Raw genomic sequence first — 72089 nt, forward strand, 5'->3', positions numbered from 1 at the left:
GAAGGACATGGAGTCTATAATACCAGCTGTGGCCATTAACTTCTTTTGTGATTTTATTTTTCTTTTTCATCTTCTTAGAAATCATTAAAACATTCAAGAGTTTTATTCTCAAGTACTTGACTATGGGCTGGGGAGAAACCAAGGCTTCAATATGTCAAACAACATGTACAGAGTTGGGGGGAAGAGCACAACAAATTGTAGTGTCATGGGTTTACTAACAACTGGGTACCTTGGAAAATGCAATATCTGCTCAGATAATGCAGATGATAATTATACCCTGTGAGAACTTTTTTATGAGTAAATAGAGCTTTCATCTGAAAAGCTCCACTCTACAAGCATTGAGACTGAATAAGTTATGATGACCAAAACAGTAATATATATGATATATATATATATATATGTATGAAAAAAAGCTATAACCTAAAAGTTCTTCTCAAATATATAATATAGGCATAGTGCCACAATCACATCAGGCTTGAGCTAAGACAAGAATTAAGATGTGTGTCTGACCCAGGGCCTCAAACTCAAAAGGATTTTCAAATTCAGTAGGTAAAATTCTATTGCCATTCAACCACAAGAAAATAACATTTGAAAAGTCTTACTAAGCTTCGTATCAACTGGGAGGTTTCTCAAAAGCTAGATTTGAATTGATAGTGAGTACATTTCAGTCTTGGCCCTTTCTTTGCAGAGGTGGAAGTCTGTGGACAGAGAATATTATATACACTTTCATATATGATTGATGTATTGGTTGGTTTTGCTGATTTATTGGTTTTCTTTCTCTTTCACTAATTTATTCTTTTTGTAAGAAATAGATCACTGGGTGATAGAAGAGGGAGAGATATCTGGAAATTAAAGGATGTAAAATATATGATACCAATTTTTAAGAGAAAAGATACTACATTTCAAGGGAGGGTTCATTTGAGGTTGGGATGTTGAAATTATTGTGTGGTAAAAAAATTGAAAGGAACCAATAAAACAGGTTAAGATAACTAGTGCATTTACAAAGATAAAAGCTAGACACATGGGTTAAATTTTAAAATCAAGTTATAGCCCAATATTGGATGCCATATTTTGTTTTAATGTATCTTCACTTTATATGAAATATGCTCTGTATATAGAAGATATACACAGACAGAGAGATAGATCGACAGATAGATAGATGATGGATAAATGGATAGATAGTCAGACTGACCAGCTTTATGACATGTACATCAAATTACATGTCATAATTTGAAAACAAGCATTCTTTATCCATTTGGTTTTTCCTGAGTGCCTGGTAACTGGTTATTTATCTTTCCCAGGGGACCTGCAGTGTTCCAAGGCTTAATACAATCAGCATGAGACCATCAACAAGCAGTGGAATCTAGAGGACCATAGTTGCATAGCTAGTATATGGGAGACATAGATTTGAGCCCAAGGCAGAGATAATTTTTTCCATTATACAGATGAGGAAGCTTAGACTCAGAGAAGTTAAGTAACTTAGAACTCAAGGCTGTGCGGCTCATAAGAAGCAAGATGAAATTCAAAAACATTCCTTCTCATTCCAAGTCCAGGACTCTTTTTAATGTAACAGCACTTCAATACATCATATTTGCATATCTTCTCTCCAAGGAAGTTTGGATATTCTATAGGAGCTCTGATAAGATTTCTATTTTTTTGCTTTGCAAATAAACATCTTCTTTGAACTTGATAAAGTACGTCTTTGCAAGGGAAATTAACAACAACACAATTGGTCAAATAATGTAGTAAAATCCTAAAATTTGTGGTAAGGGCAAGAAATCAGAGATGTGAGTAATTCCCCAAAGTATACCCAGACCCTTCATGTTGGTGTATATGAGTAACAGTAAGCACCGAGCACATCCAGGATGACTTGATAGCACAGGTTCATGGATCTGCTTTCCTTTTTTTTTTTTTTTTGCCATATAAATGTCATTTATTGTTATTGTGGTGAATCCAAAATGTTAAAATTTGAGACTATTCTTGATGACACATTCAATAAATAAAGATAAATACCAAAGAAAAATTTAAGTCCTCATTTTTCATTGATTATATGAGTTGACATGGGGTTCCTACCTCCATCATAAATTATAACAGAATTTCAGTGAAAAAAAAACTTCTTTTCTTTTTTTAATTTATTTTAAGTTTTCAACATTCATTTCCACAAAATTTTGAGTTCCAAATTTTCTCCACATCTCTCTTCTGCCCCCACCCCAAAACACATTGCATTCTGAATACCCCTTCTGCCAATCTGCCCTCCATTCTAACACCCTTCCCTTCCCTTATCCTCATCTTCTCTCTTGTCCTGTAGGGCAAGATAAATTTCTATACCTGTATTTCTTATTTCCCAGTTGTATGCAAAAGCAATTCTAAACATTTGTTCCTAAAACTTTAAGTTCCAACTTTTTTTCCTTCCTCCCTCCCCACCCATCCCCACTGAGAAGACAAGCAACTCAATATAGGCTATATATGTGTAGTTTTGCTAAACACTTCCATAATAGTCATTCTGTGTAAGACCAACTGTATTTCCCTCCATCCTATCCTGCCTTTCATTTCTTCTATTCTTTCTTTTGACCTTGTCCCTCCCCAAAAGACTTTATTTTTAATTTCTCCCTTCTCCCATTTGACCTCCCTTCCACCAACCCTCCCACCCTGCTTCTCCCCTACTTTCCTGGAGTGTAAGATAGGTTATCAGACCAAATTGAGTGTGCATGTTATTCCTTCCTTGAGCCAAATGTAATGAGAGTAAGTTTCACTTTTTCCCTCTCACCTCCTCCCTTTTTCCCTCCATTGGAAAAGCTTTTTCTTACCTTTTCTATGAGAGATAATTTGTCCCATTCCATTTCTTCCTTTCTTCTCCTAATATCTTCCTCTCTCACCCCTTAATTTTATTTTTTTAGATGTGGTCCCTTCCTATTCAACTCACCCTGTGCTCTCTGTCTCTATCTCCCCCCCAACAAATATATGTGTGTGTGAGTGTGTGTGTGAGTGTGTGTGTGTATAATCCCTCCAACTATCCAGATACTGAGAAAAGTTTCAAGAGTTACAAATATTATTTTTCCATGTAGGATTGTAAACAGTTCAACTTTAGTAAGTCCCTTGGGATTTCTCTTTGCTGTTTACCTTCTCATGTTTCTGATGATTTTTGTGTTTGAAAGTCAAATTTTCTTTTCAGCTCTGGTCTTTTCATCAAGAATGTTTAAAAGTCCTCTGTTTCATTGAATGATCATCCCTCCCCACCCCACCCCACCCCAAAGTATATATTCAGTTTTGCTGGGTAGGTGATTCTTGGTTTTAATCCTATTTCCTTTGACTTCTGGAATATTATATTCCATGCCCTTCCATCCCTTCATGTAGAAGATGCTAGATCTTGTGTTATCCTGATTGTATTTCCACAGTACTCAAATTGTTTCTTTCTAGCTACTTGCAATATTTACTCCTTGACCTGGAAACTCTGGAATTTGACTACAATATTCTTAGGAGTTGCTCTTTTTGGATCTCTTTCAAGAGGTGATTGGTAGATTCTTTCAATATTTATTTTGCCTTCTGGTTCTGGAAAGTCAGGACAGTTTTCCTTGATAATTTCATGAAAGATGATGTCTAAGCTCTTTTTTTGATCATGGCTTTCAAGTAGTCCCATAATTTTTAAATTGTCTCTCCTGGATCTATGTTCCATGTCAGTTGTTTTTCCAATGAGGTATTTCACATTATCTTCCATTTTTTCATTCTTTTGGTTTTGTTTTGTGATTTCTTGGTTTCTCATAAAGTCATTTGCTTCCATCTGTTCCATTCTAATTTTGAAAGAACTACTTTCTTCAGTGAGCTTTTGAATCTCCTTTTCCATTTGGCTAATTCTGCTTTTTAAAGCATTCTTCTCCTCATTGACTTTTTGGACCTCTTTTGTCAGTTGAATTAACCTATTTTTAAAGGTGTTGTTTTCTTCAGCATTTTTTGGGTCTCCTTTAGCAAGCTGTTGACTCGCTTTTCATGATTTTCTTGCATCATTCTCATTTATCTTCCCAAATTTTTCCTCGACCTCTCTTACTTGATTTTCAAAATGTTTTTTGAACTCTTCCATGGCCTGAGCTCATTGCATATTTATTTTGTATGTTTGGGAAGCAAAAGCCTTGACTTTCATGTCTTCCTCTGATGGTAAGCATTTTTCTTCCTCATCCTAAAGGATGTTCACCAAGAAAGAACGTTCTATTGTCTTATTTTTTGCCTTTTGGGGGCATTTTCCCAACCAGTTACTTGACTTTTGGGTCCTTTGTCAAGAGTAGGATATACTCTGGGGACCTGTTAGTTCTCAGTTCTTCCAAGGTAGCACAATCAAGGGAGAGGAGTTTACTCCCTGTCCTGGCTGGTGGCTATGATACTGATAAGCTGCTCAGTTCCCCCAGGGGCTTTAAGCTGAGGGCTCCAACAACAGACACTGGCTGCTGCCTGACACAGGCACCATCACTGCAGGTGTTGCTGCCTGTTGCTGTTGCTGCCACCACTGCCACCTAGGGCCAGGGCTAGTGGAGGACCCTGCTCCCTTGTCACCAAGGTGAAAAAGCTTTCTCACTGATCTTTGAAGTTGCCTTTGGTGTTTTGGGGTTGAGGGATCTGCAAACCCCTGCTGCTGGCAGTGATTCTGCCCCTGAGGCCTGTTCCAGCCCTGTTCCTCCAAGTGCCAAGCAGCCAAGGCTAGGCTGTCCTCTGCTCTGTATCTGGTGTGACAAATCTTTTCCCTCAGCCTTCCAGGTCACTCTGGGCTGGATATCTACTCCACTCCATGGTTCTGTGGCTTCTGCTGCTCTAAAATTCTTTTACAGGTATTTTATGGGCTGTGAGGGGAGAGCTAGAGTATGTGTGTCTTTCTACTCTGCCATCTTGGCTCTGCCAATCTGCTTTTCTTAAAGGAAAAGTAACTTTTAAGGTGTCAACAGTCTTCTTTAACTACATTTACTAGTTTGGGGGAAAAGTCAGCATCCTGAACATCAGATAAAACACAAGTAGAGAAAATACAGAGAAAACACAAGCAGAGAAATTAGCATAAAGACCAACAGATAGAACTCTGACTTCTGAATCAAAGCAATATTGCTATATACATTACATATACCACTGGATCAAGAAAGCCTTTACATCTGAGTACTTGGGGGTGGAGGGGTCTGAACATATGGCTACTCAGAGTCTCAACCAGGGAATCACAAAGCTCTTCTCATAAGTAAGTCCCCAAAGCAAAATACTAACTCAGAGTATATATGCAATTCTTAGAGCCAGAAAGCATCTTGCCCAGTCAACTTAGTAGCAAAATGTGTGGAGCCTTCCTACAAGCCTCCCTCTAAGGAAGATCCTCCTGAGGCAAGTCCCTTCTCCAATGGGCTCCTCATGAGACCTGTTAATGGGTGGAGAACATCTTATTAACTAATCAACATTACAATGTGATAACTTTTTATAGAATAAAAGTGAAATCATAGGTTCAAATGGTATCATACTTAAAACTAATCAATGCAGAGATATAAAATAAAAAGAAATTAAAAAATAAGAAGCACAAGACTGTATATTGAAGGCTTGTGATCAAAGGTCAAAGTAATCGTTACTGTACGTTTTTAAGGAACAACAGATTTTTGGGTTGCAGTGGCAAACATACTAGAATACTTCAAAATTTCTCAAAGTGTTCTATGTGTTCATTGCAATTAAAAGGAAATAATATTGACTGTATCATGAGAAAATTCACGGGCTTTGTTTTCCATACTGGAGCATTTTAATGATAAGAAAGAGAAAGAGTGAAGAAGAAACTATGTTATAAAAAAACAAAGATCAACAATACACTTAAGAAATAAGAATTATTTAATAATAATTAAGAAATGTTACTTGATGGTGGTTCTTAGCATTGACAAGGTTATTGCTGGCTTCTGTCTGTGGTTTGTCAATATTTCCACTTAAAATGTTTCCACTTTCACATTTCACTGGGATGGGTTATCCACCAGCTCCAGAATTTCCTAAGGCTCAAACTCCATACTTACTGATTATGAAGCCCTGTTCTGGAGCAGTTGTTTCCAATATTTATTTGTTCATTGAGTCCCTTCCAATCATGATGATAAAAATTCTGTGCTGGAATCCCCAGAGTCATTTAATATACAATTCATAATATCCTGCAATTATTTACTTTTAGGTGCCATTAAAAAAAAATTAGCATGATTCCCTTAGATTGTCATTGCAAATTTCTAAAAAGGTTAGTCCACCACTAAATGAGAACCAATATTCTAGGTTATGGGTCCTCATGTTATTGAAAAATATATCTGCCAGTGAAACAGAGGAACACTATAACTACAATAGCTCAGGGGCACCATAATGCATAGAGTGCAGGGTCAGGAGTCAAGAAGACTTATCTTTCTGAGTTCAAATCTGACCTCAGACACTTACTACATGTGTGACACTGGGCAAATCACTTAACCCTGCTTGCCTCAGTTGCTCCTCTGTAAAATGAGCTGGAGAAGGAAATGGCAAACCACTGCAAGAAAACCCCAAATGCAGAGTCACTAGAAATGGCTGAAAGGATGAAACAACAATAACATAACTATAACATATTGGTCCTTGGAAACCAATGTGATATAATTTCTTCCATATGGATATGCAAATTTATTATCTTTATTCAATAGCTGACAAACACTCATGGACTTAATGTTACCCTTTGACAGAGTATCTATGATGAGCTAAACCTTCCATGGCTGTTCTATACCTTGATGCAACAGCTGTAGCAGCTTAAATAACTTGGAAATGGAATCAGTATAGGTAAGGAGAATATTTATATATCTGTTTGACTCTGAACCCTGTTGAAAACTTCCATAGACTATAGCAATGTATTTTGGATCCACTTTTCAAATTTAATTCAGGAGAATGTCTTCCATTTGTAACATCTCCCTGGAGATTCTGTTCTCAAAATCTTCAGAATATCTCAGCTCAAATCGATGATTATGGCTCAATTTGTGTTCATTTCTTCTAAGATTTTAAGATTTTTCCAATGTTTTCATTCCTCCATCGTCTTTGTAGCAGATAGACCAATGTCCTAATTTGTGTCAGGAAATTGATGGATAAAGTTATATATCCTCCTACCAAATCTTTTTCAGTTTATGTAATTTTCCAGTAGTAGCTAAGAGCTCATCAATATTTTTAGCAATTTTCCCTCCTACTCCATCTCATTTCTTTGCTCCTGCCCCATTCTATTTTGGAGATGTGGAAGAAGAAGGAACAAGACAGGATCTTTAAAATTATTAGCCTAAACTGTCTGAATCTTTTTTGTTTTCTTTAATATTACAAAGTGTACCTCCCTGACAGATTCTTGTATTATTTATCATTTATTTTGGATAACAGATGTTTCTTGACTAAGGTGTTTGTACTATGTTTGTTTCCTGGGGGTTGTATTTAAGTCCTTGATGCAAAAAAGATTTTCTGCCTTATTTTTTTCTCATGGGTAATGGTCTGATATCTGGCTTGAATTTCAGGGTAGTAATAATGAAATTATCCTTGTATTCTATTAAAATTATTAACTTTTATGTTCAGTCAAGAGTGATACGAAGGATAAAGAATGGTAGAGAGAAAGGGGTAACATGGAGCAGTAGTTATTTTGTTAGGCTTGGCATCAGGAAGATTTTCTTTAAGACAGAAGGGCAATTCATCAAACATCAATGGACTTCATTCAGTTCCTCAAAAGTAAAGTGAAGGGATTAGACTAGATCAGGGTGCTCCTAGCTCTAAATCTGTGAGTTTATGTAACTGTCCTTAAAACTTCTTTTGCATTTGACCCAGCCAAATTCTTTCTCTCAGCAGGTAGGTGATATCATGGTTTGATTGATAGACTTAGAGTCAGGAAGGTCTGAGGTTAACTCCTGCCACAGACATATTGGTTTCATGACCCTGAGGAAGTCAGTTAAACTTTCTGAACTTCTGTTTCTTCATCTGTAATATGAGAATAGCAATAGCACCTAGAACATAGAGTTGTGGAAACAAATGAATTAACATGTTAAAATACATTGTGAACTTTAAAACACTACTTAAATGTTATCATTAATTATCATTACTGTTGCTAGAGACCACTAAGCAATGAATACAAAATGAGGAACTATGTTCATGAATGCATGAGTGCAAGAGTGTGTGAGAGAATCGGAGGTGGGGAGGGGGACAGAAATAGAAACAAAGGGATAGAGAGAGACACACACACACAGACACAGAGGGAGACAGAGATAGAAAGTACTCCAATGAAGAACAAACCTTATCTCATTTGAGCCTCACAACTCTGCGAATTAAATATTCCAGGCATTATTATCTGCCTCTTATAAATAATAAAACCGAGGCTGAGAAGTTATTGGTCTGAGTTTACAAAGTTAATAAGCACTTGAAATGGAATCCAGACTCAAGTCTTCCGGATTTCAGCTCCTTCACTCTACCTATTACACCATGCTTTTTCTCAATCCTAAATATATTAATTATCCTTATTTAACAAATGAAGAAATTAAAGTTCACTGAAATTAAATAAATTTACTGAATTGTATTAGAAAACTTCATATTAGAATTCCAACTCTGATTTATCTCTATTCTAAATCCAATCCTATTTCTTTAGTACCATGCTATCTCTCAGTTATTTCCCTACATGCTTATACAGATAGGTTGGGAACTTTTGGTGGATGGATGAAGGAAGGCTCTTATCTCAATTCAATTCGTTTTTTAAAATTCAACAATATGTGTGAAACATCTACTGTTATTTCTCACTACTCTCACTTTTAGATGTTCAACCTAGACCTGTTTATAATATGTAGAAACTAATTTTAAAAGATATAATACTATGTTGATAGGCCACCATGATAAACTTCATTTATGAATAGGTGTGAGGAAGGTAAGAAAGAAGAAAAAGCAGGCCTAATCTTTGTCTCAAGAATGTGTATTAAGATAGATAAAGCAGAAGCTCTTTCTGTCTTGACCCTGTATATGATTTTTCCTCCATAACTAACACAGATAAGCTCTACTAACCCAAGGGCATTCACATAGAATGTTTATGAATGTGAATATTATTTAATTTCATTTTTCAAAATAGAACAATAGCAGGTGCCAGACTTGGCAGTTATGAATTATCCTTAGGCATAAAGTAAAATCCAGTACATTATGACTTTTTTCTCCCAGATATGTAGCTTCTTTTCCACCAGAAAATATTTTTGATGGACGATTGACTGTATTTTTAAAATTTAAGTATTTTTCCTACAAAGTGCTAAAAAATAAAGCAAACCTTTTAGAGCTGAAAATCATAACATTGCATCTGTTTCTTATTTAGAAAGAGGCTTTTGCATTACTGCTTTCTACACAGTTGTCATTATTTAAAAGTATTTGTGCATCTAGTGAATGTCACTAGTCTTTACCCTTGTGTTTGCTTGCACCAGATCTAACATTACATTTGTTGGTGACAGCCCACGTGCAATGTCTCTGTGTGTTGTTCCTGTCTTGACTGTTTAATGACCCCTGCCTCTATATTTTACATGTGGCCTTCCTAAGAACAGCTTATTGCTAAAATAGCTATGATACAGAAATATAACAGAAAGGAAAATAATAATAAAAATAAATACTCACCTCATACAAAAGTAGATTACATCCACGAAATTCAAACCACTCAAGAAATTACTCTTTTGTCATTTATAAAATAAGATAGAAAGTTAAATATGCACTCTTCCCCCCATTGCTCTAATAAGGGTTTGATCAGGCCAAGCCTATACTTCCTGATGGGCCATGTGGCAGATGTAAACCCATCCAATTAGTAATTATATTTCCCATGGAGTCCCAGGCCTCAACAGAAGGAATCATTTGTAGGAGGGCTAAGACTTCACATTACTGTGACAAGCTGCATCAGTTATACAGGGTATATAATCATGGCTAGAAGATGTGGAAAGGAAGAAATAAATGTCAAGGCACACTTCAGGGATGACAACAGGTTCCACAGAGTGGTGTTGAAGAGACACAGGCCACAAACAGACAAGAGCAGGCTTCCAGATTAGCTATGAGGGGAATGTGAACTAACTGAGCTGAAGAAATCACCAGAATCCAGTGCTATATTAAGGTTCCAGAAAAATACATCCAGGAATAGAGAAACAGCCAAGAGCTAGGGTCAGTTCAGTAATTGAGAGCAGGTGGGAGCAGAAACCACATAGTGCCAAGTCTATTAAGTAAGCAGTCTGGGTTCTAGTATTGAAGGACCCTGAAACTAAAGGGATTTTTCCATTTTTCCTAGTTAACAGTTGGGAGCCCAAAGAAGAGACAGTTCATTTGTGAGCTATGGTAGGGAAGACAAGAGTGGAAGGGCATTCATTTAAGGAATGGACATTGATAATGCTTCTGTAATCTTGGTCCTATTGAATTGTGTCTAAAACCTGGACTGGGGCAGCTAGGTGGTGTAGTGGACAGAGTACCAGTGCAGGAGTCAGGAGGACCTGAATTCAAATCTTAACTCAGACACTTGACAGTCATTAGTTGTGTGACCTTGGGCAAGTCACTTAACCCCAAATGTCTCATCCTGAGTCATCTCCAGTCATTCTGATGAATATCTGGTCACTGGATTCAGATGGTTCTGGAGGAGAAGTGAGGCTGATGAGCTGCACAGCCCTCCCTCACTCAAAACAAAATCAAATGTAAGTCATGTCATTATTTCTCTGATGGTATGGTCTTCTTCAGCAACAAAAGAAGGACACACAAAACCTGGAATAGCTTTCTGAGGCATGCAATTTAGAGGGGCCCAAGCTACAGAAGTATTACTAATGCCCATTCCTCAAATGAGTAACCTTCACTTCCCTACTCCCTAGCATAAGAAAGAAGCTTCCTTTGTGCTCCTAACCATTACCTAGGTAAAACAGGGAAAAATTTCTTTGTCATCCATTCTAAACCATGACTTGCAAGTCCCCAACAACATAAGATCAGATCAAAACAAATTTAAACTATACAGCCAAATAAATGAGGAAAAAATCTCTCCTAACAGCCCTCCAACTCCATCTCATACACATAGAGTGTGTTGCTGTTAAGTCATGTATGACTCTTTGTGACTCCATGGACCATACTGTCCAGGGGATTTTCCTAGTTAAGATACTGGAGTGATTTTCCATTTCCTTCTCCAGTGAATTAAAGCAAACAGAGATTAAATGATTTGCCCAGTCACATAGCTAGTAAGTATCTGAGGCCAGTATTGAGCTATCTAGCTGCGCCCACACACAGAGTTACACTATCTTGAAGTTTCTGCAACTTCTGATGGAATCACATATAGAAAATGTACAGATAAATGACATGTGGAGAAAATACATGAATAGACAATACATATGACTTCAACAAAGCACATAGTCAGAGCAACTAATGCTCTGGAGTCCCTATATGAGTCTGATGGAGCTCCCATGTTATCATTAGTGTTATCATCAGGTAGGTGATAATAATCTGGCTGTGAGCCACTTTACTTCTATAAACTACTAGATTCCTTTGCTGGTCTATTCTCTCATCTGCCATTCTCTGAATTCATTTTATACTTCAAGTTTACACTTTCAGCTTAATACCCAGGACTAAAATAGCCATTGTGGACATTATCTCCATACCTACTATACAATATCTCCATACCTATCCATCCTGTGTGACTATTATCTAGGTCTTCCCATAGTTCTGCCACAGGGTACACCCAACCTTCTGGAAACCTGCTATGCTTTCTATGGACATCATAAGGATATTATCTGGGTACATGGACTGTTCACAGAATATCCATTGCACTCACCACATGACCAGTTGACTTTTCCATTCATGCATCTCTTTGATGATACTCTTTCCTAATTCCTTATTAACAATATGTTGAGATGTGATCATAGCCACCATGAACCTCTCCCTGGTCATTTGAGTGATTTTTCAACTTAAAATTTTTAAATATTGTAGTCCCACAGTCCTACAACAATATTTAAAATATAGGTTTTTATTTCAAGTAGAAACTTGAGGTCAGTCAAAGAACTTGGCAGTTTAACAAAAGCAATTCACCCCATTCTCCTTTAATTCTGGATCCAATTCACTGTCCATTTGGAATGTCTACCCAAGATGTAAATACTAGTGAACAAGTTCTATGGGTTGTCCAACCAACTCAGTATTAATGTCTGACTAAACCAGACTATTTAAAGTGATTACGGATGTTGCATACAGTGTTCTGGAGTTTGATGCCATCAGCATGTCATCTTCAAACAATTGTATGTAAAGGACTTCCAACATCAATAAAAAATTCACTTTTGACTTTAGACTCAGTCATCCTCTATGACAGTGGCAAACATTTTTGTTGGCTATAAAAGTCAATGGCAGGGATGGGCAACTTAGGACCTCTAGACCACATGTAGCCCTCTAATTCCTCAAGTGCAGCCCCTTTTGACTGAATCCAAATTTCACAGAACAAATCCTTTTATTAAAGTACATTTTATTTTTTATTAAGGGATATTTATTTCTTATTAAGGGATTATTAAGGCATAAAACATAGATTCTGTCTTATGCATTGTCTGATGTTATAGTTCATTGAGCAAAGTTCTCACTCTTGTTACATCTTTCAAGCAATCTTATATAATTCTGACATCTGTACCTTGCTGGAAGATGACCCTTAAGGTGGCATTTTGCTATACTGAATCAAAAATTTTATAGCAAATAAATAATCACAGTGGGATGCTGTATAATTTATGTCTTTTCAATCAACTATGTGATAGTAAAGATGTTATCTGTTGTAGAAGATAGTTTGCAAGAGGCTGCTTGTTTATTTCTAATGCTCTCATAAACAAGCATTTGATTTGTGAGTAACTATTCTCATCAAAAATTTTATGTTCTTCCTTTGAGGTAAAAATAAGGCTCAAGATTCTGAGCTAAAAAATGGAGATTTCCTGAGCAGTATGCCTGGCACATGGTTGGTGCTAACTAAATGATTGTTTCCTCCCTGCTTCTTCCTGTAATGGATTTTTATCCAAGAAAATCATTATGAAACTTCCATTAAGAAACAAACCAAAAGTGGTTGGTTAGGGTTTCTATTTTTGCCTAGCTTTCCTTCCAGTAACAAAATCACTATTATTATTTTATGTTTCACTATTTTATTTTATTTTTCTTTAGGCCTGTACTTTTACTATGTAGGAAACTTACTCTACCAGGTAGAATCTACCAGGGGAGATTCACAAATATTTGCCAACATTTAATCTTAGGAGTTTTCCTGGGCCACTGTGAAGGGAAGTAATTTACATGGACTAAACAGCCAGTTTGAATTAGAGGTTGCCCATGAACAAAGAACTTGACACCTTGTTTTTCTTCTTTGTCTTTTTCTTGGACAACAGGCTTAATCCTGATTTAATGTTTTACTTTTCAAATGTATATTCTTTGTCTACTCTTAACATCTGATGCAAGAAGGTTAGATGATCTAAACTAATCCGGGATGGGGACTTGAGTCAAGTAAGACAGTGGTGACAAACTCAAAAAGAAGGGCCACTCAACTGTTCATAATGATGCCTGAAGGCTGCATATTAACTTAGAAACCACATATTAACATTATCTATGTTCTATTGTATTTTTAAAATGTTGTTAAATAGTTCTAAATTATATTTTAATCTGGTTCTGACCACTTTAGAGTGCTGTAGGCAAGTAAGATACCCAACACTGAACCCAGAAGCTATATGAATTCAGAGCTGAATGAAATAAAAGCTATGTTTTTGTGGAATATCAATGTTCAGGTCCAGACTAGTTCTCATTATAATGCTACAATGCCTATACAGTCTAGCAATGACTAAAGCAGGACAGATCCCAGGTAGCCTGGGCCCAAGCCAAAACAGGAGACAAAGTTAAAATACTTCCCAGGCAACATAGTTGCCCAGTAGTCTATCTCTGAGCTACAGCAGGAGGAAGGGCCAGACAAGTACTCTAGTACCCCAGTGACTAAATATTCTGCACCTGAACTACAGTAGGATTCAGGGCCAAACCAGGGCCTGGACAATTCAATATCTAGACAGCTTAAACCTGAGCTAAGGCAGGAAGCAAAGCAAGAAATAACACTTGGCAGCATGTGGGAAGCAAAATACCTGGGGCCTTTAAGGAGATCTTTTACCACTACAATCTCCAAGATCAAGTAGGGGCCTACCAGAGCCACAACAAAAGATATAGCCCATTCTAGGACTAGAACTATGCAAGAATAAGGAGACAGAGAAGAGACCAAGAACATAATCTAAGATGAGTTCCCAAGAGTCTGAGTCAAAATCCAAGGATTCCTATAAAAGGTGGGACCTAGTCTTCAATATTGTATCTAAAACCAAGAAGAATTGTGCATCTATCCAGGAGTCTGACTTAATCACAAATTTACAATCCAGAAACTGGAGATATGAGTAAACAGAAGAAAACATTAATCACCATGAAGATATATTATGGATTAAGAGAATCCTAAGAGGAAACCAAGAGCAAGAGAGTAGATCCAGGACAATACCAAATAGATTCTTTTAAAATATATTGCTTGGTAACAAGTCTTAGAAGAATATCTAGATTTTAAAAAATATATGTAAAATATAATTTTAAATTAAATGATAATTACGGAGGAAAGAGTGGGATGGAAAATCAATAGCTTAGGACAGAAAGTTCAAATCCTTACTAAAGAAAGGGTTTCTCTGAAAATTAGAATGGAATGAATATATAAACACACACACACATATATACACATACATATGTATATATGTATGTGTGTGCATGCATGCATATACATACACACATATGTACAATGTGCATACATATATGTATACCTAATGCATGCTTGTCCATGCAGATACATATATACACATACATATATACATATACATACACACATACATGCATATGTATATATATACATGTATATATATGTATACATGTATATATATATATATATACACATCGATATAGAGATAGATATGCTAAGATGAAAACAAAATATTTAAGGAGAACAAAATGTAATGAGGATGTATAAAGATAGATTAAGATGTAATCAAAATATGTTGAAGATAATGTATGGTATACACTCCAAAAACAACTCTCCTAGAAAACAGGTCAAGGAGAGAGAATCTAAGAATGATTAGACTACTTGAAAACCTTAATCATTTAAAAAAAATTCTAGATGTTGTATTCCAAAAAATAGTAAGAGAAAACTAACAAGGTCTTTCAGAATGAGAGGATAAAGTGAAAATATACTCTACCAGTTGTCTCCTGAAAATAATCACAAAATGAAAATTCCAAGGAATATCAAAGCTAAAGCACAAAACCTCCAGAACAGAGAAAAATACTATAAATTCACAGAAAAAAAATAGTGCAAATACTAATGAATTACAGTCAGGATCACAAAAGACTTGTCAGCTACTTGGATATATCTTAAAAAACAATATCACTTCATTTCTCCTCCCCTCTCCCCACAAACATAAAGATAAAGGCTTACAATCAAGAATAACTTCAGAGTAACAACTTAGCTTGAAAAACTTAACATAATACCACAGAGGAAAAATAATGTTAAATTAATATAGCAGAGGACTTTAAAGCATTCTTGATGAAAACAACATAGTTTAATAGAAGCTTTGAAATTCAAACACAGGAACCAAGACAAAATTAATCCATGATGAAAAATGCTCTCCACCTTCAGAGAGATAACTGATGAACTCTGACTTCAAGTGTACTTTGTACATTGTACTTTGTACTTGAAGTGTACTTTGTTCATTTTCTTTATTTTTCTTGGGGTTTTCCTGTGTTTTCATTTGCATTATGGCTAATATGGACGTATGTTTTGCATGACTTCACATGCATAATTGATACCATATCATTTGACTTCTCAAGGAGTAGAGAATTTGGAAGTTCAAATTTTAAAAAAATGAATATAATTTTTTGATGCAATTGAGAAATACTTAGTGAAATAAAAATATATATTTTTAAACAAAATATACAATTTATTTTCATTCATTTATTTACTTGCATTTATTTGTTCATTTATTTATTATTTATTTAATCATTTATTTTTAAGATAAAATATACAATCTGAGCACTTGGAAGGGACTATATGATGATAAAGTGCTTATATTCAAAATAGTTAGAGAAAAAATTCAGAATCAAAGTTTGTCCAAAGATCATAGAGGGAGTTAAAACAGAAGGCCTATGGTGGGTTCTCTTCTGTCTTGATGGTCATAAGAGAAAGGAAAAAGATGAAAACATAGGAGGTATGCTAGAGAAGAAAGGAGAGGGAAGGTGAGAGAATTTGCTCTTGGAGCGTGCAAAATGAAGGGTATTCATACACAAAGGAAAGGGGTGGGAGAGAGTGGATATGTATGACATAAATATCACTTTCATCTGAACCAGACATAAGTTTTAACACAGACAGACAGATGCACATAAACAAACACAATACTTTAGAGTATGAATACATTAAACTCAACAGAATATAATATAGGGAGAATTGGGAGAATTTAAGGTATAATGTAAGTGGAGGATAAGTCATATTCAAGACAAATTCCAAAGAGTAGAGTGTGAAGAGGAATTAAAAAGAAAGAAATAGAGTAAAACCCTATGATCAGGGGCAAGGCAAGGGGAAAGAAAGAAAGACCCATTCAATTATAGATCATTTCTGTTAGAGCACTTTTCCTTTTTATCACTTTTTAAAAGCAGAATAGATTAGAAAGCAGAATTCAATAATATGTTGCTTACAATACTCTTAAAACATAAATGCTCACTAACACTTCAACTAAACTAAAAAATCCAAAAGTAGCAATCATAATCTTGGACAAGGTGATAGTCAAATGAGACCTGATTAAAAGGGATAAACAGGGCATTACATTATGCTTAAAGATATCATAGATAATCAATGTCAACACAATATATATTTAGAAAACTGCATAGCATCTAAACACTTAAAATTTGTCCAATTAAACAGAGAAATAATAAAACCACAATAGTAAAACCATGACATATACATAAATACATATGATTACATATATACTGCTTACAAAACTAACAAAGATAATCAAGAAATTAAGAATCTAGACAAGTGCAACAAAAATATGAATAGAAAGAAATAAATGAATAAAAATATGAATAAAAATATGAATAAAAAAGGTTACACATCATAGATTTCTGGTATTTACTGGATGGTAATAGGAACAGAAATTTTCAGTTGTTCAGTTTTACAAAATCTCACAATGTGTTAGGGTATAAAAATCTCACAAATAAATGAAAAAATTAGAAATCCTAAGCATATTGTTTGCTGACCACAATGTAATAAAATTATTTTTCAGTAAGGAGTTTTTGCAGAAAGAATCAAAATTAATTGGAGACTAAATTACTTAATGTGAAAGAAATGCTGAATCAAAGAACAAATCAGAGAAACAATAATTTCATCAAAGAAAATGAAAACAATGAGACAACATATTGCAACTTTTAAACTACAGATAAACTAGTACTTAAGGGAAAACTTTAATTTCTAAATGCTTTTATCAACAAAAGAAAGAACAAATCTATTCATTGGACATGTAAATAAAAAACTAGGAAAAAGGTATTGCTTAAAGAATTAATAAAAGAACTAGTCTGTTGTAGCCCACTGTAGGCCTAGAACTAGTCTGACACTTCTAAAGAGAAAGAAAAAACAATTTGTCAACATCAAAAATAGAAAAGGAAGATTCACTATTAAAGATGTCACATAGGAAACCATTACTGAAATTCTTTTCTTTCTGACTTCTGACTCCTGACTTTTGGTCTTCCTTCAAGTTTCTACTGCAAGAAGCCTTTCTTGGGTCTCCTTAATGTTAGTGCTTTCCCTCCACATTATGTATGAACCAAGGCTAAAGTAGAGGGAGAGTTGATCTATGATTTTTTGTTCACAGATGATTGTGTAGTCAGTGCAGCCTCTGAAACTGAGTTACAACTCAGAATTAATTATCTGCTGCTTGTGCTAATTTTGACCTAAAAACGAACACCAAGAAAACAAAAGTTCTCCATCCGTTACATCCATCAGTTATAGCAAATGGAGAAATTTTGAATACTGTGCATAAGTTCACTTACCTTGGCGGTGTATTTTCCAGGGATATCCACATAGAAGATGAGGTTGACTTACAAATTTCCAGAGCTAACTCAGTGTTTGGAAGGCTCTGAAGGAACGTGTGGGAGAGAAGGGGTATCAGGCTAACCTGCCAAGTTGCTGTGCTAACTTCTTTGCTGTATGGCTTGTGAAACCTAGACAGTATACTAGCGCCATACCAGGAAACTGAATTACTTCCATTTGAATTCTTTTAGAAAGATTCTGAAAATCACCTGGCAATATAAGTTACCAGAATCAACAGCGATACAATTCTTACTTTCTTTAGAGACAATAAATCTGGAATGGTATCTGAGAACTGTACAGAATGTTAAACATCAAGCTAAAGTGTCTTTTTTTTTCTTATCTAATAGGCAATGGGGAGCCATGGAAAGATTTTGAATAGAGGAGAAATATTGTCAGATATGTGCCACAATCTTCCGCTTTCAATTCAAAGAACACTCAGGCTTTAAAGCATAAAAAAATGCCATCTCCTCCACAAAACTACAACTGATCCTCCCAGTAAAGGGAACTACCTTCAGATGTCACATTGTCTATTGTTTGGCAAGTTTCCAGCATGCATATTACATAATATTGACAGCAGCTAGCACAGCGTTTGAAAAATGTCTATTGGCATTGATTATGCCTACAGTACCCAATATGTAGTAGATCTTAATGTATTTCTGTTCTTTGATTTTGATTTGATTTGATTATTTGGTTTGGCTCATGGATTCCTACTCTGATCAGACACTTGAATCTCACTGTTTTATTACAATTGCCTCCTCATGTCCAACTGTCCTTTACAAGCCTGTCCTTGGTTCAATTATTGTTTAACTGTTTCTCGGACTGAGAATTTGACACTTCCTTAATAGCCAAGACCATGCATTCTGGCTTTGTAATTTCAACAGCACCTAGCAGAGTGCTGGGCATTCTAAATATAGCACAGACAGTCTTATATGAGGTTGCTTAAAAGTCTTGTTAAGCCACTGTAACCAAATCCCACTCTAAGACCATGGAATCCATCTGTACCAAACTGAACCTATCTGTATCAAACAATACAACACTTCTTCCTATGAAATGAACTGCCTTCTGTACCATTATTTTGCCTAATATTGTGTACTTTTAGAAACAATGGATGGCATTAAGTGGATCCTACCATAATAATAAATATCTACCAATTAGATTTATTGACTTACTGGCATAACAATTTTAAAGCTTATTAATTTTAAACTTAATTAATACAGATCAGCTAGCTGATACAGTGGATAGAGCCCTGGGTCTTAAGTTAGAAAGACTCATCCTCCTGACTTCAAATCTGGCCTCAGACACTTACTAGCTGTGTGACCCTGGGCAAGCCACGTAACCCTGTTCTTCATCTGTAAAATGAGTGGACAAGGAAATGGAAAACACTCAAATATCTCTGCCAAGAAAACTCCAAAAGGAGTCTTGAAGAGTTAGACACAACTGAAACAAGTAAACAAAAAAATTGTTCCAGGCTCTGTGCTAGGCTCTGAAGATACAAATAATGATAATAATTAATAATAATAATAATAATAAAACATTCTCTGCTCTCAAGGAATTTATATCCTAATAAGTAAGAGAGACACCATATACTGAAATGCAGAACAAAAACAAAATAAATGCAAGAGAGGAAAGGCATTAACAAGGGGCGAGGGGTGCAGTATGGTTAGAAAAAAGCTTTATGCTGAGCATAGTGAAGATAATCTTATTGTAAAAATAGCTCTGTGTTGGTAGAATGACTTCTAAAGTCAAAATTAATTTAAAAACTCACTCATTTCTATGTTCTCCTATTCATTTTACTCTGACAAAGCCAGTGTATTACATGTCAAAATTCTTAGTTTTAAGGATGAAATTACAAGTTCGTCAGTTAGTTTTCTCTTGAAATCTATGATCCTGGACTCCTTATTTGGGAGGTTTTCCCAGTGATTACTTGCTCATTTTTCAGTTTTCTTCTGTCCTCTCTGCTAAGAGTTATTCACCCTTTCCTTTCTATCTCAGAAGAAAGTCTTTCTAACCTACTGTTAGACCAAAGGGAGCCTGTATATAATTCTCTTACATTTTATTTTTGCTCTAAGAGGCTATCTAGATCTTTTTGATGTCCTGACCAGAGAGTACTCTGATACAAACTGCATCATGAATTAAAGTGGTATCAAATTCCCTTTTTATGTTACCCCTTCATTACTTCTGATGGGCACCTTAAGTCTATAATCTGCTCAAAATGCTTAAAAGAAGGCCTCAGAGTGAATCTATTACATATTTTCACTCACTTATCTTTATTATACTATAAGAAATGAATAAGGACCCTGGTAGGGAAAGAGTAATTCAAATTCCCAGCCTTTTGAAGTAACTGATACTGGTGCACACTTGTTATTCTTGCTCCAGGGGATACTGAGACTGGGTTTGAACTGAGGAATTCTATAGTGGCCTAAGGCAATTGTATACATTAAGACTGGCACCAACATTGTAATACATAGGAGCAGGGGATCATCAGGCTGCCTAGAAAAATGGCTAAACCCAGTTCAAAGGAGACCCAGTCAAAAAAGAAAAAGAAGGAAAAGGAAAGGAAAGGAAAGGAAAGGAAAGGAAAGGAAAGGAAAGGAAAGGAAAGGAAAGGAAAGGAAAGGAAAGGAAAGGAAAGGAAAGGAAAGGAAAGGAAAGGAAAGGAAAGGAAAGGAAAGGAAAGGAAAGGAAAGGAAAGGAAAGGAAAGGAAAGGAAAGGAAAGGAAAGGAAAAGAGGAAAGGAAAGAAAAGAAAAGAAAAAGGAAATGGACTGAAAATAGTAGATTAGACGCTGCAACCTAGCTGAACTCCCTCTATATTTCCCTCCAAATAACTTTAAAATAAAGCTTCAAATCAAAATTTGGAGGAGTAGAACCAACAAAATATCAGGGTGAGACATTTTTTTCAGCCTAAGAAAACTTAGGAGAGCCACAGGAAAGGTCTGTGACACAGGCTCAGAGGCTTTGTGAGTACACAGTAGTGGAGACAGCAGCCACAGCAGTATTAGGCATAGCATCTGAAGTTCTCAGCCCAGACAATTGGTCAGAGGGAGATTACAGGGGACCCACTGCTGGCACTAGGCACAGCTGACACTGATCAGAAACTCTATTGCCCATACATATTTCTGGTTGTGGTTCCAAGGTATAAAGAGGCATTTGTGATTGGTCACAATGAGGAAAGGGGCCCTTGGTCACAGTTCCAGGGACAAGAGGAGTGTTAATACTTCTGGCTGCAGGGAAGGGGAGATCCTTCCTGGGTAAAGACTGGACATGAGAACATAAAAATGGTGACCACAACTCTCCTTAGAGAGTTGCCCATCAAAAAGATCTAGATAGCCTCTTAGAGCAACACACACCACCTTGAAAGGACCAAAAATTTGCCTCTCCCAACTCTGAAAACAGCAACAAAAAGCCTGAAGCTTGTGACAGTGCTTCCTAAGTCCCAAGTGAGCAGAGCACAACTTTAACATGAAATTGAAAGTCAAGAAATAGACTGGAGAAATGAGCAATCAACAATACCACCAAAATAACTTGACGGTAAAAAACTGTTACAATACAGTGAAGACCAAGATATAGACTCATAAAAAGACAATAAACTAAAATAGCTACAAATAAAGCCACAAAGAAAAATGCCGGTTGGATACAAGTCCAAAAAAGAATTTCAGAAAAATTTAAAGAAAGAGATAACAGTAGAAGAGAAATAATTGGGGAAATAAATGAGAATGATGCAAGAGAATTATGAAAAGACACAGCTAACAGCTTGTTCAAAGAGGCACAAATGAATTCTGAAGAAAATAATATCTTAGAATGGTAAGAATGACAACAAATACACACACACACACACACACATACACACAATTCACTGAAGAGAGCAACTCCTGAAAAAGCAGAATTGACCAAATGGACAAGAAGGTACAAAAATTCATTGAAGAAAATAATTCCTTAAAAATTAGAATTGAGCAAGTGGAATCAAATGACTCTATGGGACATCAAGAAACAATAAAACAAAGTCAAAATAAAGAAAAAAGTAGAATGAAATGTGAAATATCTCATTAGAAAAACAACTGATGTGGAAAATAGACTGAGGAGAGATATTTAAGAATTATTGGACTACTAGAAAGCCATTATCAAAAACTGAGCCTGGGTGTAATATTTCAAGAAATCATAAAGGAAAACTACCCTAATATCTTAAATTGGGAGAGTAAAATAACAATGGAAATAATTCACATATCACCTACAGAAAGAGATCACAAAGTGAAAACTCTGAGGAATATTATAGCCAAATTCCAGAAATCCCAGGTAGAGGAGAAATTATTGCAAACAGTTAGAAAGAAACAATTCACCACAATCAGGGTCACATAATATTTATCAGCTTCCATGTTAAAGGAGTGAAAAAATATATTTTGGAAGGCAATGGATCTAGAAATACAACCAAAAATAACCTACGCAGTAAAACTCAATATAGTGCTTTAAGGGAAAAAAATAATGAAATAGAGAAGTGTTGAGCATTCCTGAAGAAAAGATTAGAGCTGAATAGAAAACCTGACATTCAATCACAAGACTCAAGAGAAGTAATAAAAAAGTAAACATGAAAGAGAAATCATAAGAGACTCAATAAGGTTAAACTAGTCACATTCCTATACAGGCAGATGTTTTGAGTAACTACTAAGAACTTTATCATTATTAGGACCTCTAGACAGAAAGCATGAGTGTGAGTTGCTTATGTTGGAATGATCTCAAATAAAAAGGGAAGGGGGAGGGTTGGGAAAGATGATGTACTAAAAGGTGCTAGTTAGAGGTAAAAAGAGGAAATTTTTCTCACCTAAAAGATGTGTGTAAGGAAGAGCATTTACAGTAGAGGCGACAATGAGAGGAGCAGAGGGAAATCCTTGAATCTCACTCCCATCAGAATTATTTCAAAGACTAAAGAATACATATACATACTCAAATGCATATAGAAAATCTATATTACCCAATGGGGGAGAAAGGAAAGGAGATAAGAGAAGGTAGAGGGGGATGAAAAAAAAAAGGAAGGAGGATTAAGGGGGGTAGGAGTTTTTGAGGAGGGACAGGATAAAAGAAAGAACTAAGAAGAAAATAGGTTGAAGTAATCATAACTGTGAATGTAAAGGGGAAAAACTCATTTATAAAACAGAAGCAGATAGCAGAATGGATCATTATTTATTTACAATGTATCATTTACAGGACACACTTGAAACGGAAAGACACACAAGGTTAAAATAAAGTGGCAGAGCTGAATCTAATCTATTTCATCTAAAGTAAAAAAAAAAAAAGACAAAGGTAGCAATCATGATCTCAGATAAAGCAAAAGCAAAAATCAGTCTAATTATAAGTGATAATCAGGGAAACTACATTTTGTTAAAAGGTACTATAGACAATGAAGTGCTATCAAAAACTTTTTACAGCAAGTTTCTGTTTTTCTGATAAAGGTCTCATTCCTCAAATATGTAGATAACTGAGTCAAATTTGTAAAAATAAGAGCCATTCTCCAATTGACAAATGGCCAAAGCATATGAACAGGCAGTTTTCATGACATAGTAGATAGAGTGCTGGGTCTGGAGTCAGGAAGACTCATTTTTCTCAGTTCAAATTTGGCCTCAGACTGTTACTATCTATGTGACTCTAAGCAAGTCATTTAAGCTTGTTAGCCTCAGTATCCTCATCTGCAAAATGAGCTGGAAAAAGAATACAAACCATTTCAGTATATTTGCCAAGAAATTCACAAATGAGGTCACAAAGAGTCAGATACAACTGAAATAACTGAACAACAGCAACAAGGGAGTTTTCAGAAGAAGAAATCAAAGTTATTTATAGTCATACAAAGAAATGTTCTACATAGCTATTGATTATAGAACTGCAGATCAAAACAGCCCAGGTATTATTTCAAACCTATCAGAAATGACAAATGCTAGAGGATGAGGGGAAATGGGAATATAATTGAGCTTATGAAAAGTGAAGTGAGAAAAACTGGGAGATCACCACGTACAGTAACAGCAATATTGTAATGATGGTCAACTCTAAAATACTTGGCTACTCTAACAAATACAATGATTAAAGGCAATTCCAAAGGTCTCATGACGAAAAGTGCTGTCAACTTCCAGGGAGAGATCTGATGTTTTCTGAGTCTAATTGGAATAAAATTTTTGTATTTTTTATTCTTTTTGGCAAATACGCTTTGCATGATTTTACATTCATAATTGATATCGTATTGCTTACCTTCTCAGAGGTGGAGCAGGGTTGTCAAAGAGGGAAATAATTTGGAATTCAAAATTTAAACAAAAGAAAGTTTTAAATAAATAATAAAAAATTTAAAAATCTGTATTATAATAAACTGACCCCTCCCCAAATGGAAATAATTTTCTGGACCTAACACTCTCAGTTTAGAGATATATGGAGTATGTGATTTATGAAAGGGTTAGACATGAATCTTGGCTATTGAAAAGTCAGGTTGTGCAATGAATGGATGGAAAAATGAAAAAATAAATGATTACTAGGTGAAAAAACCATGTACTAAGATATAATGGTGAAACATAGACTTGAAGAACTGTGGTCTTTTGGCTTCTTATGAGAATATTTTCCACCCAATTTGATTAGTTTTATTTGTGCTTTCTGTAGTAAGCCCCCAACTCCCATGATGAAGTCATTCATTTCACTCCCTATAATCCTCAGAAACTCTGAATTCTGCAGAATTACTGTGGGGTTACCAAATGGACAAATTGAACCATGAATAAAGGAATTATAGGCAATCCCCAATTTAGACATATGTTGTATTTTGAAAGTCACATTGTGTAACCCATATCTTTCATGGTAAAAATGATCTTTTAAATGAAGATTAAACTCTGGATATAGTCAACAAAAGCCTATACAATATAATTTGATGGATATTTTTGAAGACCTACCATATGTTACCACTGTGATAGCTACTAGTATAAGTAAAAAGTCAAGATCAGATAACCCTTATATTGGTTATAGCATGTGATGATATATGCAAAAATGATGTCAGTAAAACATAATTCATAAGATCATAGATTATATTTAGATCTTAGAGGTCATCAAATCTAACACTTTTATATTATATTATATTAGTATAATAAATGTATATATATAAATTATATTATATTTACATTATATATAGAAGGAGACATGACTTGTTCATGGTCACACAGAGAGTGTCAGAAGAAGAATTTGAATTTGGATCCTTTGGCCTCCAGGTCTGGTTGGCTCCCTATCTGTTCTCACTACATAACAAATATTATATATAATCATATTTATATAAAATACATATTTGCATATAAATGTATCTATATATAATATAATATAATAGTATACCATAATAAATACACTAAAATATCTTTTAAACTAAGTATGTGAGAACCAATGTTGAAAAGATCATTATTATCTAGATATAATTGCTGGAGAATGATGGTAGGTTTGATTTTATGTTTGTCGAATATGACATTCTGGTGGAATCTCATCAGAAATTTAAAAATAAAGGTATATGACCCAAGAATGAATCCTTAATATAGCAGAAGATATAGAACTGAGAATAATGTACATAATGGTGATAGATGAAATTCTGGAAGAAAATAGATTGTTAGAGAAAAGAATTGATATAAAGAGAGAGAGAAGAGAGGAAAGGAAAGGAAAGGAAAGGTAAGGTAAGGAAAGGAAAGGAAAGGAAAGGAAAGGAAAGGAAAGGAAAGGAAAGGAAAGGAAAGGAAAGGAAAGGAAAGGAAAGGAAAGGAAAGGAAAGGAAAGGAAAGGAAAGGAAAGGAGAAAGGAAAGGAAAGGAAAGGAAAGGAAAGGAAAGGAAAGGAAAGGAAAGGAAAGAAAGGAAAGGAAAGGAAAGGAAAGGAGAGGAGAGGAGAGGAAAGGAAAGGAGAGGAAAGGAGAGGAGAGGAGAGGAAAGGAGAGGAAAGGAAAGGAGAGGAGAGGAGAGGAAAGGAGAGGAGAGGAGAGGAGAGGAGAGGAAAGGAGAGGAGAGGAGAGGAGAGGACAACCCTTGAAATATACTTCAATCTAAGGATCAGTTATGGATGACAACACCAAAAAACGAAAATGTAGAAGTGGTTAGAGGTGCACTACAATTAAAAAAAAAGTTGTAAAGTTTTGGGGGCAATGAATAATGAGATGAGTCAGGAAGAGGTAGAAAGAAAGAGAGCTTCTTCAACATCTTAGATTGGAAATTAAAAGAGACCTTAGAGATTTATCAGTCCTATCTCCTCACTTTACAGAGAAGATAAACAATTTGCCCAAAATCACATGGGTCAAGCAAAGATTTGAATCAAGGTGTTCTTGCTCCCTCTCAAAAAATAAAATAAAATCAGAGTTACTGGACTGAAAAGAAAATGGCAGAGGCCAACTAGCCCAATCCCTTCATTTTAAAGATAAGGAAACAGAGGCTCAGGAAGATTAAGTTACTTGATAGTATTACGCAGATAATCAGGCCTAGAGAAGGTGTCTGAACCCAAGGTCAATCATACCTGTTTTCTTTTCTAGATGTAGAGGCAAGATTATGCAAAAATCTGTTGGCAAAATTTGTCTCAGACAACTTCCAATCTCTTTCTGTATCCTTTTTGAACTTCTAGTCATCCTCTCTCCAGTGTCCTTGTCTAAATGTTGACCTATGCTTTTTCATACTGCACTCAACCTGGATTCATATCTCTGAAAGTGTCTTTCTTAGGAAAATGAGGGCTGATAAAAGGAAGAACAGATCAAAGAAGGCAGTGATCAGAAGCAAAACAGATTTTAGAGGAGAAACAGGATAAAAAGAGAAAAGAAACAAAAAAAATAAGATGAGGAAAATGCACAATAAGTAATCATCACTGTGAATGTGAATGTAATGAACTCACTCATAAAATGGAAGTGAATTGCAGAATGGATTACAAACCAGAATCTAACAATACATTGTTTTCAAAAAACACACTTGAAAAACAGACACATACACAGGGTTAAAACGAGGGACTGGAGCAGAGTTCATTATGCTTCAGCTAAAGTAAAGTGATCAGTGGTTACAAACATGATCTCAGACAAAGCAAAAGCAAAAATAGACCTAATCAAAAGGGATAGGTAGGGAAACTACATCTTGCTAAAGGGAATCATAGGTAATGGAATAATATCAATACTAAACATATATGCACCAAAAGGCATAGCATCCAAGTTCTTGAAGGAAAAGTTAAACGAATTACAAGAGCAACTAGGTGGTAAAACTATAATAATGGGGGACCTCAACTTTCCCCTCTCAGAGCTAAATAAATCTAGCCATAAAATAAAGAAGTCAAGTAGAGGAATAAAATCTTATAAAATTTAGATATGATAGACATCTGGAGAAAATTGAAGGGCAATAGAAAAAAGTATACCTTTTCTCAGCTGTACATGTAACTTCACAAAAATTGACCAGGCAATGAAAAAATACTCTTAATCGCTATTGATCAGAAAAATACAAATTTAAACAGCTCTGAGGTATCACCACATACTTATCAGAGTGGCTAATATGATAAAAAAGGAAAATGTTGACCACTGAAAAAGTGGAACAATAATGCACTGTTGGTGGAGTTATGAACTGATTAACCATTCTGGAGAACAATTTGGAATTATGCCCAAAGGACTATAAAACTGTGCATACCCTCTGATCCACCAATACCACTGCTAGGTCTATATCCCTAAGACATCCAAAAAATGGAAAAGGATCTATTTGTACAAATATATTTATAGCAGCTTTTTTTTGTGTTGTGACTAAGAATTGGAAATCAAATGAGTGTCCATCAATTGGGGAATGGCTAAACAAGCTGTGGCTTATGATTGTAATGGGATTTTATTATTCTATAAGACATGACAAGCAGAATGATTTCAGAAAAATTTAGAAAGACCTACATGAATTGATGCATAGTGAAGTGAACAGAACCAGGAGAATGTTGTACACAGTAACAGTAATATTGTATGATGATCAAGTGTGAATGATTTAGCTATTCTTAACAACATAATGATCTTAAGATAATCCCAAAAGACTAATGATGAAGCATGCTATCCACTTCCAAAGAAAGAACTGGTATTTATTGAGTAAAGACTGAAGCATGCACTTTTTCACTTTCCTTTTTTCTTTTATTAGAGTCTGCTTATACAAAATGACTAATAAGAAAATGCTTTACATAGTTGCACATATATAATGCACACATATATCTGATTATGTAATGTCTTGCAGGGGAAGGAAGGGATAAAATTTAGAACTCAAAACTCTAAATGAAAATGTTTTTAAAAAATCATATGCTCATATCAGATTCAGAAAAAGCCTTTGACAAAACACAGCATTCATTCCTGTTAAAAATAGCAGAAAACTTAGAGATCAATGGAGCCTTTTTTAAAATGCTTTTAGAGTATTTTTTTCAATTATATGTAAAGACAATTTTTAGCATCCATTTTTACAAAATTTTGAGTTCCAAATTTTTTCTCCCTTCCTTCCTCACCTCTCCTGTTCCTAAAATGGTAAGCAATTTGACATGGGTTATGTATATGTGATCATGTAAAACATATTTCCATATAGGTCACAGTTGTAAAAGAAGAAACAGACCAACAGGAAACACACACACACACACACACACACAAATGGACGAAGTGAAAATAGTATGCTTTGATCTGCTTTCACACTCCATCAGTTCTTTCTCTGGATGTGTTTAGTGTTTTCCTTCATGAATCCTTTGTAACTGTCTTGGATCATTGTATTACTGAGAATAGATAAGTCATTCATAGTTGATCACTACACAATGTTGCTATTACTGTATGTAATATTCCCTTGGTTCTGCTCATTTCACTTTGCACCAGTTCATGCAAGTCTTTCCATGTTTTTGTTTTTCTGAAATCCACCTGCTCATCGTTTCTTACTGCACAATAGGATTCCATTACACTCATATACCACAGATTATTCAACCATTTCCCAATTAATGAGATTCCCCTCAATTTCTATTTGCCACCATAAAAAGAACTGTTATAATTATTTTTGTACATATAGGTCCTTTTTCCTTTGTTATGATCTCTTTAGGATATTAACATAGTAGTGGTATTGCTGGATCAAAGGGTATGGCGCAGTTTGGTTACCCTCTAGGCATGGTTAAAGAAGTCTTTTGTAAAATGGTAAGTAGCCTCTATCTAAAACCAAAAGCAAGCATTATCTGTAACAGGGATACACTTGAATCCTTCCCAATAAGATCAGAGTGAAGCAAGGATGTCTATTGTCACCATTATAATTCATTTTTATACTAGAAATGCTAGCTAAAGAAATAAAACAAGAAAAAAAATGAAGGAATTGGAATAAGCAATGAGGAAATAAAACTATTGCTCATTGTAGATGACGTACTTACAGAACCCTAGAGAACCAACTAAAAAACTAGTTGAAACAACAATTTCAGCAAAGTGGCAGATATGAAATAAATCCACATAAATCATCAGCATTTTTATATACTACCAACAAAACCCAGCAGGAAGATATAGAAAGAGAAATTCCATTTAAAATAACTGCAGAAAATATAAAATATTTGAGAGTCAACCTTCCAAGACAGGCCAAGGTAGGCAAAGGCATTATAATAAAAATGAGCATTGTACTTATTCAGTTCCATAACAATCAGACCAATGAGAATTATGTTATAGAGCTAGGAAAAAAATAATGAAAAAATTCATCAGGAAGAACAAAAAGTCAAAAATATTGAGGGAATCAATGAAGAAAGAAAGTTAAGGAAGGTAGCCAAGCAGTTCTAGATTTCACACTATATTACAAAGTGGTAAACATCAAAACAATTTGGTATTGGCTGAGAAATAGAGTAGTGGCTAACTAGAACAGATGAGGTACGTAAAAAAACATTAGCAAATGACCATAGTAATCTAGTGTTGTTTTTATTTTTTTAATCCAAAGATTCAACTTGTTGGGGAAGACCTCAACATTTGACAAAAATTTCAGGGAATATTGAAAAGCAGTTTGGCAGAAACTGGGCTCAAATCCTACCTCTAACATCTTTAGTAACTACATGACCATGAGTAAATCATTTATATATTCCGAGATAATAAAACTTGTAGACCCTATGTCACAGGGTTTGTGATGCTCAAGTGAAATCATCTACATAAAGCATTTTACAAACTTCAAAGAATTCCATAAAGACTAATTTTTGTAAAACACTTAAATCCTTCCAAAGGGACATTGGCATTGCCTGCATTGGTGGGGCTAAATGTTACTGGAATGAGAAAAAAGGTCAATGAAAGGGCAGCTATGCCTGACATTAAAGAATTAACAGTTTAACTGCAAGCTGCAAGGCACAGTATCTTAAACACAGTAGGCACTTAACAGATATTTGTTAATCGGATATGGAAAAACACAAATATTTGCATTTCATACTGAGACCTCCAGTTCAGACATCCTCATAACATCAGAATTTCACCTATCTTGTAGTTCAGTGGAAATAACCCTAGATTTGAAACCAGAGTTCCTGGGTGCAATTAATAGCTCCTCTACTTAACTACCTGTGTAATCTTGGGCAAGTAACTTCATATACCTTGGCCTCAGATTGCTTGGTTGTAAAATAAAGAGATTGGGATAGAAAAGCTCTAAGGTCCGCTCCCTCTCTAAATTTATTAGCCTATGATCCTGATCCTGAAAACTATTCATTGCAAATAATTTGAGGGCAGCGGGATGAACTATTGAATCAAAGTCATAATTTGCTGTATTCTCCTTTCTCATTTAACTATCTTCAACTCCATAAAGAAATGTTTGAATCATGGAGACCATAACTCTAAAAAAGAATCAAATTGTAAGCAGAGAGTTTGGGCAAAAATAAGGAAGAAATTCCATCATCAAAGATTATGAGACACTGGAATGTGCCATTAAGAGAGGTTACTGAACTGATTTTTCCGAAAACTTTTAAGATAAGGGACCTTTTAAATGTCATTCTCCCCATCATTAGAGCAATAAACCAAATAACCTTTTCTAGATCCCTTACAGATTCTACAACAATCCTCAGCATTCTCACCAGCAAAATTCAATTCTTGAATTTTCTGAACTTCCTTCTAACTGTAGGTCTATTATCATCATCTGATAATATTCAGTAAATAGCATTGTTGCTGTTGTCATTCAGTCTCAGTCATTTTTTCATTCATGTCTGACTCTTCATGATCCCATTTGAGGTTTTCTTGGCAAAGGTACTAGAGTAGTTCTCCATTTTCCTCTCCAGGTCATTTTACAGAGGAGGAAACTGAGATAAAGTTAAATGACTTGCCCAGGTTCATACCACTAGTAAGTGTCTGAGGCTAGATTTGAACTCAGGAAGATGAGTCTTCCTGACGTCAGTCCCAGTGCCCTATCCGTTGTACGACCTAGCTGCCCTTTCCTTATGAATATTAGCAATTTTGTGACAAGGAATAAGAGAATGTCCTTGAAACAACCAGATGATGTATACTTATAGAAACAATAAACTCAACATTCTTATCATGTCTGCATTTGAAGTTAATGTTGAAATTACTTTGTCACAATGTCTTCTTTTGGCATCTAAGGGTTTTCTTCATATACAGTGGGCTGGATACTTTTTAAGTCAACGATGTGAATTCCTTCCTACATGGATCAGTTAGCTTTATTCTCTTAAATGGCCACAGGCTGTACCCATAATTCCAGTCAGCAGTCTTTGAATGTGTGCCTTGATTCACCAAGGGGAATACCAGAGGTAATATAATGTAACTTGCAAGAAAAATGAATTTCAAAAGGGAGGATTAGGGTTCACATCCCAGCTCTGCTCCTTACTCCCTATATGACATTAGACAAGTCACTTGAAATTTCTGACTCTCTATTCCATCATCTGTAGATGAGATGGTTGGACCTGATGTCTTCTAAGGATCATTCCATGTCTAAATCTGTGAATTCCTAAAAAAATGCCTCTTCTCCCAAGACCACTAACACATTCTCCCCCAAATTACCTTGTATTTTGTCTGTATATATAAAAATATGTACGTATGTATATATGTATATATACACTGTTTTATATGTGTGTGTGTGTGTGTGTGTGTGTGTGTGTGTGTGTGTATAGAGAGAGAAAGAAACAGAGACAGAGAGCTGCTTTGTTACCTTCATAAGTAACACCAGAACGGCTTTACTAGTTCTCTCCTCTATAATGAAGGCTTCAATTAACAGACTTCAGAGAAAGAGAATGGTTGTGTGTGTATGTACATATATTATGTACACTATACTTATATACACATGCTATCTACCCAATGGAATACAAATTCCTTTGAGGGTAGGGATCGTCTTTTTTTTTTTTATTTTTTTTATTTCAAGGGTCTGGAACATAGCAGATTGTTTATTTAGTTAATAAGCATTTATTAAGTGCTGACTAATGTGTCAGGCATTGTGCTAAGTTTTGGGGATACTAAAGGAGGCAAAAGATGGTGCCTATCTCAAGGAACTTACAGTCTAATGAAAGATACAACAAATAAATAAGTACAGAAAAGCTATGTATAAAAGGAAATAATCAACAGAGGGAAGGGAAGCTGGATGGCACAGCAGATAGAGTACCCGACCTGAACTCAGGAATACCTTAGTTCAAATCTGGATTTGAAAGTTTGACTGTTTGACTCTGAGCAAACTCAGAGTCCTCAGTTTTCCTCAGTTTCCCCATCTGTAAAATGAGCTGGAGAAATAAATGAAAATCATTCTAGTCTTTGCCAAGAAAACCCTACAGGGGTCTCAAAGAGATGGACATGACTGAAAATGATTAAACAATGACAGAGGGAAGGCACCAGAATTAAGAGGGGTTGGGAAGGGTTTCTCAAAGATGTTTAATAAATGCTTGTTGATTGACTGATAAGAATGATTCAAAGTGTTAGACTTCATAGTGATAAGTCCCCATTCATTTTTTCATGTGAAGGGTGATAATACAGGTGCATTATGAGGAAGTTTTCGTCACAGAAAATCTCTAGGCTTTGGATAGCAATAAGACAACTTTCTTTAGTTTTCTTGGGCATTTTTCAGGAGATCTGAGGCTTATCCAAGGAAACCATCCATCTAAATCCATCTGGCTTCAAAGGAAATAGAATATCATCCTATTGTAAACTGGAGGAATAAAGAAACGATAGATTGTTCTTACCTATGCAGATTTTAAAAAGAAAGAAAAAGAAAAGAAAAACTTGATTAAATCTCCTTTCTAGGATGTGGTTGTTAATATAAGCAAGGGAGCTTGAATGACAGGCAAAAGTTAAGGTAAAGCAAGCCTATGTTTATTGAGGATTTACTTATAGAGAGGGCTTCCTGCCCATCTGATGAGGGGAACAACTAACAAAGCTGTCCTGGAGTTGCTTATGAGGGTCACAGAGAGTTCAGGTATTCAAGGAAGTAAAAGTCCAAGCCATATGCTCATGGTGGCCTATTCCTAGCAGTGCCTTTCATGGGAGATCTTTGCTTACAGTCACAGATAAGAGAAACTTTATTTTAAGAGGATTAAGGCCAGGATTGTTTATCCCTGATGATTGCCAAGATAGCCAAGATGCTCTCCACAAGACTGGTGAGATGAGTCAGGGACATAGGATAAAAAGAACAGTCAGCCTGCACAGTGACCTCAGAGAGATGCTATCACAGAATCAATGCAAGGGAGATAAAATAAGGTTAAAAAAATTGGGAACTCTCATTTTAAAAGGCAGTCAGTGTGGCTCTGGTTTCTAATAAACATGCTATCCATTTCCAGATCGACTATAGCTACTTGGAAAGAACCTGGATGTAAATTTCCTTGCTGTCCAAAGATTTAGCAGACAACCTTAGGGAAAAACTTCTAGGCCCTCAGGACAGTTCTTGATTCTGTCTCCAATTAGTGAGTTAGTTGGTTATTCAGAAAACATTTATTAAGCATTGATTATGTACCAGCCACTCTGTTAAGTGCTAGAAATACAAAGAAAGGCAAAAAGTCATTGACCTTAAGGAAGTCACTTTCTAAAGGCAGAGGTGATGTGCAAACAATTATGTGTGTGTGTGTGTGTGTGTGTATGTATATACATATATATACACACATACATATATACATACACACACACACACACACACACACACACACACATACACATATGCAAATGCAGTGTGAAAGGAAGTTAATCTCAGGGGGAAAGGAGGACTGAAAGTAGACCAGGAAAGGCCTTTTGAAAAAGGTAGGATCTTGATGTCTTAAGCTGAGTCATGAAGGAAGGCAGGGAAGCCAGAAAGTAGAACAGCACCTTTCCCTTTCCCTCCACTTATATTGTTTCCATGCTAATTCAGTCTTTTATCATCCTTGCCTAAAGAGGATGGAAGGAAGGAAGGAAACATTTATTAAGAGCTTACTATGTGTCAGATACTGCAAAATACTACGCAAATGTTATCTTATTTGACCCTCACAACAACCCTGGTATATAGCTGTTATCACCATTTTACAGTTGAAGAAACTGAGGCAAATGACTTGCTCAGATTCATAAGAAGAGTAAACGTCAGGTGCTGGATTTGAACTTAGGTCGTTTTGACTGCAAGTTCAACATTCTATCCACTGCACCACTTAATTGCATTGGAAGACATTGGGCCCATGTCTAAGGGCTCTCTTCTGGACCCTCCTAGCTTAAGAGTGATCAATAGCAACTGTTGCTATTTCCCTCCCAGCCTGATGTCTTTTTTTTCTATGAGTCATTAAATGGGCCATCCCCTGGCTACTTCTTAAAGAGGCCTATTCAATGAATGGACATTACCTCAACCTAAGTGAGTTCCTAAATAGACCTTTGCCTAAAGGGGTCAAGGTCTCCCACTGCATTCTGGATCATCTCCAGTCATCCTGCTGAATATCTGATCACTGGACCCAGATGGCTCTGGAGGAAAAGTGAGGCTGGTGACCTTGCATAGCCCTTGCTCACTCAAAACAAAGTCAAGTGCAAGTCATGTCATCATTTCTCTGATGTCATGGTCTTCTTTGGCAACAAAGGACAAACACAACAACTGCCAAAACAGGCTCCTAACCAGCCTCCCTGTTTCTAGTCTCTTCCCTCTCTAATTCATCCTGTACATATTTGTCAAAATAATTTCCCAAAAGCAAAAGTTTGTCTATGTTACTCTCCTATTAAAAAAAAACAAAAAAAAAACTTCAGTGCCCTCCTATTATCTCTAGTATAAAATGTAAATTTCTTTGGTCTGGCATTCGAGGTCTTCCACTAACTGATGAGACTTTAGGCCCTAGCATCTACATTTTCTATTTTATCTCACATTCTTCTTCGTATGCTCTTAGTTTTAGCTTACCTGGCCTACTAGCTGCTCTCCTCATTTGAATTCCATCACCATTTCCATATATTTGCATGAACTGTCTTCCAAGCCTTCAAGGCACTCCCTTCTCATCTTTAACTCTTAGAATCTTTAGTCTCCTTAAAATCTTTGTTTAAGTGCTTTTCCTGATCACTTAGTTGCTCCCCACCCCTATCCGGTAGAATGTAAGATCCTAGAAGGCAGGGACTATTTTGTTTTATGAATTATATTCTCAGCACAGCACTTTGCAAATTTTGAGTACTTAATAAATATTTATTGTGTTGAATTAAAAAGGTTTGAGAATAGGAATGCCCACTTCAGACCCAGATCAATATATTCAAGGCCCACTCCCTTAAGTGATGAAAATCAGTTTCTAGGCACTCAGGGATTCCACAGATACAATCTCCAAAGGTTTGGGTTCTAGTTTTCTTCCCAACACCACAAAGTCATACATCAGTACAGTAAGAAGGTCATCCAGCCTATCATTTTAAAGATGAGGAAATTAAGGCTAAGAGTGACTTGGTCAAGGTAATTAGAGAAGCCAGGTCTTCTTCATGCTCAATTCAATGTGTTTTACATGACAATGCCTAGCTCAGAAAGAAAAGTTTGAAACTGTGCACCATTTGTTTCTTTGAATTTAAGGGGGGAAAAGGCAATGTGTAGCTATACATACTTATTTCTCTACTTTTTTGGGGGTCTAGTTAAATGATATTATATTATCAAGAAGACATGAGTTCAAAAGTAGCCTGATAGACTAGCTATATGGCCTTGGGCAAGTCAATTAATGGTATTTGCATCAGTTTTCTCATTTGTAAAATGAGCAAAAGTTAATGGCAAAACACCCCAATATCTTTGCCAAGGAAACCCCAAGTAGGGCTTCATTGACCTCTGTCTCAAGCTATCCTAACACAGACTGAAGAAGGTTCAGTATTCCAAGATTCTGAACAAGGAAATTAGAGGAGTTGTACTGACATATCTTGCCACTGGAGCGCTACTCTATAGAAGGAAGGTTGATGACTTTGCATATCTCTGCCTCACTTAAATCTGATACCTTCCCGATTTCAATGGTCCTCTTTAAGAATGAATGAACAATAATCTGTGAAGAATAGAAGCTGCTTGCTCCAGGGAACCCAACTAGCTGGCTCCAACTGGATAATGCTATCATCTCCTCTTTGTCCTCCTCCTTCTCCTCTTTCTTCTCTTTCTCCCTTCTCTTCTCTTCCTCCTTCTCCTCCTCTTCCTCCTTCCATATGGGGAACCATACTTTGCATGTGGGTGCTCTGTCCTAAGGAATGCAAATTTGGTCACTTACATTTGGGGGCTAGATGTTTTTTCCTTCCCTACTTATTTATTCTACTATATTTCCTATTATTTTTAACTGGGACAATTCTTTTGTCTCATGTAGTTTTCATTTATGATTGCTTGAAATATAGCTCTGAAAAACCAGGCTTTGATAAAGCCCATTGGGGTTCAAATAGAACTACTTGACTTGATTATGCCTTTAAACCCAGATCACTCTGGTTCTCACTGATTGGCCAATAATAGGCCCCATCCCAAGCCTCATTGTTTTGGTTTCCATTGCTTAGAATAAGTATAAACAGCAATTGTTTCTGTTCTGGCTAGAAACTTTGAGGGTCTTCTCCTGACTGATTCTTTTGTGAAGGCAAAGTAGGCTGTCTTTTACCTCTGTTCTTACCTAGCCTTTAACTTTTCAATGGGTGTTGCCTCAGACAATCTAATACATGAGAAAAACCTTTGTTTAAAAAGGCCAAGTTCTCCCACTGCGTCCTGGGCCATCACCAGTTATCCTGACCCATGTCTTGCCACTAGATTAAGATGACTCTGGAGGAAAGAATGAGGCTGATGATTTTGCAAAGTTCTACCTCACTTAAATCTGATTTCACTTGCAAGTCAAGACATCACCTTCCCAAGGTCAATGGTCCTCTTTGAGAACAAAGAAAGAACAGCAAGCACTGGTTTCCCTCAGAGAAACCCCAGATGAGTCTTACTAATAAACACTGTACTTTGCTCACCACCTGATCTCCTCCAGGTATCCTTTTCTCTCCTGAACCCACTGGTGTCAGAAACTAAAATTCTTGGGTTTGCATCAAGAAACCTTCCCATGGACCATTAGCTATTTCTTAGGACTGGACAGATCCTTCTCAGCAGCCATATCTACTTCTCAAACTCATCTCAGAAAGAAGAGAGCACACCTGGGAAGAGACCATTCAAGACCTAAGAGCAAGAACACCTCACCTTTCCGTTTGACACCAGAATTTGTGCTAGTGTGCCTCCCTCTGACACCTTGTGGTCCTCTGATTGGCAATAAAAGGAAAGATAGTTAACATTGTCAAAGGTAGGAGAAATTAAGGTTTTCTTGTTTCTAAAGTCAGGGCTCTATCATCATGCTACCTCTAATTTTTAATAGCATTTCAAAATTCACATGATTAATAACAATAATAACAACTAGCATTAATATGACACTTTAAGGTGTGCAGTACACTTTAACTGTTATCTCCTTTGATCTCTACAACAACCCTGTGAGGTAGGTGTTATTAATATCCATATGATGAAATTTAGGCTGAAAAAAGTCAATTGACTTTCCCTGGGTCACACAGCTTAATAAGAGTCTGAGGTGATGTGCATTTACTCTGCTCAAACCCCAAATGCAATAAAGCTTTAGCCCTCAGCTTGCACATACACAACTTGCAATATAGATGCCCTACATCCAAAGATTGGAGAGTCTAGTAGAATAAACTGGAATTCATAGATTATAAAATCTTATTGAATGAAGTCAAAATGTTATACTTATTTAAGGCATTATTCTAAGAGTTATTTAAGTAACACAAAATCTGCTTTAATACCTGAATATTAGGTATGACTATACATACATAAATAAGCCTAATTTTATCTTAAACTTAACTGGTTAGTTGCCCAGACCTTTCTAAAATGGTTAATATCTTAGTTTTTAGAATCATCACATATAAAGAGGAATAGACTTGACCGAAATACCCAAAGGCCAATTTATGTGATTGATGTAGCATCAAAACCCTGTAAGAGCCCCCTGGGATGGCTGATTGATTGGGAAGAGCAAGATAACCTAATGAGCAAACCAGGCAAGGAGAGATCACCTACTGAGCAAGCTGCTTTAGGGTCATTTATTCTGTTTCCAGGAAAAGTTTTACTTTTGGTAGTTTTCAGACATATTAAAAAAGACTCCCAGAAAGAATTTTCGTGAAAAAAGAGAGATCTGACCCAGACCATGACAAGGCTCTGTGTCTTTCTCTTAGGGTTTTTGAAGCTCCTGGCTAATTCTCTTATCTTTAAAATGTGGGATTAGTCTAGATCAGGACTTAACCTGAGGTCTATGAAGTTGTTTAGATAGATAGATAGATAGACAGGCAGGCAGGCAGCTAGAGATCACTATATTTTAAAATAATTTATTTCCTTTGTCATCTTATTTATTTAATATTGTACATTTAAAAGCAGTATATATTTTATACATTGAAAAACAGTATACCCAGAATGAGTCTATAAATTTCACTAGACTTCCAAAGGAATTCATGACACAAAAAAGACAAAGAATCCCTTATATGACAATAGTTAGTACCTTCCTTTCTGCTCTGACATTCTGTAATTCTTTGCCTTTCATTCATCAACTCAAAAAAAAAAAGCAGCTGTAGATATAGGGAAGCATTATGTTGGCAATGCTTGTACTTAAAAGTAAAACCAAAATTAATTTAGACCTAATAGTCAATGGATGCAGGAAAGCAGGATTTGTATTTGTCATTTCAATCTTTATGTCTAAAAACATATTGCCTTTTATAAAGCCATTCCTCTAACATAAACTTTAGTGAGAGTCTATTTACAATTCAGAGTCCAAGGGTGATACATTTGGAGTCAAAGGGCCTGGATTCAAATCTCAATTCTGACACAGTAGCTCTATGACTATGGCCATATAACTCAATTTTCATTAACTGTAAAATGAGGTGATTGAGTGGGATGCCCTCAAAAGTTCCTTTCAGCTCTAAATCTATGCTCCTATGATTCTATGATCTGGAGTTTGTAAAACTCTATATCTACTAAATAGATCACTGATTAGCTAATCATTATTATCTCTAATGTGGGGCAGTTAGGTTGCACAATAGATAGAGTGTTGGGCCTAGAGTCCAGAAGACTCATCTTCCTAAGTCCAAATCCAGTTCCAGACACTCAGCAGCAGTGTTACCCTGGGCAAATCACTTAACCCTCTTTGCCTCAGTTCCTCATCTATAAAATGAGCTGGAGAAGGAAATGAAAAACCACTCTATTATGTTTGCCAAGAAAACCCCAAATGGAGTCATGAAGAGTCAGATATGAATAAAAAAGGGATGGCCAAATTATCTCTGCTCTATGGAAGAGTTCTACACCTTCTACTCTCTTACTGAGGACATATTAGCAACAATACCTGACTTTCATTTTCCCCCTATAGTGACCCATTGTCAGAGGCATGATAGTATATGCCTGGAAATTCAGGTACTGGTTCTTCCCATAGACAACTGGTCATTGCCCAGGTAGGTGCTCCCTTCCACATTCAGCTCTCTCAAAAGACGTCTTTGATAGTAGCAAGGCCCTTATTGGTGATTGTATGGTTAACTGCTCAAAACTCGCTAACCTTAGATAAAGCACTAAGTAGCTATACCATGCATCATCTTTTCCCCTATCTCAATGCACTTTTGCTGAACATAGATTCACTAATGGTTTCTTGGTTCAGAATTAATTCTTAGATTCATCGAAGTCCAGAGATGTAGGCACTAATTCCTTCTTGGTCATATACTACAGCCTGCTCACACCTGCATACACCTTTCCATTGCCTTCTCTGTGATAGGCTTTTTCAGGTCATCAGAAATAATTGTGTCCTATGTCTTCTAAAACTATATAAGCCACTATATATCACAAGAATGATTAATTAAAATGGGAATTTGTCAGATGCACTTCACCACCTCCTCCACTTTGTCTTCTGCCATGATGGACTGCCCAGCCACAGTGTCATACTGTTGTTCTGTAGTTTCTGTCTCTCCCACTTCCCAATGCTTCTATGTTTCTCCTTTCTTGTTCAATTGAGGAAACTTTTTGTGCTATCTGTTTCCAGCACAGGAACTCCTATACTTACAGATTTCCTATAGTGCACTATGACAAATAGGCAGATTATGCCACAGTGACAGCCTTTCATTAATACTTCACTGTTTCAAGGACCTATAATTTTACTAGTGCAGTACTCCCTTCATCAACACAGCTCCCAACCCTTTATAACTTAATAAATAATATTTGAGAGTTGCTATGGCTGAAAAATTCATCATCCCATGGTCAAACTAATGATGTCCTTTTCTGAGCTAATCTAGACAGTACCTGAACATTGGATATCCAGTTCAATCAGGGCCATGCTCAAAGCTTTTTTAACCTAGTAGAATCTATGAAATGTTATTCTCCACTGTCATAATTTTGCAGAACCCAAGTTTGCTCCCACAATGAGGCATCCAATTTAGACGTCAGTGGAGACAGTAAGAAGTCCTTTTCCTCTTTACAAATGTGCTTTGTGATGTCCAAGGGAGGTCATTATCAGCAAGTACAATTAGAAAGGTTTGATGGAGATCATATTTGAGGTGGACTTTTAAAGGATAAATTCCATATGCAGAGACAGAGAAAGCATTCCAGGGACAAGAAATAATATGACCAAAGATATGGAGTCAAGAAAGTACAGAATATTCTGGTCTAGAATGACAGTAGGGAAAGATTAAGGAGTCAGATAGGAGATTACAGTAAGAAGATTATGGTAGAAGAAGGTAGGAAAAGATTAGGGAGGGGATAGAAGAGTAGCAAATGTAACTATATAATCTTATGTAACCAAGTTTATTAATGTTCGAATTCCAAACAAGATCTATGATAAGTCACTTCTATTATTTCATCTGGTATCTCTTTATCCTTCTCAACCATCTTGCCTCAGGTTTTTCAAGGACTTAAAAAAAATGGCACTTCTTTCGCAAATTTTAATTTCATCTTCTTCAAGATGGAAAGAGTTTTTGATAATAAAAGAGATATGAGCCAAATATTACCAAATTAGCACAACTACTTAAGTCTACTCAGCAAGTATCTGCCTCTACTTTTTCAAAATGCACATTTTACCTCCAACCTAGTGGAAATATTTCCTTTACTCCTATAGCTATAGCTTTCCAGTCTTTATCCTTCAGGTTAATGTTCCAAATTCCATCTCAATTTCCATGCCTGGTCTATGGCATTGTGTTGGTGTTCAACTAAGACCAAAAGAAAAAGATAAAGTGAAGTATATTTTTTTAAAAAATCTTTAGTGTATGGTAACAAGTCTATCTCACAAAATGAATGCATAAAAACCTCTTAGAACTATCTTCCTCCCTAAGAGACTGACATTCCAAGTCTCAACTTAGTTTTGCATAAACGAGAAATATGAAAATCTCAAGTTGTTGCTATCTTAATAACTAAAGGAGAAGAGGTTTTCATTTTTTAGTCTGATTTATGCTTCTTTAACTGATGTTTCTATTTTACAATCTTCTTTCTTTTTAAAGAGTACTTTATAAGGACTTCAAAGACTATTCTGGGAATTAAACAAGTCTCTGCTTTTATGGTGCTACTGACTTAATAATTAATCAAGAAATAATTAACTCTTATATGCCCCACATGCAACTAGGCACTAAACATTATGCTAACATATCCTACCATTGATAGACTATGTACCTAGAGTAATTTTTCTAGTCACTAATCAATCAACAAGCATTTATTAAGCATTTATTATGTGCCAAGCACTATTCTAGGCATGGGATTAAAAGGCAAAGATGAAACAGCCCCTACCTCCATGGAGCTTACATGCTACTTAATTAAAGTGATATGACCTACTGAAGCATCATCCATCTTCTCTTACCTGTTTATTCCCTTGACATATACATGTAGGCAAGACTGATGACTGTGATTACTTTTGTGAGATGCATAGTATATCCACAACACAAAGACAAGCCTGAGAAAATTGATAGGGAAAGGTTAGAGAATGTCATATTTCATAGTCATTTGGAAAAAATGTCCCAGTTGGCATGTGGGGATTGAAAGTCTATTCCCCTTTTGGGAGATTATGACACTTATTTTTCCCTTGTGATAACCCACTGTCAGGGGATCTGATGGCAAAGGGGATCCGATGGCAAATGATTAACAACCAGCTCTCTAGAAAAACAATACAGTGTATATAAGACACATTTTTAAGTTTAATCAACATTATTACCATTTTCTGCATCATTTTCCTAAGTCTGGACAATCAACAAAATGATAAAGGAATCCCTAATTTGTAGCTTGTTCATTTGTGGCTATGATAATTTTAAGGTAAAGGATTTTAGAAAATACTAATGCTTTGAAAGACTCATAATTTCAATATAGTGTTTCATGACTGTGATCCCTTAGTGAACATGTGTGTGTGTATGTGTGTGTTGGGATTGGGGGGTGAAGAAGGCAAAGTTATGCTCCTGAGTCTAGTTCTTGGAGGGCAATATTGATGGAATCTCTATCCAGATGAGGGAGCTCCACAGTGTGATGAGCTTTCAAGATCAATAAAATTCATATATCCCTAAGCCTCTCAAAATTGGCCCTTCATTTAGTCTCCTGAGGGGTGTAGTAGTAAAGGAAATATTTCCACTAGGTTGGAGGTAAAATGTGCATTTTGAAAAAGTAGAGGCAGACATTTGCTGAGTAGACTTAAGTAGTTGCTCTAATTTGGTAATATATAAAGAATGAGAGTTCTGAGGGAAGAGACTACGTTTTATTCACTTTTGTATCCCCCCAAAAAACACACACACACATACACACAATATTTAGTGTTCATAGTGACACATAGTACATACACATAAACATATTGGAAAAATGAATGAAATGCAATTGCTTCTTACTTAAATTAATGGTCTTTCTTTATCTGGGACAGTTATTTGGTTCAAAAGACACAGAGCTAAGCCTAGAATCAGGAAGACTTGAGTTCAAATCTAGTCTCAGACTTTTACTAGTTGTGTAACTCTGGGGAAGCCCTTAACCACTGACTGTCTCAGTTTCCTCAACTGTAAAATAGGAATAATAGCACTTATCTCAAAGGGTGGTTGTAAGGATCAAAGGAGATCATATTTGTAAAAAGAGCTTGGCATAGTGCCTAGCACATAGCAGTCACAATATTTATTCCCTTCCCCTTCCCTTCCTTCCTAGCCTTCTTGAGGACAGACAGTTTCAATTTTTAAAATTTATAGATCCAACTTTTAGCAAAATATCTATATACAGTAGTTACTTAATAAATGCTTATTGATTAAGACACTGTTGGCCTGTTATCCATTTAATAATCTACTGTCCTACCTAGTTATCAGAAGAGCAGAAAAGATCTTATCTCCTGCTCCTACCCTGGTGAGAAAGGAGCAAATAAAGTTAAGGTGAAAGGAAGGATATGAAATGTTGTGTAATCTGTATAAATCAGTGTCATCTGCAGTGAGGCTTTAGGTAGTTTAGGACCAGAAACCTTCGTTCTGTAAACTCATCCAATTTCAATGCTTTTATAAGGATTATCTTCCTTCAGTTTTTAAGTAAAGGTTTATTTTGAAAAATCCCAAATTTAACTGAGTTAAAAAGGAAAAGTATTTAATAATGTATCCCTTGATTTCCTATGCAGTGGTGGTACCATGATCAGCTTGGCCCAGGAAGATGGGAGGCAGTGGGCTATGGGGCAAAAGGTACTCAGCTATGGTACCTGCCTAGAAAACGCCATCCCAAAAGCGGCCTAGCCGTTCCAGATCTTAAATTGTATTAAAAAGCAGCAATCATCGGAAGTACTTGATACTGACTAGGAAATATAGCAGGCGATCAGTGGAATAGGTTAGGTACACAAGACACAGTAGTCAATGACTGTGTAATCTAGTAATTTAGTGTTTCATAAACCCAAAGACTCCAACTTCTGCGATTAGAACTCACTATTTAATAAAAACTGCTGGGAAAACTGGAAAATAGTATGGTACAAACAAAGCATAGACCAACCTCTTATACTGTAAACCAAGATTAAGTCAAAATGGGTACTCAAACATAAAAGGTGATACTATAAGTAAACTAAAAGAACAAGGAATATTTTACCTATGAGATCTATGGAGAATGGAAGAATTTATGACCGAACAAGAGACAGAGAACATTATGAAATGCAAAATGAATAATTTTGATTACATTAAAGTGAAAAGTTTTTACACAAACAAAGCCAATGCAATCAAGATTAGAAGGGAAGCAGAAAGCTGGGAAACAATTTTTACAACCAGTTTATCTGATAAAGGCTTCATTTCTAAAATATATAGAGAACTTAGTCAAATTTGTAAGAACACAAGACATTCCCCAACTGAACAAAGCCAAGTGCAAGTCATGTCATTTCTCTGATGTCATGATTTTCTTTGAAAACAAAGGACAAACACAACAACAAATGATCAAAGCATTTTCATAGGCAGTTTACAGTTGAAGAAATTTAAGCTATCTATAGGCATATAAAAATGTACTCTAAATCACTATAGATTAAAGAATGCAAATCAGATTGGCTAACATGACAAAACAGGAAAATGATAAATGTTGTAGAAGATTTGGAACATTTAGGAATTGTTGGTGGAGTTATGGACTGATCCAACCATTCTGGAGAGCAATTTGGAACTATACCCAAAAGGCTATAAAACTGTGCATACCCTTTGACCTGGCAATACCACTTCTATGTCTATATCCCAAAGGGATCATAAAAATGGGAAAAGGAACCACATGTACAAAGATATTTATAGTAGCTCTTTTGGCAGTGGCCAAGAATTGAAACTGAGGGGATGCCCATCAATTGGAGAATGGATTGGAGAATGTGGTATATGGATGGAATGGAATTCTATTGTTCCCTAAGAAATGATGAGCAGGTGGACATCAGAAAAACCAGGAAAGACATAAATCAACTAATGCAGAATGAAGCGAGCAGGACAAGGAGAGCATCTGACACAGTGACATCAACATTGTGCAATGACAGACTTTGATGAACTTATCTCTTCTCTGCTATACTCAGACAGAAAAAGAACTATGAAATCTGAATGCAGATCAAAGCATATTATTTGCTCACACTCTCTCTTTTTTGTTCTTCTTTCTTGTGGCTCCTCCCATTAGTTGTAATTCTTCTTTACAACACTACTAATGTGAAAATATGTTTAATATGAGCCTATATCTGATTACATGCTGTCTTGGGGAGGGGGGAGATGAGGAAAGAAGAGAAAATTTAAAACTCAAAATCTTATGGAAGTCAATGTTGAAAACTAAAAATTAATTAATTTTTAAAGGTTGAATAAAAAGTGAAAACACTATACCATCCCCAAATTCACTTACATTTATAAAGTATGCTACATCTACAAAGTGCTTCACATCCATTCATATCATTGGAGCTTCTTGACAACCCTCTGAGGATAGGTGATGTATTATTAACCTCATTTCACTGAATGAAGATCTGGGGCTCAAAAAAGTTTAAATGACTTGAATATGGACATGTGGTTTTTAAATGGCAAGACAGACACTTGAACCTTCATTTTCTAAATCTGAGTACAGTATTCTTTGCCATGCACCAGGTAGGAACATCCCACCAAGACTCTATTTTATAAAGGGCTAGGCCTGTCCCTTCAGAGGCATGTGGCTCCTTTTAACTCCAATTCTTTGTCTAAGCCTTTGGTTATACTTCTCTCTGATGACAGGAGAAGGAAGTGATTTATATGCATATTTGGACATGTTCTTACTTATGTGTTTTTTTGTAAAAGTATTTCCTTAATTATAAAAATTTGAGTTCAAGGAAGTTCCTAGTGAAGGTTAAAATACCCATTCCTCCCACTGAAAATGCAAACTCTATCTTAGTGCTCTCTGGGAAGCTATGACTTTTTTTTGCAAACAGCGAACCCACAAATACTTGTGGAGAATATTTTATGTAATGTAACCTGCCAAAAGCAGACCTCTTCACAAAAACATGTGTATTTCCATTCTTCAAAACTCCCCCACATCCTTTAGGTTTCTTGTTATTTATTAATAAACAAGAATGCTTCTGAATTGTGGTTTTCAATAAGCACTTTATGGAAAATTAGTCCTGAACACTGTATGTAGATTTTTCTCCAGAGACATAATAAATTTGACTCAGACATTGTAAAGAATTTGTCTCCATTTTTCTATATATTCTGATTTTTTTAAATGATGAAGAAAGCATTGTGTTCTTTTTCATGTAAGACATTGTGTGTTCTGGTCAAAGGGATTCTGTTACTAAACATATGATCTTGTGTGAAAGAGGGGTGTTGGTTTACAAAGGTGGTTCTTAACCATTTTGTTTGTTCATTTGTTTGCTTCATCAACCCTTTTGCTAGTCTGGTGAAACCAATGAACTCCTTCAGAGAATAATATTTTCAAATGCATAGTATAAAGTACATGGAAAACCAATTATATTGAAAGGTAGCTTTAAAAAATTTAAAGACCCCTCAGGTTAAGAACCATGGATCTAGATGATCTTTGAGGTCCTATCCAACTGTCACATTTTATAATTTTCTGATTGTCCTAGAATCGCAAATCTAGAGCTGAAAGAGACCTTAGCTTCCCTTGAATTGCATCCACTCCCATGCTTTTACAGATGGGGCAACTGGGACTCATAGAGGTTGAGGTCTTATTGAAGGTCAAATTGCAAGTTCACCCACATCCCACTGCATCCACAGTGCCTACCTTTGGCACAATCCTATGGTGGGAGGGGAGTTGGAGAGGTCTCCTAATCTATTTCTGGGTTCCTACACAAAGATACACTTGAACTCTTTGTCCTTTCTTTAAGGCTCTAAGAGATGACACATCTCCATTCTCTTTTGAAAAATAATCTACTATTTGGCAATTCTTTATGCCAGGAGTACTTTCTAACTAATAATATAAAATTTATCCCATTGCTTATTTAAGCAATTATCCTTTTGTTCTATTGTTATAGATGCAGAAAAGCTTACCACCATTTTCTGCCTAGTAAACCTCTTTCCTGACTATTTTTAGGAAACCTCTGAGTTTTCTTTTCTCTAGGGGTTCTGAGCCTAATTCTTTTAAAATTTTCATAAGTCTGATTTTCTTGCCTTTAATTATCTTTTCTTTTTTTCTAGTGTAAGCTCTCTATAATTCTCAACTTTGCTCTTAAATAATGAGTTTTTCTCCCTACTCCACATCCTTTAGGGAATGTTTTAAGAATTGCTGAGGATAATGGTGGGATTGCCCCACAGTTTCTATATTTCAGACTTAAATGGGAAATTCCAATACTCGTCTTGCTGGTACATATTCATCTCTTAAGTCCTACATCAATCTGACATATTTAGTCAGTGCTTACTGGCACAGCTTGCTATACTATAATTGTACAATCTGTGCTGGTCTCACAAGTTTTGTTCTCATTTGTTTGGACCACTTCCTTCCTTTTTTAAAAACAATATGAAGAAAGATGATATCTGCATCCAGAGAAAGAACTGGTAAATAGAACTATGTATAGAATAATTTTGTATATATATACACATATATATATACATATACATGCATGAATATATTTACATACATACATGGAAACATATATGTGCATATATGTGTGTTACTGGTTCCATCTCTAGGATAGAGGTAGAATAAAAAAGAAAAAAATAAATTTACATAACGACTTTGTTGTATGTTTGGAGGGAATGGTAAGTTGTATATGGTAGGTTTGCAGTTTCACTGCAATCATCATTTTCATTGTACTGTGTTATGAAAATGCTTATTTTGTTCTGTGAATTGAAAAATGAAATAAATTTGTAATGCAAAACAAACACAAAAAATAAATAAGCAATATGGAACTCTCATCTTGCTTCTCTACTCACACCCCTCCTAAGCTTATACATTTGTATACAATTCACATTTTCATTGCACATTGATGCTTACAGAGTGTGTGTTGCTCAGAATGAGATGTTTTCCTCCTAACAACCTTAGAAGATAGATAATGGAAATATTATTGTCTTGATTTGACAGATTGGAAAACTGAGCATCAAACTGGTTGAGTGACTTGCCCAACTCCCACCAAGTTGAACACAGATCTCTAAGTCAAGGTCCAGTTCTCTTTTCCCTATAGCATGCTGTTTTTGTACAACTTCAGTTAATCTGACCCCCTCATACATTTCCGGTCTTCTTCATTTCTACCCTCATATGCTCTGTGATCCAGTGACCCTAGACTCCTGGTGCTGTTCCTTGCACAGGACACTCCAACTCTAGACTCCATACACTAGCTGTTTTTGCTGACTGTTCCCTATACCTGAAATGCTTCACCTCCACCTCCTACCTTTCCTGACCTCCTTCAAGTCCCAGCTGATATTGCATCTTTTATCTGAAGCTTTTCCAGATCCTCCTTAATGCTAGTGGTTTCCCTCTGAGATTATCTTCAATTTATCGTGTTATTTTGTTTGTATATTGTTGTTTTTGTGTTGTATCCTCTGTTAGACTCTGACCTCCATGAGGAGACCTATTTTTCCCTTTTTACATATCCCCAACACTTAGCATATTGCTTATCACATAAAGTCATTTGATAAATGCTTATGGACTTACTGACTTCTCCTTTAGCCTCTTCTGGGTGGATAATATAGCATTGCCTTTTCCTCTATACATGTTTTAGAGGTTAGAGATCATGGTTTATTTTATCTCTCCAGAGCCTAACCTAGTGTTTAGCATAGCTCTTAAGAAATGTTTGTTAAATAAAATTTGCTACTTTTCATCAGTCATTGATAAAAAAAAAAAAAGTCATATTATAAGAATTAGAACTAGAAGGGAATTTAGCCCAACTTTCTAATTTTACAAACAAGGAAAACAAGACCCACAGTTTCAAGTGATCTGATTTATCAAGTAATGTATGATTAACATCACATATGTGGTAAGAAGAATGACAGAATTCAAGTTCTTCTCACTTCAAAGCAAGTTGTTGTTGGTTTTTTTTTTTAATTTTCCCTACTATGCCTTCCATGAATTCAGAGAAAATGTTTCTGTTTTCCCCCTTCTAGGTCACTGACAATAAATGTCAAACAACAGCAGGCCTAAAACTGACTTTAGTGGAAATGCTGGTATTGCCCCAAACGGACACTAATAACAATTGAAGGAGTGTAATCCTCCTTCCTAAGTATCATGCATTAGCTGGGTCTTGACAACACTTTAACATTGAAAGCCTAATTAAATTTAAGTTAAATTTCATTTAGTGCTTCTCCAAGAATTATTGGACTACCTGAGAGTCATAATCAAGGAATAAAGCCTGGACAATATCTTTCAAGAAATTATCAAACAAAATTACCCAGATATATTAGAACCAGAGGGTAAAATAGAAATTGAAAGAATCCACCAATCACCACCTGAAAGAGATCCCAAAATGAAAACTTCCAGGACTATCAGAGTCAATTTGAGAGCTGACAGATGAAGAAGAAAGTATTGCAAGCAGCCAAAAAGAAGCTATTTGAATATCATGGATTACACGGATTTGGCAGCTTCCACATTAAAGAATCAGAGGGCTTGGAATATGATATACCAGAATCCAGATGAGTTAAGATCACAACCAAGAATCATCTACCCAGCAAAATTGAATATAATTTTTTTGGGGTGTGAAGGGAAGGGATTGGGCATTTAACAAAAATTAGGACTTTTAAGCATTTCTAATTAAAACACTAGTACTGAATAAAAAAATTTGACCTCCAAATACAAGACACAAGGGAAACATAAAAAGGTAAAAAAAAAAAACAAAAAAGAGAAAACACAAGAAATTCAATAAAGTTAAACTGTTTATATTTCTATATAGCAAGATAATTTTTGCAGCTTTTAACAGCTTTATTACTATAAAAATAATTAGAAATATATGTAGACAAAAGGTATAGCTGTAAGGTGACTTTGATGAGATGATAACCCCAAAAAACAAATAAAGAAGTGAAAAAGAAAATTGCACTGGAAGAATAAAGAGGAGGGAGATTGGAAGGGGTAGATTATTTCACATCAAAGAGACATGAAAAAACTATTATAATAGAGAGGAAGATGAGGGTAGGGAGGGTGGCAGGCAAAGGTTAAATTAAACCTTACCCTCATCAGAACTGGTTCAAAGAGGAAATAACATACACACTCAGCTGGATATAGAAATCTATCTTGCCCTATAAGGAAGTAAATAGGGACAGGGATAATAGAAGGGTGAGGGGGGGACTGGTAAAACGGAAGTTAAATTTGGAAAGGTGGTGATCAGAAGTTAAACACTTGTTGAGAAGGGAAAGGGTTGGGGGAATAAAAGAGAGGAGATAAGCAAAAAATAGCAAGGAGGGAAATGCAGGGTTAATTATCATTACTATAAATGCGAAAGGGATGAACTTTTCCATTAAAAAAGAAGCAGATGGTAGAACAGATTAAAAACCAGAATTCTACAATATGCTATTTACAAGAAACACATTTGAAGCAGAGAGATACATATAGAGTACAGCTAAGGGGCTAGAGAAGATTCTATTACCCTTCAACTGAAGCAAAGAAAGCATGATCTCAAAGAAAGACAAAGCAGAAGCAAAAATAGATCTAATTAAATGAGATAAAGGAAACTATATCACACTGAAAGGTACCATAGAAAATGAAGTCATATCAACACTAAACAGCAGCAAATGGTATAGCAAATTTGAAGAAGTTGAATGAATTACAGGACAAAATAGATAATAAAACTATACTAATGAGAGACCTCAACTTTCCCCTCTCAGAACTAGATAAATCAAACCAAAAAATAAACAAGAAAGAAGTTAAAAAGTTGAATAAAATTCTGGAAAAGTTAGATATGATAGATCTCTGGGGGAAAAAAATGAATGGGAATAGAAAGGAACATACCTTTTTTCTCGGCAGTACATGGCACCTACACAAAATTCACCATATATTAGGACATAGGAACCTCACTAAAAAATGCAGAAAAGCAGAATTAGCAAATATATTCTTTTCAGAACATAAGGCAATAAAAATTATATTCAATGAGGGACAAAGGAAAGAGAGACTAAAAATAATTGAAATTAAGTAATCTAATCCTAATAAAACAAAACCAAAATCTAAATGAGTGCAAGAATAAATCATAGAATCAAGCAATAATTTCATTAAATAAAATTACTTTAAATCAGGCAACATACCAAAATTTATAGGCTGCAGCCAAAGTGATGCTTGGGGGAAAATTTTATATTTCTAATTGTCTACATCAATAACATAGAAAAAAATCAAATCAATAAATTGAGCCTGCAACTAAAAAAAAACTAGGAAAAGAACAAATTAAAAATCCCCCATTAAACACCAAATTAGAAACCCTGAAAATCAAATAAGAATTAGTGAAACTGAAAAACATTGAAGTAATAAGTAAAACTGGAAGATGGTTTTATGGGAAAACAAAGATTTCAATCAAACCATTGATTAATTTGATTTAAAAAAGGAAAGAAGAAAAACCAAGTTACTAGTATCAGAAATAAAAGGAGTAAATTCATCACCAATGAAGAGGAAATTAAGATAATTGTTAGGGTGTATTTTGCCCAAATATATGTCAATACATTTAACAATCTAAATTAAGTGGATAAATACCTACAAAAATATAAACTACTAAGATTAGCAGAGGAAACAAGATACTTAAATAATCTGATCTTAGAAAAAGAAATTGAACAAGTCATCAATGAATTTCCTGAGAAAATATCCCCAGGTCCAGATGGATTCACAAGTGAATTGTGTCAAAAATTTAAAAAACAATTAATCACAATAATATATTAGCTACTTGGAAAAACAGGTGAAGAGTCCTACCAAATTCCTTTTATGACACAAATATGGTACTGATATCTGAAACAGGAAGAATCAAAGCAGAGACAGAAAATTATAGACCACTTTTCCTAGTGATTATTGAGGCAAAATTCTAAATAAAATGCTAGCAAAGAGATTACAGCAATATATCACATGGATCAAACACTGTGACCAGGTGGGATTTATAACAGGGATAGAGGGTTAGTTCAGTGTTAGGAAAATCACCAGAAATTCAGTATTAGGAAAATAATTGACCATATCAAAAACAAAACCAACAGAAATCAGATGACTATCTCAATAGGTGTAGAAAAAATACTGACAAAATACAGTATCTGTTCCTATCAAAAACATTAGCCAGCATAGAAATTAATGTAGCTTACTTTAAAATGATGCAACCATTAACAAGCATTTTCTGTAATGGGGATAAGCTAGAAGTCTTCCCACTACAATCAGGGATGAAGCAAGGATACCCATTATCACCTCTATTATTTACTGTCATACCAGAAATGTTAGCTACAGCAAAATGAGAAGAAAAAGAAATTAAAGGAATTAGAATGGGCAGTGAGGAAACAAAACTACCACTCTTTGCAGATGATATGATGTATACTTAGAACATCCTAGAGAATCAACTAAAAAAGCTACTTAAAATTATTAACAATTTTATCAAAGTTGCAAAGCACAAAATAAGCAGCATTCCATGAACTACCAACAAAGTCCAGCAGCAAAAGAGAGAAAGAGAAATTCCATTTAAAATAACTGTAGACAATACAAAACACTTGAGATTCTACCTGTGAAGAAAAACTCAGGAATTATGTGAACACAACTATAAAACATTTTCTATACAAATGAAGCCACATCTAAATAATTGGGAAAACGTTCATTGCTTATGGGTAGGCTGAGCCAATATAATACAACAACAATTCTACCTATATTAATCTATTCATTCAGTGCATATCCATCACACTTACCAAAAAAATGCTATATAGAGCTAGAAAAAATAATGAAATTCATCTGAAAGAACAGAAGCTCAAAGATATCAAGAGAATCAATGGAAAAATGCCAAATAAGGTGATCTGGCTGTACTAGATCTCAGACTGCACTACAAAGGGTTAATTATCAAAACAGTCTGGTACTGGTGAAGAAATAGAATAGTGGATCAGTGGAATAGATTAGATAGGAATTACATTATAGTAAATGACAATATAATCTAGCATATGATAAACTCAAAGATCTAAGCTTTTGGAACAAAAACTGCCAGGAAAACTGGATGTATGGCAGAAACTAGGTATAGACCAACATCTCACACCATATACCAAGATAAGGTGAAAATGGGTACATAATGTATATATAAAGGGTGATATCATAAACAAACTAAAAGAGCATTGAATAATTTATCTGTCGGATTAATGGATAAGGGAAGAATTTAAGACCAGAGAAGATATAGAGAGCATTACAAAATGTAAAATAGATAACTTTGATTATATAAAATTTTAAAAGATAATTGCATAAACTAAACCAATGCAGCCAAAAATATAAAGAAAACAGAAAACTAGGTGAGGGGTGGATTTTGCAGCAATTATCTCTGATAAAGGCCTCATTTTTCAAATATATAGAGAAATGAGTCAAATTTATAAAAGTACAAGTCATTCCCCAATTGATAAATGGCCAAAGAATATGAACAGGTAGTATGTTGTACATGGTAACAGCAATGTTGTTCACTAAAGAATTGTGAATGACTTAGCTATTCTCAGCAATAAGACAATCCCAAAGTACTAATGATGAAGCATTCTATCTAACTCCAGAGAAAGAACTGATATTGATTGAATACAGTCTGAAGCATGGTATTTTGCACATTCTTTCATATTTTTCTTTTATTTGAATATTCTTGTACAAAGTGACGAAAATGGAAATGTTTTACATAATTGCACATGCGTAACCTATATCTGATTGCTTACTGTCTCAGGGACAGGAGAGGAGAGGCAGAAGGGATGAATAGAATTTGGAACTCAAAAATTTAAATAAAACCTTTCAAAACTGGAAGAAGAAAAAAAGAACTCAAGTATGTTACTCTGTAATGGAAAGACATTACATGTTGCAATCACCACTGACACATTATTGGTGGAGTGATTGAAATTTTTGAAGGTTATGAGTTTCTATTAGTGGGAAAAGAGAAAAAAGTCAATGTTGGGGAAGGAGAATGTGGTTGAGAAAAACCAAAAAAATAAACTAAATTGTGTGTCCTTGCTAAATCCAAGCCACCATCTTCCAGCAGAATATCTTTATAATACTGTTGTCCGTTTTTGAAGAGGACCAAAATGACATCACCATGATAAAGTGAAGTTTCAGTGTCCGACTGGCTGATCAGACCAATACAAGTTCGGAATGCTCTACTACAGGTTGGGTACAGATAGTCCACATGAGCATTTGGAGAGGATACTCCAAATTTGCACATCCTATGTTTACTTTGCGCTGTGTAATACACTTTTATAAGTTTAATCTTTATTATTAACACTTTCTCCATCACTTTTTAATGTCTAAACAATCAGTAATACAGTCAATGAACTCCTAGTTTGTTGTGCTTGCTAATTTCTAAAGTGTAAGTGGTCACATTGAAAATTTGAAAGTCAGCTCTTGGGAGCTAGTTTGAGGTGTCTCCAAGGTGTTACTACTTCAACACACTATCTATAAGAGTGCAATAAAAACCAGTCACTTCAGAAAAAAAAAAACTCAGGATTTCAAGTTTGAAAATTAGATGCAGGTTAATATATCTCATGTGAGGAAAAATTAAGGAAAATTGAGGGGATTAGGACAGGAAGTGGTTAATTGTGGGAATTAAGTGAACCATACTTACTCCATCTTGTGAGAGTTCTGGGGTAGCTCAGTTCCATTTCTATTCAGGTTATGGATGTAGTCCAAATTCTGTCTTGTGAGAAACTTTTATTCTATTGTGGGAATTAGGAGAAAACTTTATTATATTGTTGGAACTTAGCCCTTTGTGGCTGGGAAGCTGAACCACCTCTACCTGGTGTTTAGAGATCCTTAACAAAGGATCTAGGTTATACTGACCAAAAACCCAGTCAGACCCAAAAAATTGATGGAAAGAACTTTCTCATTGTACATCTCAAGCAAACCATTTGTCTTATCTGAAAACTGGCCCTATACTGATCAACCAATTATTGTTCCCATGGTCCTTTAATTGCTTACAGACACGTGGGGAAAGTGGGACCTCTGCTTTTCTGAATTCAGGAAATTGCACCTGTTTACTCCTCCTCTCTCAACTTGGAAAGTCGCTAATCTTTCATCTAATTAGAAATCAGGTTAACTAATGTTGTATTGTTTCCTTGTAATTAATTGGTCTTATTTGATTAATTGTTTTAAATGTATAAAAATCTGTCTCCCTCTGTATTCAGGGTCCAAGCAGAAGCTGAGGAGATCTGATCCCAGTTTGTTAGGCAACTGGCATGCATGGCTTAATAAGTCAATGTGCTTGGAAGATTGAACTTTTGTTACCTCAGTCATTTCATCGTTCACCTGCTGCACAAGTGTATACATTAGTATTGCAAATTAAAAGAATTTCCAAGTCATGTTCAGTAATTTGAGGTGATTGCTTCTTTAACAATAAAACAAAATTAAAGAAAGACATTTCGAACTTCTAACCCTAAAATCTAGAAAGTTAACTCATTGTCTCTATAAGTAAAACTGGAATATATGTGTGTATGTTTGTTAGGCAGATTACATATTAACTAATCTATCTTCAGCTGCAACTTTATCCTGAACATAATGAAGGAAATTAAAACTCAATGTATGACCAGTTCTCCATGATCAAAACAAAATCAACTAAAGCAATTTTCTGGTTAATTAAGTTTAAGGTATGTATGAAGGTATTTCACTTAAGTATTTTATAAAAAATAAATCTCTCAAAATTGCAGGCTTTCCTACTAAGCTGTTATTATCCAAAACACTTTATGAAGAAGAAAAATGTTTAAAGAGCTTTTGTTTCTATTTCAATATATCTTAGTTTTTAATGTTTTCATCAGCTTGATTATGATATTTTTGATATAGCTAAAAAGAAATTTGAACGTCTATTAAAAAGAAGCAATAGTTATGATCTGCATTTTTATTGGAATCTATAGGATAAATGTTCTGATATTCTTGGAAATAGTGTTACAAAAATAATTTTTCAAAGACTAGCTTGGACATATAAAAAGATAATGCTCAATTTGTCTATTAGAAGGATTCAAACTTTTAATGTCCAAGAAATAATAAGAAAACTCAATTTCTTTAAAAAATTTTGATAGACTTTTATATTGCCATCATTTTTAAACATGTCTCCATCTCGTATCTATTTATCTATCCTGTCACAATGTTGTAAGAGAGGGAAGGAAAAATGTTAGCAAAATTAATCAACACATCCCAAGAGACTGATAATATATGTAATTTTCCATATGCATAATCTCTCACCTCTTTAAAGAAGGGAGTGAGGTATGTTTTCCCATCTCTTCTGCAAGGATAAGCTCATTGGTCTATAAAATGTCCCAGCACTCATTTTCTTTCCATTTACTTTCCTATAGTCATTGTGTATATTGTTTCTCTGATTCTGATCACTTTACTGTAGTAATTCATAATGCCTTACTATGCTCCTCTGAATTCTTTGTATTATCTGTTGTTAAAGTGATAAAGTGACTTGAGTAATTGCCTCAGCTCTAAGTCAAGTGCCAGTCATGTCATCATTCTCTGATGTCATGGTCTTCTTCGAAAACAAAGGACCAACAAAACAACAATAATAGAGACAGAATTTTCTGTCCAACAGTTTCTTAGCCTGCAAAACTCCCTAGAATGGACAAAACCAGATTAAAATGTAATTGGAAAATCCAATCCAATAAACATTTATTAAGCAACTGCTATGTGCCATTCACTGTGTTAAGTGCTGAGGCTACAACTGATAAAAACAAAGGCAATCTCTACCCTCAAGAAGCTTATAATGTAAGGGAGGAGATAACACACAAAAGGAGGCAGAAGTGGGGGATGGAAAAGACAGCACACCAGGGGGTACCTATCATTGGGGCATCTTCTTCTATGAAGTTGAAATCAGTCAGGGCATCCAACAAAAAGTGAAATGAGCTCAGTTCAATTTCTGCTCTCTTTAAATGAAATAGATGTTGCAATAAAGCAAAATTATGTAGCCCTTAAAAAAGTAAAATAAAAAGGAAGACATTCTGAAGAGTTTGGTCCTCTGTCACCAAACCCTCAGCTAGAGGGGAGAGGAGTTTGAGGGATGTAGTGTCAATCAAGCCTTGAGTTAGTAGCACAGTGGTGAGGTTAAAAGTGATGAGCTTATCCTGAGAGGGGTATTGAGTTCCATGGAAGTGAAATCAGACAGAGCAGCAGATGCAAAATGGAAATTTTTGTATAAAAATCTAACAAAATAATTAAAAATACAATAAAATATAAATGATATTAATTTGTGCCTTTCTAGGTCAATATGCAGCTGCAGGGATTCATTTCTATTTATTTGACATCTACTTACTTGACACCACTGATGCAGGGGACAAATGATAGTTTTCATGAGTGTAAAATGACAGTGCATTTATTGCTCATAAATAGTAGTGTGTCTATGTTTGTGAGCCCTTTAAAATATGAGAGAAGCCACAGTCCTAGATGGGCACGTGTTATTCATGACTAATGAAGTGCAGGAAAATAAAAGGCCCCATCTGCACAAATTCAAGCCTTGACTAGTCTTTACAGTATTTTTCTTCATGCATGTTAAAGTACATAGTGAAAATAATGCATATTATATATATAATTTTAAAAAGATAATTTGATACAAGTCACTCAGAACACTAAATCCTGAAAACTTTTGCCAAAGCACAAAAGACAGGAGATGTAGCATGTTTGTAAATACATATAGGCTTAACCTCATGTGAATGTATTAAAATATAGTGTTTTCATACCATGTAAAAGTCTATGATGACAGATGTACTACTGACAACTGTCTAAAAAAATTTGTGACTGTATAACCACATCCTCTAAGGGTCTGGATAAATGTGTCCATGCCTATAGATGAGAACCACCAGCTTTTTCTTACTCATAGATTTACTTTATTTTGAGGAACTCCATTTATGGATAAAGCACATGGGTGTACCCACTACACAGATACATACATATATACAATGTTAAACATAAACATGTTTCTTTGTGTGATAGAATCAGAGATGTGGCAAAGTTCACAATTAAACCCAGATGTTTCTACATGTAGTTGATTCCTCTCAAGTCTTTATTTTTCTGATCTTTCAAAATGCATTTAACAAGCATTTATTCATAATAATAGCTAGCATTTATATAACACTTTCAGATTTACAAAGTATTCTCCATGTGTTGTCTTCATTCTATCTTCACAGTAACCATCTGTGGTTACAATTATTTATCTCCATTTTGCAGATGAGGAACTGGAAATAAGCTACTTGCCCAAAGTCACAAAGCCACAAAGTCACAAGTGTCTGAAGCAGGATTTGGATGCATAGATTCCCAAAATCAAATCCAGCACTCTCTATCCAGTGTACCACTTACTGTTTGGTTCTAGGCACTGGAAATAGGACAGAAATGAGACAATTACTGCCTTCCAAGATCTTACAATTCTGCCAGGCTGGGGTACACAACATATACACACATAAGTAAATACAAATATATGAAATTAATTAATATTTTACTTTAAATAAGTGTGTGGGAGAAAGCACTTATAGAACTGGAGTGGAATATAGAGAGGCCCAATAAAGGGGGTAGCATCTGAACTTTAAATGGAACTAAAAATTCTGAGAGTTTGAAGGAAGGAGAGAGACCATTCTAGACATGGAAGATAGCCCATGAAAACTTTCAGAAGTGGCAAAAGGAATGTTCTGTACAAGAAACATCAAATCGGCCAGCATGGCTGAAACATAGAGCACATGAAGAGTGATAATGAGAAATCAGTCTGGAAAGAGGAGCTGGAGCCAGACTGAGAAGAGTTTTAAATACCCAGTTGAGGATTTTGTATTTGATCCTAGAGACCACAAAAGACACAGGGAGCCACTAAAGCTTGTTTAGAAGGCGAGTGTCACAGTTAGATGAGGGCTTTAGGAATACCAATTTGGCAGAAGTGGGAGATGAACAGAAGAAGGGAAAGACCAGGAGACCAAGAAGGGGGCTGTTGGTTTAGGTGAGAGACCAATGAAAGACTGAACTAGGGTGGTACCCATGAGAGAAGAGAAAAACAAGCATATGGAAGAGGTAACAGAGGGGAAGAATCCTGAGAAGTTACAGTCAAGAGAGGAGGCCATGAAAGGATCGAAAGTCAAGGATGACTCTGAGGTCATGAATCTCTCTGTTCTTTCAAATGATTTTTTTTTTTCAAATTCTTCATTGAGCTCACTGTGATATATAGGAAGCAGAGTACATAAATTTCTGACTGCTCTTGGATACTTTGATGAGAATTACCATTCAGTGCTATAAAGAAAGCAAATATATCTTTACTAAAGCCCTTTTACACACTTATGTGTGTATATTTTAAAGATAACTACCAACTACATTTTTCATCTTCTTTATATTGATGTGCCAAATCATTTAAATATACTCTGAAAAATTCACACATTTTTTCTAATTCATACACATGTATGTATACATATATACGTTCAAATATATGTATATATATAATTTAATACATATACAAATGTATGTATAAAGAGGCAGCTAGGTGGTACACTAGATAGAGTACTGGGATGGAAATCAGGAAGACTCATCTTGATGAGTTCAAATCCAGGTTCAGACACATATTAGCTGTGTGGCTCTGAGCGAGTGTCTTAACTCTGCCTCAGTTTCCTCATTTGTGAAATGAGCTGGAGAAGGAAATGGAAAACCACTCCAGTATCTTTGCCAAGAAAATCTCGAAAGGGGTCATAAAGGGTCAGATATGACTGAAATGACTCAACAGCAAAATATATGCATATGTATAAAGTTGCTACCCCCAGATATAAAGTGGTAGAGAAAAGGCAGAAAAAATCACTGTCTCTGGAACCAGAAGACCTGGGATTAAGTCCTGTCTCTGATGCCTGCTATTTGTATTACCTTGGACAAATTAGTCGGCTTCTGTGGGCTTCAGTTTTCTCATTTAATATATTAAGCGTTGGACTATGTGACCTCTGGAGTCCCGTCTGGCTCTACGAAGCAAATCTTGGCTTCAGACCTTTTTATGGGATCATCACACAAAGCCTTCCTATTTAAAATTCCAACAAGTTGAGATGGAAATGATTAGACACTGAGTTGCATTTGGTGAGCATGTTGCCTGAGGTGGTTTATGATCAAGTGGCCCAGTCACTAGGGCCAAAGGCAGTGTCATTTGAAACAGATGTATGGAAATGGAAATACCATTTCCTCCACAAACTTTTATGATTCAATTTAATGTAATACTATATTCATAGCCAACTCATAAAAAAAGAGACTACATGAGTATTTATTATGGTGAATATGTTACAACTAATTATTTAAAAGATAAATACATACATTCATGTATATACATACATACATATATAGACACAGATACACATATGTCATAGAATATAAAGGATTAATTAGGGAGGGGAAACTTAGGTTTTATTTCAGGGCAAGAAAATATGAAGGTTACTGACAGCACTTAGACTCTTTCATCATCATAAAAACAACTGAATTTAGCACTTAGTTAGCTATTATTGGAAGGGGGAGCTTCCCCCATCAACTACATCTTCCATAGTCTCCTTTCTGGACTGTTCTATTTATAATGGAACATCCTCAAGCAGCAGACTTTCAGATAGATTGCCAAGGGTCTCTGGCTCACATTGCACCACTGCCTGCTAGGAATTTTTCTGGGGTTTCGGCCCCCTCCTATTGAATTTTTCATAAAATCAATTAATTTTAGAGCCTAAGTTTGATGCCTATTGTCCTGGGTATGTTTTTGGAAGCTTTCTTCTAGTTCCAGCTCTGTGAGAATCAAAGACATTAGAGCTGAAAGAGACATAAGAGAGGTGACCTTTCAAATCTCCTTCTCATACAGGAATCCCTCCAAAACATTCACAACAGGTGGTCATCCAGACACTGTTTGAGCCAATCCAGTGGAGAGCACTTGCCATGTTATAAGGAAGCATATACTAATGTTGAGGATCTTGGCTACTTAGGAAGGTCCTCCTTATGCTGAGATAAACTTGGCCTTCTTGAAAACTTTAGCTGATTCTCAGTAAAGGTTACATTACAACATTCTTTAAACTTAGACTACTGGTATCCATATCTCTCACATAAAATATGTATTTTCTGAAATGTATATGTTTGAGTAAATCATTTTATTTCTCTATATCTGATTGTTCATCTGAACAAGGAAGATCTCTTCAGATTTTTATGATTCTATAATGGATGTTTCCTATACAAGAAACACATTTTATATTTAACAATTGTTTTATAAGGCATTAACTACCTTTTTCATCTCTAGCTACAACATGAGACAGTTAGACAGCTCAGTGGATAGAGCTCTGGGCCAAGAGTCAGAAAGACCTGAGTTCAAATCCAGTGTCAGATAATTACTAGCTGTGTGACCCTGAGCAAATCATTTAACCTCTCTTTGCCTTAATCCACTGGAAAAGGACATGGCAGTATTCTTGCCAAGAAAGTGTGGTCCATGGGGTCATGAAGAGTAGGACACTACTACACTACTGAACAACACAACTTCTGCATAACTTGAGAAGGACTAAAGTACATATGTCCTGAAAATGTCATAAAGTACATAGCATTTGGAGTTAATAGTCCTGTCTTAGAATTAGCTCTACCACTTGATTCCTACATCCATGCAGGTCTCCAGTTTCCTCTTCTGCAAAATGCCGGTTGGACTAGATAACTTTTTAGGTCTTTTTCAGCTCTAAATATATGATCCTATTAGAAATCAGCAAATATATTCTCCAAAAGCTTTGTCCTTTTAACATGAAAAATTAATATGTCACTAGAAGAATTTTAAAGGTAAGCTATTAGAAGTGGCCCCATTGTTGAAGGTGATCTTAAGAGATATGTCTTAGGAGAAATTATTGACACTTAGGTAGAATGTGGAACTCTTTAAGAAATAAAGACTCTCATTATAAACCTGTAGAGACATTGTAAGCATTACTGGTGATAACTTACATTTTCTAAGTCATGCTATAAAAAAGAATTATTCTGTTGGCAGAAGAATGAGAATAACCTTTCAGAACCAATTCCTCATGATTCAAATCTCATAAAATCCTTCCCATCCCAATCAGTCTGAACCCCCTACTGTCATTGTTTAAACTCTGTTTTCTGTTTTCCACTGTTTTTTCCCTTTTGCCCATTCACTTCAATCCAACCAGCCCCCAAATCTCACCCAAGATCCACTCAACTTTTCCAGCATATTCTCCGGTCACCTGCTCCATAAATTAAAAAAAAATCATTTTCATCTCAAATCAGTTCCTTCCATAATTCTTCCATCATCATGCACTCGCTGAAAACTAACTCTCCTGAAGACAAAGCTTCATTGATCACCCTTTCTAGCAATGCTTCAATTTCACTGCTGAATCAGTGACCTGAATGAACCAGTTGAACCAGCCACTTTGCTTTTTTTCACACAAGACATTCCACCTTCCTATTCCAAGCATTTTCAAAGGCTGTCCCAAAAACCTGGGATTCTCTCCTGCTCATCCTGGTCTTTTGGCCTCTCTGACTTCTTTCAAGTCCCAGCTAAAATCCTAACTTCGAAAAGAACCTTTCATGGTTGTTAGAGGTGGTTCTAACACATTAGCTCTCACTTAGTTTAAATTTGATGTGGTATGAAATGAGGCACTTGGGAATCTTTGAACAGCTAACAAAAGGAGGTTCCCTTTGCTCTAATGCAGGAAGGTTCTATAGCAAGGATGCAGTCGCACTTAGCTTCTCTAGAAGCTTTCTCATTCCCATTTCCATAATGAAATGTGTCTAGTCATCAGAGTAGGATATGGTAAAGGACATGGTGACTCATGTGGTCTTCAGAATTCTCCCAAGTCTGAGAGTCCTAGATTTCACATGACTCAAACTGTTTGTACTCTAATATGACCAGTAAGGTGCTTCAGGAAAACCAGAGATAACTGGGTTCTGGGAGGTGGAGGCAATTTTATCTGCTTTTGCCCTCTTTCCCTTTGGTGTGGATATCAGGGAAACTGGTCCTATCACACCAATTCTCCTTAATCTTAGTGGCTTCCTTCATAAACTAACCCACCCCATTTGTCTTTTACGTATCTTGTTTAGGATATCTGCTTGCTTGTTGTCTCATGCATTGGAGCAGGGATTGTCTTTTGTCTTTCTTTGTATCCACAAAGTTTAGTATAGTACATAACTCATCACAGGAACTTAATAAATGCTTGTTAAATTGACTTGTTGTCCAGTGTGTTTAATAGAGTAGGCATCCTAAATCCAAAGCATAGCAAGTGAAATTCATGCCATTCTTTGGAGCTAAGACATTGTCTTTAAAAGGTCTATAAAAAATATAAACATGTTGTTTAGGAAAGGTAGTGCTTTTTAAATCACTGATTATCTTGTGAACACAGACTGATTTATCAGATTTGTTAACAGTATGAAGATTCGCAGGGAAATTAGGACTCTAGAAAAAAAAAATTTGATGAAGGATATTTTTCAGAAGATCTTAAAATTTGAGAATAGAAGAAGTCCCATAATAAAACTCCCCTGGAAAGGTCAGATCTAGAGGGGCATGTCATGATACCAAGGCACCCTAGGCATATCCAGATACACTATAGGCCCAACCCAGAAGAAGTAGAATAAGACACAAACTTCATAGTCCTTCCTTATGGCCAGAGCTATATTTAGGGTGAAGCAGCTGTGACTTTGTCTCAGGATGCCAACATCATAACATGCATATTTTGTTCCCATAGAAGTCCAGAGTCTGTCATCCCTATACCTTATAGTCCTCCACCAGCCTAGGCACAACCCATTTCCTCTCCTAGTCTCAGGATGTCACTCTCAGAACCCTATCACTAAAATGTTCTTCTCCAAGATCCAAAGTTAAGCTTTAACTCCGTCAGGGGTATAGGTCAGATTCTGTGGAGAATGGGTCAGTTTCTCTCAGTTCAAATACTCCTCTTGTTAGACTGTTTTTCACACTGCCACACTGAAGACAGATCTTGAAATGCCATTTAATTGTCCCCCAAGCATAAAAATTTCTATAATTTCTATATAATTTCTACAATTTCTGTTTATAACTCTGCTTAAACTGTTCCTGCTTCTGAAACTCATTTAGTTTTCATCTTCTGTGTTTAAGGAAAAGTGACCTAGCATAAGAACTATACCTAAGTAAAGGATAAATAAAATAAGAACTCAAGCTATGTATTAATCATTTGGAGCTCCAATGTGATAAATTTGTTTTGACTATTTTCCCCCACACAATAAATCAACCAAAATACTCTAGGGAAAACTTTAACAGTATGTTTTTTATTCATTTCCATAGGTACCAAAAAAAGGAAAACAGTTCCTATTAACTTGATAGAATGGTGCGGTAAAAAAATCCTTGGATTTTGAGTGAGAGGACCTCAGTTCCCCCATTCACTATGATAAAATTTTGGCAACTCAGTTCACCTATAAACTTACTTACCTATGAAATGGGAGGGGTGAACTAGATCAGGAATAGGGAACCTGCAGCCTTAGGGCCACATGTGGCCTTCTAGGTCCTCAAGAACAGCCCTTTGACTGAATCCAAACTTCACAGAAAAAAATCCCCTTAATGAAAGGATTTGTTCTGCAAAATTTAGACTCAGTCAAAAGTCTGCACTCAAGGACCTAGAAGGTCACAGTTTCCCCACTCTTGAACTAGATGATCTCTCAGGTCATTTATAGCTGTAAAATCTTTGATTACAGACTAAGTAATTATTTTCTTAGCCTTTACCCTTTGTTATTTAGTAGGGAAGTATTAGAGTTTGTTAATCATCTTAGAACATTATCAAGTGAACTTTATGTCTTTTGAATCTGGAACATGCAGCCTGAGTAGTTCCCAGGTCAGGGCAGCCTCCTTACAATCACAGCATACTCATTCCCACTTTCATTCTTCAGTCATGGTTTGTCTTTTTTTTTCCCCAACTTAAAATATTTCCCGGTCTCATGCAAACCCTACATATCCTTTAAGACAAAACCTAAGTCTTGCCCATTCCATGTCTATGAAGTCTACCCATTCCAGTCTTCTGTCAGTCAGTCAATAAATGTTTATTAAGCATTATTATGTGTCAGGTACTATATTTCATACTGAGGATACAAAAAGGGGCACAAAGCAGCCCCTAACCTCAAGGAAGCTTACAATATAATTAGGAAGGTAGCAAATGAACAAAAATGTTCCAATGGTCTCTTCAATAATTACCCCTTAATTGCTAAAACATTCAAAGTCCTCCCATACACTGTATTCCATTTAATTATGTTCAGGTAGACAGATAGTATAGAGTAATGGATAGAGGGCTGAAGTAGAAGTCAGAAAGATCTAAAAACCACTGAGCATTACAAGTTTAAAGTGCTATAAAAATATCAGTTATTATTAACATTCTGTTTATAGTGTTCATTTTGTTGTTGCGTCTTTAGGCATTAGTATTGTTTCCTCAAAAATATTGTAAATTACTTGAGATCAAGAGCCTCATCTTAACTGATTTTATATCCCAAGACCTGCATTGTTCAGTGCACAGATGCTCAATTTGTTGATTCATTAAAGTAATAAATATTCAAGGTAATATTTACTGAACAGAGGGAAATAGTAAGATTTCAAAGACTGATTTTATCTGTGGTTGGAACTACGATTGATTTGCAATGGAGTTTTCTCAGAAATAAAATGTCTGGGAGGGGCATCAAGGAAAAAAAAAGAATAAAATTCTAATTCAGAATGATGCTTGGGCCTCATCTGGATGGAGATGGGTTGAGATTTGCTTCTTGTCAGAGAGCCAAAAGACTGAATTGATAGGCTATTAAATGACTGTTTTGTTTGGACAGCTGATCTTCAACATTCAGGAAGGGCTCTAGAGGTCCCTGAGGATAAGGAATCTGGGAATACAACATGAATCATAAAGAGAGAGGGAAGGGAGGGGAAAGTAGAGAAGAAATGAACACATAGTTCTTTCTCTCCCTTCCCATCCTAAACTCTTTGCCTGGTTCCACTCCCCTGCCAAATATTCTGAAGCTTTCTGTCCCATCCAGACCAATAGAGACTCCTATTTTCTGCAGAGTTGCTATTCTCCAAAAGCCATGATCTAATTTGTTGAATTTTAAAAAATTGTTGAGGTCGAAATTATCAGTAAGCTTGTTGCTCCAAGGAGATACAAATTATTAACACAATTTATGAGAGATATGGACCTGTTAGCATAAATTGCTAGAATGTATGAAGGTGAATTTATGAGATAAAAATTTACAAGATATGAAAAGATGGGATTTCTTTTACAATTGCAAAGAAACAGTGGTGAGTGTGTAATGTGTGGCTTCATTAATGATGCCAAATGTCTTTCTTTGTAAATTAAATAGAACAAAAAAGGGGGAATATTCAATATTCAGTGGAGTTGGGAAAACAGGAAAAATTATATAGTATTAAGAATTGATCTAATCAGTCTCGATATCAATTTGGTATCATACAAGAAAATTAACTAAAGTGCTCATACCTTAATCCCCTATCAGGGCAAATATGCTAAAGAGATGAGAAATAGAAATAAATGTCTAATATATACCACAAGATTCATCACTCTGCTCTTTGTTTCAGTAAAGAAAGAGAAACACAAAGTCACAGTAAAGAAATAGAAACACAAAGTTCAGTGCCCAATCACTGGAGAATGACTGAATAAATTATGATTTATGAATACAATGGAATATTATCTTATTATTCTATAATGGAATATTTTTCTAAGAAATGACAAATATGAGGAATGAGAAAAATATGGAAAGATTTGTAAGAATTGTTGCAGAATGAAATAAGCAGAAGCACTGGAGTCTTCCTACCTCTCTTTAATCTCCCCCTTATGGCTTCCTGCAGTCTAGGTTGTCCCATCCAAATTATTGCTTTTCTTTATTGTTGTTCCTGTTTTCTCAACCTCACCTAACATTGGATGTCCTCCCTCCATTTTTTTTACCAGTTTGCAAAGTAAGCCATTTGGTATCATTAGTGAAGTCACACAACATAAATCCTCCACTCCTTCTTTGCAAGGGAGGGCCCTTGACTTACCTAGCACTATCCCAGAACCTATTAGAGACTACTGGAAGCAAGAAAAGTGGTCACTAGCAGAGGTGTCTCCTTCTCTGCCTTTTCCCCTTAGCTTAGTCTACTTAACTGGTGGCAGAACTTGAGCAAGATGGAAGTCAATAATTCCATTCCTTCTGATGAGTTGAAGGACTACAAGGCCTTACACATTTCTAACCTGCTTCTGCCTTTTTAAGTCTTCCAATCTTTACTATTTTTCTGACTCTCTACCTTGAAAATTTTAGGAAACTGTCTGACATAATTATAATCTAAGACCTCTGGGTATCGCCAACCACCTCACTGTTTAACTATATTTAGTAACTTGAATTTGGAGTGTGAGCTCCTTGAGAACAGGGACCATATCAAATTTCCAATTTTTAATCTCAACACTTACAAAGTGCTTGGCATATCATAAACCTTTGATAAATATTTTTTCATTCATTCATTCATTCATTCATCGACAGTTACTACAGCACAACAATACAGGGTAAAAGACCACTAAAACCAAGCTTGACTCTGAATAATTGAAAAGCCAGTTATGGTTCCAGAAAACAGTTGAGGAAACATACTTTCTTTCTCTCAGATGAGAAGGAAGAGATTATCAGGATAGAATGCGTATATTGTAATATTTGGTCATTATAGTGGTATTTTTGTTATAAATGAGGTTTAGTTTTAAAAGGAATGAAGAAGGAAGAATTTCCAGAAATGGAAATTTCTAACATTTCTAGAAGTGATTATTATATTAAAGCAAAAGACATCAATAAAATATATATTTTTTAATTTTAAGGAAATCTCTCAACTTTTTATAACAAAGAAAGAGAGGTCATGAGTTGGTAAAATAGCATAAATATTTGAAATTGTACATAAGGGGCCTATACAATGTTTTATGATTCACAAAGAATGTGTACTTAGAAAAAATTTGCCTTTGCTTCTTTAGAACAAAACAAAAAGCACAGCTCTGCACTTTTGGTTCTGGTCTTTGTCTCCATTCAGTTCTCTTCCTAGTTAGCACCCTCCTCCCCCACCCCTCTGCCCCCAGCCTTCACATGCACCACAATGGTCAAGTCACTTCGACTCACATTCTTTTTGAGTGGCTCTCTATCACCTACCCAATCAAGCATAAACTCCTGGCTTTGACACTGAAGAAAGAGAGTTCAAAAATATGTGTCCAACATCATCTCAAAACACTCCCTTTCACATATCCTACTGTAGTGGCAAGTTTCTCTCTTTCCTCCTCCCCTGCCTGACCATCAATTTGATGAGATTTCAAAAGTGAACCCCTATTAAAAGGGAGCATTTCTCACGGAGCTAGACATGTATTCTTATTCCTTTTTGAGCCCCTTGTTAAAAGGAGACAAAGAATTCCACCCCAGTCTATGATCACTAGTACCTAAAGCTGTCTCAAAAATAATTATCAATGTAGAGTTTGCATCATAACAGTATAGACATATATTAAGACTAATTATTTTGATTAGTATGATTGCCTTTAACATTTATGTTAAAATATATTTTACATATTAAATATATATATGATATGTTGCCCAAAGGTATTTAATACATATTTACTGAGTTGATCTGAAAAAGACAATTCAATAGGATGAGCCCATTAATGTGCAACAAGGATCCTAATAATCAAGTCTTTTTATCAGCAAGCTAAGTATGTCTTCATGGAAGTTGCTTTTATGAGGCTAGGATGGATACTGGAGTGGTTATTTCCAACTTTTCCCTACACTCAGTGGAAAATCAGTACATTTTAAGGACCTATGTTACTACTACAGCTACTCTAGAATATGTTCAGAATTAAACATGTCCTTTTCCTTCATCTCTTTTCTCTTCCACTCTTAACTAGCTGCCATGACTATGCTTTTGAGCACTACAATTCCCCTGAAGCATAGAAAGGGACAGGGATGTAGACAGTAGCTTTAAAAATATTGAGAGTTTGATAGAGGACTCAACTCAGAAAGGATAAAAATGATCCTGGATATCTTAGATAAAAAAGTATGAAAAAACCTTTGGAAAGTATGAATTTAAAGGGCTGAACCTTCTTCAATGAATCTCTACTGTGACCTGTTCCTTTTTTCCCCCTTTTATTGACTTTTTAATGAAAAATGATTAGGCATCTTCAACAGAATCCCTAAATCATCAATGAACAATAGAAGCATCTCATTGTGTCTCCAAACTTGGATGTTTAAGTTTTATTTTGCCAGAATTATGTTTATCTCTGTGATACTGTCCTAGCATCAGCACATAGCCTAGCAGCAGGCAAATATGCCCAGGTATTCTCCATTTTTTGGATTAATGAAAAGATTTAGGCACAAGAGAGTCATTTTCATATTTCTCCATATTTCTATGCCAGAAGATCCAAAATCATAATATGGAGATGAGGCCTAGAAAAGGAAGTGTTGAGCAGGTCCACGAATACCCATGATCTAGAATTGCCTAGACAGAGCTATGATGACAACCTTAACTCCCCTGGTGCCTATCAACTGGAGGAAATGTGCCAGATAGTCAGCTTGATGGGAAAAGATGCATGGAGGCAGAACATGAAGACAGAATGGGTTTATTAACCCATTCTGGCTCATTCTAGCATGAAATACAATAAACAGAGCTTTGGCACCAGCAACCTATGCTGAAGGAATAAAGAAAAAGATTAGGCCAGTTATGGAAAAAAATAAATGGCTAGTACCTGATCCAGAGATAAAATATTATTTACAGCTCTGTCTCCCTCTATCTTTCATGTAAACAAACACACACAATAAAGTGCTTAATAAACTGTAAACACATGTATAGAGCTGAATTCATGATTTCCAAACATTTTGTAATATATGCAAGCAGGGAGAAAAACATTTTTTCTTACTTCCCTTGTTCCCAAACACATGAACAAACAGTAACATAGAAAGGAAGCCTTCCTGCCCTGACTGGATGTTTACAGAACAGTAAAAACAGATCTTTTATCTACTGCTTTGTTGAACATCTTTAGTTCTACGTTGTAGGCTGTGGTCAATATCCATTTCCAAAGACATTTATTTAGGGATTTTAGTGGAACCAACTGAAGACTGTCTAGAAAGAATCCCTTTATCTACTTTATACACACACACACACACACACACACACACACACACACACACACACACATACACACACACACCTTTAAAAAATGTGGCTTTTTCTCTCTTTTCAAAAATCTTGAAAGTTTTCTCCTAATTCTTTTTAACCCTCATATTTGCCCCTTATCACAGTATTTCAGCTTAAAGCTTTATCCCTCAGGTGTATTTAAACTTTCCTTCTGCTTTCGAAAGGAGTTTCTGAATACTGACACACTCTCAGGAGCTAGAGAACAAGATAGACTATGAATCTCTGCTACCAACAAGGCATTAGTTATTACTCTGAGTGCCTTCTTTACTTTTCCTCATGACGCCATTGTCCTTGGCATGCTGAGGAAGACTATGGAAGAACTGAGCAAAAGCTTAAAGGCAAAACTCCCCTGATTTCCTCCCTAGGGTTCTTAAAATCTTGGGCATCAGGATAAAGGGTCAAAAGAAATGAGGGTGACCTAAATATGTAAAGGCAGTCTTTCTCAGAAATTTTTTCCATTCCAATAGCCAATATGTACTATTACTTCCTTCCCCTCTCTCTTTTCACTATGTCCAGTTAGTCACAGAGTTCTGTTGAAGAATTAGCTTTTAGAATATCTCTCAAATCAGTCTTCCCACTACTAAAGCCCAGACCTTTGCCACTTTACTCCTAGACGATAGAAATAATGGTCCTCATTTGGAAATTTGACCTTCATACATCATTAAGATGTGTGAACAATTATTAAGCGCCTACTATGTATAGTGAATAGTGTTTACATTTTTCTTCCTTAGAAGAATTAGAAGCACATACTCACACTTATGTATATATACTGATATATACTTGTATATAGTTGTGTGTGTATATATATATATACATACATGTATATATATGTTGAAAGTACTAACATTCATGCATACACAGATGTATGTATATATGTGTGTGTGGAGGTTATATAATATTTTCTTGTGTTGTATTAATATTAGAGGTAAGGGCAAGAAAGAGAATCTGTGATTTCATTGATGCGGGATAAGGTAGATACTGTTTCATTTGGGTCTTTCTATTCCCAGTGCTGATAAAGGTGATTAGAGCTCCAGCTGAAATGTTTAAAATTCTAAAATATGATGCTGTTAAAGTGTTGAACTCAATACCAGCAAACTTAGAAAACTCAACAGTTTTCATTGGTTTGGAAAAGATCAGTTTATATCCTAATCCTAAATAAGGGCAATGTTATAGAATATTCAAATTACTAACAATTCCACTCATTTCACATATCAACAAGATCATGCTTAAGATTATTTCAGCTAGGCTTCAGCAATGTATGAACCAAGAATTACCAGAGGAGTAGGTTTTCAAAAGGAAGAGGAACTAGAGACCAAATTGCCAACATTCATCAGATTCTGTGTTGTGTGTTCGTCCCTCGTTGCTGAAGAAGACCATACCATCAGAGAAATGATGACATGAATTGCACTTGACTTTGTTTTGAGTGAGGGAGGGCTGTGCAGGTCACCAGCCTCACTTCTCCTCCAGAGCCAT

Source organism: Notamacropus eugenii, chromosome 5, assembly GCF_028372415.1.
Source record: "Notamacropus eugenii isolate mMacEug1 chromosome 5, mMacEug1.pri_v2, whole genome shotgun sequence".
Taxonomy (NCBI): Eukaryota; Metazoa; Chordata; class Mammalia; order Diprotodontia; family Macropodidae; genus Notamacropus; species Notamacropus eugenii.